We start from the raw sequence: 72,089 nt of genomic DNA on the forward strand, positions 1-72,089 counted from the left end.
TGTAACACGTGTACAAATGTGCTTCGCACAGGCACGAGCATAGTGCACCACACAGATCCAGTATTTGCCAAAGGTCGTCCTCATCTACCTCTTCTCTGTGGCATATAGACAATGTCTTCAGCTTACATATACAGCTAAGTGTATGCACACCTGAACATATACAAACGCACACAAGAGCATGCAATCACACAGCGAGAAAGGGAGTTTGAGAGAAAGAGGGAATAAGAAGCAAACCACACCGCTCGAGCTGATCGCGCTATTTCTCCACTCCTCGCGCGGACTGCACACAGCTCTTTAATTTCTTTGAACCTCCACTTTCGTTTAACGTCATACTTTCTGGCGTCCAAGTGGTAGAGGCCTTAATTCCGGCGAATCAGAGATCTTCTCAATCCCCCATCCTTTTCCCATCCATTCAAGAAGACCGGCTTCAAATTGGATTGTCGTGTTTATGTAGAATTACGAGAGAGCACGTTCGGCCAACATCGGCAAAGCTCGGAGAAAACATGGCGACCCGCTGTCAACGAGCGTTTTGTTACATCGTATCAGTCCGTCCATTCAATTGCGGAGCAAATATTTTCCTCTCTTCCCCTCGCTCAATCCTCGGTTCGACTGTCGGATGGGTAGTGTCGGGGATTAGTTTCAATATTACCCCTCTCAACTTTCACTTTTCCACCAAGGGAGAGTAAACTACCCGATGCCAAATCCGGCACGACACATCAGGGAGGTCGGAGGACTTGCTTGAAGGTGGTCTTCAGCGACCGAGCGCGTAAGGCCATGAAGATGTTTCAGCGCTTTGTGATCTGATCATTGCATCTGGTCTTGAACTAACTCCGCGTGCCTCATTCTTCAACGAAAGAAGCTATTAAATTATTGTATAGACTAGCGTGCTTGCCGTGCAGATGTGGTCTTGTTTGCGCTGACTTGCGCAATGCGAGTGTTTAGACGACCGTTTTTTAAGTTTTGGTAAGGTTGGGGGAGTCATTAAATGCCTGAGGCAGAAACAGCAACTAGGGCTATGCATCGGCAAAGAATAAAATAAACAGTGTGGTCAAACCGGGATCTGAACTCAGGACATCTGGTCCTCACTGTACTTGCGTTCAGACATCCACAGTCTTGCTAATGGGATTTATAAAAGTGTCGAAGTTTTGACAGCTCACCAGCACACTACGGGTGCATGCACGTGCGATCCTTTTCATGAGGACACATGGTCTCTGAGAGAACAGGCTACTTCATACTGCGTCATAGTTTATGCACGTGCATGCGCGCGCGAATGTGTGTGCGCGTGCAGGCGTGTGTTTTTAGCATGTTTGTTGGCTTTCGTTTTGACCCCTCTGAGCGTATCTTTTAAATTCTTCATCGATTTTATTTTATTTATTTATTTTATAAAAGAGTAAATTGCTTCAAACCAGACTTAACCGATTAAAATTTTTGTACATGACCATTTCATTTTAGCAATATTTTTATTTTGTTGGTTTTATTTACTGTTTTCTTTCAGAGAAGGGATTAAACAAGAATGTCAACAATACACAAGGAGAAAATCTAACAGAAGCTGGCCTGAGCTTTCTTCCGAACAATGCAAGCATTTTGTGTGCTTAATGGTTCATTTGTAGCTCACATGAAACTACAATAAACAGATCATACATTTCAAGTGTTCGTTACTGAACAAACTATTTTTTTTTTTTAAAGAAACCGTGTTCAACGACCGAGATCACAAAAATTCCCTGGTCCCATTCCTCAGCCTTATTTTAAGTGTTCAGCATGCAGTAATTAACCCAAAGGACCATTTTCAAGCAAACCAGCGTTTCGTTTGATTAATTTATCTTCAAAGGTTGTTGTACAGTTCAAACAGTTTGCTCTATGGCGGATGTTTGCTCTGTTGCCCACATCCAGGTTAAACAGATTTCGGCTGTGTGTCGCCAGTACAAGACGATCCTTTGAAATAAAACATTTCTGGCGTGCCTTGGACACATTTATTCTTTCAGAAGACCACAGATTATAGGTTAACGAACCTGGTGATTACATGATTTTTCAATTTTCAACCAAACTCCAATTTTGTTTTAGTTTCAGAGACCTTTGTCCTACCTCAAAGATTTTGAAAGCTGTTATAAGAATTTTCAAATGGTTAGACTTGTGATTCAAAAAAAAAAAAAAAATGATCGTGGTGGAAGTTGCTTAGTTCTAAACAGTCAATTATCGCATTTTAAATATCTCTTAAGCAAGTCGTGTTCCAACCGAACTGATCTTTGTCAGGCAATGAGATGAATGGGCGTGCGTACAAAAAATAATAATCTGACGAATTTATTATGTGATTTGTACCGAAGCAGGCGTTGTGCCTACCACATTTTTTTTCCAGGAGCCGAGCTTTTGCCGAGTAGTTATCCTGTGGTGGGTAATTGCAGGCCGAGTCAGAACTAATGCACGCAAACCACACACGACTCCCGCAGCCGCTTCCCTCTAACTTGTCAATTAAAGCACATTTCAAAAGCTTTAATGCGTTCTCTCAATACATTTTCTAAATTAGTATAATTTTCTGATTTCAGAAGAGAGGGCGCACTTTGAGGGAAAGCCTTCAAGCAGATCAAAATAAGAAAATATTTTCCTCGCAGGCTTTAATAAGAAAAGAAATACTCTCTTTTTCCCAGCACTTTTAGTTTGCTTCTAATATTATGGAGAGTAATGGTTTAAAATGATAGTGTTAGAGGTTCGTTGAATACCCGTCCCTAAAGGCAGTTCTTAACCGTGAAAATGTTTTCGAAAGTTTGATCAAGTTGGGCAAAGTTATGTGTGAAGGCCACCGGAAACTAATCGTTTGGGGGCAAACGTTTGGGGAATTGAAACTTTAGTCGAAATACTAAATTCAAACTTATTTGCCGGTATATTTTCCAATGAAACAGGACTTGGTGGCACCTAGGAAGTTTGTCACTTCGGCTCATGAAGGGTTAAAAACAGCATCCACAAGTTTGCAAGTTTCTCAGTCTCTCAGACTACATTGAGGAAAAATCCCAAAGAAACCAAAATTTATAGTTTGTTTCTCCGAGTGAGTGTGATTATTCCTGTTTACTTCGAGTGGACAAGAATTAACTTGGATGTACAAAATTCGCAGGCTGCCCACTCAGAAATTTATGCTGAATCGAGCTTTCTCTAATTGTCAGTCTAAATTTGGAACAAAGAAATTCTAGTCTCGGTCCTCGACACCACATGTACCTTCTATTTAATACCGAGTTTATCGCGGCCAACCCAGGCCATTGTGCCAGGCATGCTCGTGCAACACGCAGGAAATAGGGGTCAGCTGAAGAGGCCACGAGGGAAAAGGAAAGGCGAGGCAGTGGATAAATACAGACCATGTGACACTCCCGTCTTTCACGGTGTCCTCTGGCCTGCATCAAAAAGACGGTTTAGTGCTAATCTCGTTTAGGGACAATCAGCCAGAGGTGAGTCGGCTGAACTTAGACCCGTCTTCCTCTAGCAAGCACCATCTTACATTTTCAACTGGCGCAACAGCTACTGTTCATAAAGTTCCTTCGGCACGTGTGAAACAACTTCTGGTTTTTATTTTTCTTAAGACCAAAGCTCCTCCTTAGCCAAAGGTTGTGAATCACAATGAATATCTGCTACACCCGAGAACGTCCAAGCATTAAACAACAAAAAAATATTTTAAAACTCCATTGAGAAGTATTCTTTTCTTCGAGATGACACATAATTTAATACTGTCCAAATATTAATCGTTACAGATATAAAATTTATAATGAAGAACAATTGTGAAAATGCAGTGCACTTCCTTACACAAAAAAAAAAAAAAAATCAATGCAAATGATGCCTTATGCTACTTTAAAAAGAAAAGAACACTATGCTTGAATAAACTTTGATAATTTCACGGAACTTAATTAAGTGTGATGTTATTTTATAAACTCTTCTGTTTTGGAAATCACAAAACAACACATGGGATGTACCTTGTCTTTTGAATTCTTTGTTTTGAAGTTCATTACAACGATCCCCTAGTATAATGCCACCCGTTTCGGATTTATAACAGTTTGGTGTTGTCATGAAGGCTCACGGGTACTTCCTCCGTTGTGTCCTGTAGTAGTACACCTCCAACGGTGTGCAGTTACCGAGAGATTTAGCCTGATATTCCTGGAACAACAAAGGCAGATTTTTTTATATTTTTGGCTAGCGAATGTTCTTAATAGCGTAATTAGAACTGGAAAGCGAGCCCATCCTCTCCCAACGAAACTCTCGAGGGATCGCCACCAACACCCCCTGCTACGACCCAGGGGCACACAACCCACTCTGTCTAGGAAATGAGAGCCACTAACACAGGGGGTGGAGAAAGGGTGATAATCCTGTCGTTCTGCCCTACAAGCAGGCGACGCTGTCATCCAAGGCCCACGAAAATATTTGCGCAACTTATTTGCTGGGCCGCTGCCGCCTTTTTTTCCCAGGGATGACACCGGGGTGACAGTAAAACGAGCGGCGACTGCCGAAGAGTATCAGTGCCTTTGAAGCATTTTCCGCCGTTTTTGCAGGAAAATAAAAGAAAAACACGAGGGGAACACGAAGTCAACACACCAGCGCTAAGGAAAATTTTATTGTTTAGTCGGCAAAACGTCTCTTGGCTCTGTCCCTCTCTCAACTCTCTTCTTTGTCCGCTTATCTCTGTCTCTCCTTTTTATGTCTCCCACTCGCGCAATACTACCATATATATACAATGTCTTTAGACCAGATTCTTACTTACTGACGGATAGCTAAGTATGTATACTGTTTGACTGCTTTGTTTGCTTGTTGATAATTTTCTTCCCCTCTCTCTCTTTCTCTCTCATGCTTACTCACTTGTCTTCTCTTCCTTCTTTATTCCTTGCATGGTTGCTCTCAATCCAGTGTTCACGGTGTTGCAAAAGTGTCAAGTATCCATAGGGTTCCAATCCTTTCTTCGACCTGTCCATGATATTTTTTTCGGTTTAAGCCCTCTGATAATTTCCCCCTGTAATTGGATGCCATTCACAACCCACTTTTACCCAGGCATGCACGTTCCAGAAAAAAGGAGAAAAGAACCGCACAATAATCCCTCCTCCAAGTGGGGAGAGAAAAGGCAGTGTGCGCCACCCGTTTGTTCGATTGTGACGCTGGGTGCAGCATCTGTCAGATGAAGTCGAGAGCTCACAACCGGGTGCGGGGCCACCCGCATATCTCCGAGCCATCATATCGACAGCCTGTAAAAGCCGATGTAAATAGAGCTAGTTTTTTTTCTGCGGAAAAAAAGAGTCTGATAGAAAGATAACCTGAAATAGACATAGGTATACGACTCAAAATAACGATACTCTTAAATGAACATTGCCAGTATATGACAAAGCAGTCGACCACCCAAACTCCCCTTTTGTAGTTCGCATGTTCGTGTATATTCTTAATTGGCAACATGCACTTTGTTTTTATTGTTTTTCTATTAATGTTTGACAAGGTTCTTAAGCGAATTTATATTTAGTCATTTGCTTGGGGTGGTGGTGGTGTGTGTGGGGAATCAAATCACTGTGATTTGGAATATAGCATATCTTGGACTAAACATTAAAAAGAAAGTCGATGTCTTGAAAAGTGTTGCCGCTATTTTCCACTGTTCATACTTAAACAAACTGACAATTACTGACGATTTTTGCGAATTAGTTATTCGCAAAGGGCGTTCACAGAAGCGTTTGTGTATTAACACGCTTATCAGTCGAGCCTGGAATAACCAACCACAGATCCACATGAAACAAACTATTACTTTTGCAATTTTCACATTGTTCAAATTAAGTTGTTAGGTCATGTTAAGTCATTTAAATCATGCAATGTAAAAATTGTTGGAGCAAAGTGTCTGCTTGCTGAAAATAGCTGAGCAGACGACAAAATAAAGAGGGCGAATGAATAATAATAATCATAATCAAAAAAAAAAAAAAAGTGCACAGAGAGAGCGAGGGGAGATAAGTGAGACCAAAGGACTCAAGGCAAGGGTAATTACCCTCACTAATTCGTAAAACATTCCCTGCTGTCCCACAGAAGGCTTTGGTTTATGTATTAGCCTTGCAGCCGAGCGTCGCTTGGCGAATTAGCAGATTGGCCTCATCGTGTCGGTCCGTCACAACCGCACGCCCTTTCCTGACCAACATTTGCAGATGGTCGCGTGCTCCGAATCCAATTACTTAGCTTATTAGCCTCAATTGCAGCTTCACGAGAACCCAATGAATTTTTTCTCTTTCTCTCTCATATGCAATTAGCGTAAAGCTAGAAAATGGGGACTATTTTGAGGGCAAATATTTATTATGATCTCCTTCCCCAATCTTCTTTTTTATTTCTTTACATTTTTTTTTCTTTATTTCTTTATTCCTGTTCATTTTTTTTTTATTTCATCTTTCTTTCTTCATTCTTTTTTTCTGCCAGGTGTTTTAATGAAAGCTTTATTTTTCTGAGCTCGTCCTGCAAATGTCACATAGTGTAGATGACAATAAATAAAACGAAAGCCCACCGGTAATGCATACGGAAACTTTACATATTTGTAGACATCAAATGTAAGCCCATATCATAACCGTCATCATTACCATGTCTTATTCTAAATTTAGCTCTTATTTCTGTCATCTTCCAGTCTAAGCACCCAAAGATTTAGAGCTGCATTCCTTTTGAAAAATTCAGTCAAAGTGTCTAACGACTTTCTGTTACTTTATTGACTTGGTCTGTCGCTCGTGGGTCGTTAAAATCGTCCGAGAAATTCATGCTGCCTGCTTTTGTCATTCAAGAATTTTCCAGATAATATGTCATACAAACCTGCACATAGAGACGTTCAATCAGCCCATGTGCTTAGAAACAATAATTTTCTGCAAAAGATTTTCACCGCGTTAAAGGAGTTTTTTTTTTTTTTTCCTATTTAAAAAAATAATAACACAATCTTTTGCAGAAAATGCTTGTTTTTGAGCACATGTGGGGACTGAAGACTTCTGCTACCTAGGTACTAACACAGACCCGTCTCTTCATCAGCACTGTGGTCACTATTGAGGCTGATACTTTCTTCATTTCGCTCCGACATTTGCAAGACTGGGAACCATTTGTCAATGACTGCTCAGGCAGCAAACATCCTCGCTCTTCCTCTAATCGGAAGCTTTTTGACCCCCGAGGGTCTGGTGTTTGGGGGAGAAGAAGGAAGGATATTCAGCAATGATTCTGTTAGACTGTTGACAGGACGTGCCTTTCGACCGCCATGCTGGCTGCAGCCAGACTCGAGACGGTAGTGTTCGATATCAAGCGTGGCGCTTGTCCCTGCTATTCTTCTCTCTCTCTCCCTCCATCATCATATCTCTCTCTCTCTCTCTCACACACACACACACTCACCAGGGTCAGCCTTGCAAACAGGTGTCACATTCAAAGAGGTTCGTCGGAGCCGAGATTCCAATCCCCACCCCACAAAAAACCTTATCTCCTGTCATGGTGACAGGTGCTTATAGTCACTTCTTTACCAACCACCTTGATGCACATTTGTGTGCATGCTTGTATTTTGTTGGTTCAGAGAACAATCGTACAGTACTTCACAAATTTTCACGCGTCAACAACTTGTTTCTGGAAAAAAGTACACATTTGAACTCCACGGAATCTGAATGATGTTACAGAATAACAGACTACTTTGCTTGATACATTAGAAGGCAATACATTTACTCAACCGTTCCTAAAGTTGTAAACAAGACAATTTTGTGAGTTGCAGAATCTTCTTGTCATCTGACATTCACTACAGTAAACAAAAGATCAACAGTAAACTTCATTTGAATATACATAAATGGAGCATGTTTCAGTTTTTCAACCTGCTCTATTGAACATTCTGTGGTAAAAATCAAAAATATATTTTCTACCTTAGAATTTCGAATTCAAAATGTATTATAAAAACACATACTATGCCATATATTATCTTATGTGCAATCCTCAGAATTTCGTTCGTCAGTTCATTCATTTAAAATTGTTTTCCACTTGGACGACTGCAGTGTAAACTGAAGCCACGCAGACGACATTTGGAAGGGGAGAACACTTCGACAATGCTTTGTCAATTTCATTCTTTAAAATTAAAAAGAAAGGAAAAAAAAGTAGCTGATCGCTTTAATTGTTGTCAGAAAAGTAGAGATAATAAGATAAAAAAAAAATTTTAAATATATTTTAAGTGTCAGTAATCTTTTTTTTTTTTTTTTAGACAGAAGTTTTTGTCTTTATCAGCTATAGAAAAGATTGACACCAACAAAACAGAGTAGCAGTTCCTGAAAAGGAAAAGTTAATGCCATGACTGGAAGAAGACCACAGATATATGCACAGAGGTTCTTCGCAGAAATTCAGACTCATTGAAATGTGAACATCTGAGTAAGAACTAAAATCACATGTAGGGTTTCAAACCTGTGTCAAGCAAGCTAAAAAATATAATGTAACAATTCTGTAATCAAAGGTCAGTAGTTGACTAAATGAGGAAGTTAACACAATAATCATTTATTGTATTCATCGTTGTCGCTGTTTCTAGACGATTTGTGGATCAGACATTAAATTAGATGGCAACAAAAATGTTCGTAAGATGAAGCAAGACGGCCACACGGCAAAGCTTCGTGATCCAACGGGAGACAACCCTTTCAGCAAAACGGCTGCAGAGCGTGGTTGTATCCCTTAGGCTGTTATTGCAAAAATGCTGCGAGTCTGACAATTTTCTTATAATGATAGCAGGATGATTTTCTAACATTAAGTTGTTTGTTTTGTTTGTTTTTTGCTTTTGTCTTGGCTGCTTTATCACCTTGCACAGGCAGTTACGAAAACATTTCATATCCTTTTCTATTATCTATCTCTTGTTCACATGCTCGCTATTAACAGATCTTCCAGCCACGTTCATACTACATGAAAAACAACAACTAAAACAAGTGCAGTCTAAAGGCAGTTTAATATGTTCAATATAATATAGTCTTTATGTGGTAGTGCATAACAAATGAATACGAATCTTCCATACGAGTGACAGGTTGACAACCACTGAAATATTAATAGCTGGGAAAATCTAATCACATTATACACCGATTGTTACAGGGAAAAAAAAAATAGAAACAAACAATTTTATTCTTTAAGAAAGAGCCTTTTCGGTGGAATTTTAAGATTCGCACGAAAATTTCATGCAGTGACTAAATTTTTAACCTCGCTGAACATGATCAGTTCAAACATTAGAAACTAGATGAAACTTAAAGAAGCAAAAATATTAGAACCAAAAACAGAAACTCAGACAGCAACGTTGAGCGTAAACATTAGATCGTAGATGGAGCTTGTAGGATGTAAATATTAGAAGATATAAATGTTTGTAGACTAGAAATGTTACTTTATGTATAAAAACATGCAATGAAAAAAATTAAATTTTAATTAAAATTGAAGTAAAACTACGAGACAAACATACATATAGAAGGAACGTGTCATTAAATACTAAAAACAATAACATTGTGAGAATATCTGAAATCTTGTAAAAAGTATTCACGTAACCAAACAAGGGATATGGAATACCCACACCTGTCTGGCTACACTGGGAGACGTCCAACGTTTGGAAAGTGAAGCTTCTAGCTGAGGGCTTGGTACTGAGGTCATCAAAACACAGTATTGATAACAGCCAGCGTCGGCCTCTTGTTAATGGTGTTTTTCACAGATGAACTTCCCGTCTTCGTTGCAATAAAGTCGTTCAGGAGGTAGTTTAGGCTCCCAATATCTGATGGCAAAATTGTGTCGTATATAAGCATATGTCTATATATATATACACACACAGGTATACACCAATGCACAGATTGTTATCTGTATCTCTTGATGTCAACTTTTCCCTAAACAGCTGAATCTATACACATACACACACACACGCGCGCGTATTCACTGACCATCGTGTCATTCGTTGCCTGTTGAAAAGCTACCGTCTGTAACACCATAGAAGGCTTTGAGCTGCTGAATATCATTTTTATTTATATATTTATATACACGTACAATACTCTCCTGCCCACTTTACACCTACCATCAAACAATTTTGTCTGTGTTTGCATTGTTGGGTTGGTCACTGCCCCAGAATGGCTTCAGAAACTGTTTGTCTATTCTGGCACCATTGATCCAGTCAAAGTTGGCGCTGTCCCCATACCAGTCGCCAGAAATGTTGTTGATAGGGCGAGAAGCCCCAATGTGAAAATTTATGGCCTTCGGTCTGTTGAGAAAATGCCGAAATGAGTTCACAAGCATAAGGTGATAACGATAAAGTTACATTTGAAATTTACTAAACTGTAAACTGATTTTGTCAATATCAGAACATGTACTAGCAGGAGAATTAATTTTGCTTTGTTTTGTTCAGGTAAACGTTGTGATATGTCTGTAAGCAGAAGTAATAGGCACTTGTAATCATTGTACCCTCAGCACTTGCCTTATCATGTAACTAGCACTTGTTCTAATTTTTTCGTAATTAAGCACACTTTCCAAGTTATAATTACCCTTTTGAATTATAAAGTTCGTCATTTCTATTTTCAGATCAGAGTGTTTTAAACATTCATCAGCTGCAAGTATTGGAATGAAATAATGCAGGCAAACATTATGCTTACCACCTCTAAAACATGAATTTTACCAAAACAAAAACATTGAATTAATTGAGAGAAAAAATAAAATAAATACAGTCACAACGTAAGTTAAACATATCTATGACAGGAAACAGTTTTGCAGACGGCACTGAGATGAACAGTTACAAAGGAGATGTAGTCAAAGAATAACGGTGTGTGCAGAAAGTAAGCTATACATTTGAGTTTATCGAATCTAGAGAAATATTAAATTGGTATCTAGTTACTTCACCAAGTATTCTTTTCGTCTCACCAGGTGTTGTCCCAATGGTTTTAAGGAGGATGTTCATTTTAAGCGGGGTGTCGGGTACGACTAAGGTCAACCCTCGTCTCTGACATTCATCTCTGCTCTCAAGTCCAGTTTTTTGTGTCGTTGTCAACAACAAGAAAACAAAACTGGGCAGCTGGGGAAAGCACAAATCCAGCATCCACTGGACACCAGTCTACAATAAATAAATATGATGATCATCACAAAGTACTCTCAAAAACCCTTAGAAACAATTACATACATAGAGGACGCAGAAACAAAAACCACGGGCCAAATGTTGGTCACCTGAGTATAACAGGTTTTTTGTTTTTTTTTGTTTTTGTTCTGTTTTTGTTTGTTTGTTTGTTTTGTTTTGTTTTTTTTTTTTGTTTTTTTTGTTTGTTTTTTTTTTTTGGCAAAACATAAAGTGGGAATAATCTTTCAAAGTTTTCTTTCTGTTTCTATTGCTAGTTAGTGTGCTGAAGCAGAACGACGATTTTTAAATGTTATTGGCACTTGACGAGATAATTTTGCAGCCTACTAAATTATTTTTATTTTTATTTATTTTTTTTTTTTTAATGATAGGATAGTCTTTCCTGTATCACAGGACGGTTTCCTCACGTTGACGCGATATCACCGAATGGAGATCATGGTCTCACCTAAGTCTGCTTGCTAGGCACTTGACAATGAATTGCTTTAATGTGTTCTTGTTTTGTTTTTTTAAACTCTTGTTTATATCTTTCCGTCATGAGGAAGATGGTCAGGCAAAAATTGGGACCTCTCATCCAGATTAGAGGTGGCCAATCGCATTAACACACAAGACATTCGTTAGAAAGCATGTGGAACATTAGCAGACCATAAAACTTGTCTAATTTTTAAACTTTCGAAATACAGAATATGCATAATATGTACGCTTTAAGAAAGAAACCTAGTTTAAAATTTAAATGTACAAATAAAAATTAAATGATAAAATTAGAGACAAAATTATGGTTGGCTCTATGCAGGATACTAGAAAATAGCAAATATTATAAAAATGGATGACAGGTAACCACCGTCGTTCTCTGTCTCCCAAGGCACGAAACTTGTATCGGGTGGTGAGGATGAGAACTGGAGTAGCGTGCTTTTTCTCTCAAGCAGCTCACAATATCCCTCCGGGTAGGTTGTTACGAAGGCCGAACACCAGGCAACGATGCTGGACCTCTGAGCGCAAGAGATCAGCGTGAGGTGAGAGGTTACCGGACGGACGACTTGTCTCGTTCCTGTGATGATCTCATTTTCCCGTATGCGCACCCACCTGCTTGGCAGATCTGCACGAACGCTGCGAAAAACAAAATGAACAAACAACATGTTTTTTTTTTATTTTTAAGTGAAAGGTAAAATTAGTTCTGTAACCTTAAAGGTCGGAGGGGAGTGAGGGTGCTAGAATCCTTACTTGTTTCAGAGCTGGCTTTGAGTGAGGGCGGTGCCACATCTCTTCCAACCCTTATGAACTCAGATACCAACTCTACAACTGGGTCAGCTGGAAAAGTACACTGCGTGACACGGGTTTCGAACCTACAAGTGCACGCGCCTTTTGGTTTAGATGTCTTGGCTGTAACAAACTTTCCGCTCTTCCCCATCCAGTCACCCACTTCCTTCCCCTCAAAAAAATAATTTACAGCCGGTAGATCTTCCTACCCAATGCACATATATCAAAATGTTTATTATCAACTCTTACTTCACTGTAAGAAGTAATACAATTCGTGATCTTAAGTGTAGGTACAAAACTCAAATACTGCCTCGTGACATAGGCACTTACACGATAACAGCAGCGATGATAATGGGAGAACAGGCTTCATAGTCGCAGCAGCTTAGCCAGCATCCAAACCCGTGACTACTAAACTCTGCGATACATCATTCTGAATTTATAGCAAGCGATCATCTTGCTAGTCCAGCAGAGTCCAAACTTTTCCTTTTTTTAATTCCGCTAATGGGAGATTGAAAGTTTTCAAAATGTTTGTATCGATTCGACACAAGGACAAAGAATGTTTACCTCGACTTTTATCCACTTTAAAGGACTAATTTGGGTGAAAAATTTTTTGTGATGCTTAGGTAAACATCAGTGCAGGATACAATATTTCTGGGTATACCCTAAGTATTTTTCTCATCTTGATCGAATGCCCGTTTTTCGTTGTCGAGAGATAAAACATCACCACGCAGAGAAAAAGGTGGAGATCGCGACTTCACGATAGGACGATTTAACTCATGTTCTCAGCTCTTCCTCTGCCAACTTGAACATAAGCCTGACATCAGTTTTGTTGAGACCTTTATGTGTATAATGATGTTTGTAGACGTGTCTCTTCATAACGGAAGTGGGTTATTCACCCAAATTTGGGAAACTAGTAACTTGAACTGAGCTTTACTCATGTCTTTAAAAAAAGAATTAGCCCTACTAACTTTAAGTGCAGAAGAAAAACATTAGATGTTATAGTCTTGTTCTTTTGGCCTTCGGCTGCAACATATTGATTCTCTGTGTTAAATAATTGTCTAAAATATCACGGAGAGAATAATTAAGCTTACAGGCTTTCTTTAGTCATGTGCCATAAATGCTTATTTTCTGTTGATTTTCCGATGTCGACCAGGCCAAACAAATCAGGAACAAACTTCTACAAACAATCAGGTTGTCTCACTTTCAACGCAGTTTCCGTCAAGTCTTAAGCACCGTGTCTTCGCACAATCAACATTTCGGCTAGGATCACCATGTACCCTTGGAAATGGAATGGGTTCTATTGACAAGCTTTTTGATGGAACACAGTCAGAAAGGCTCTTCGAAAGTGTCCATTAGAAATTTGAACAGTTTCAATATTGAGGGAGAGTATAAGAGACAATGGTGACAGCAAGATTTGAACTCGTGATGTGGAATTCTCGTTCGGGAGAACAGTATTATTTTTTAATGAAACCAGTCCCCACCATTGAGGTGAATACATTAAGTACTTTATTTTCCTTTGCTTTCTGACTCTCTTGCTTCAGTTATGCTTCATAAATTACATGTTAAGAATACAAAAACAACAACAACAACAAACTACCTAGCAGCCCTGCTACCTCTGTAATCAATACACGTGGAAATGCGTCACTGTTCGGTGCTGTCGTGTGGCAATGTGTATCGGGTGGCTGCTGTACCCGCCCTGGCGCTAGCAAGCGGAACAGAAAACGTGCGAGCGGGTGGCAGCCAGAAGACATAGAGTGAAGCGTTCCCTCGCAAGAACCTGGCTGTGTATGTCTACAGTTTGTACCCTGTAGCCTCCACTGACAGCTTCTACCCTCAGTAGACAGTAGGTGTCCACCTGCAGTCTCATCCCTCAGCATGCCCTGCTGTGGTGACGGACACAAAGTACACGACGTCGATGAGAAACCTGACAGCAAGTATGGTAAGACTTCCATTGATTATGGCCGCTGTCTGTTGATGCGCAGGCGCGTACCCGTGTAACGTAAACACCTGATTCTTATCTATCAAACTAGTTTTATCTCCGGAATACCTTGTGTGCGCTGGATATTCTACTGTTAATATAACGATCACCATTCAATACATTTTTTTCACAGAAAAGTACAACGACCAAGTGACCTATTTACTTTGTTTATAGCTGTTGCTATGCAACGAGATAGGCTACTCCTTGTCGTGTCGTCTGCTGTGTACTGAGTAGCGACCCCTGTAGCCACAATCGTCTGCCGCAAAAAGAATGCTATCACAATACATGTAATCACTCAGCCTACAGGTACGAGACATACACTAGAAAATACGCGGGTTGCTGTCAAACGGTGGATATTACTGTACTTCTAGTAGACAACACTTTGTGGTTATTGTTTTGAATGATCTACTACAACCATTTATGACTGTGAACCGTCGACAGGTTGAGAAACGTGACACAGACGCCATGGTACAGATATAAAAAAAAAAAAAAACACAAGCAAGTTGTGTACAAAATACACCAAGCCTCGTAATTGAAATTTCTTATTTTTTCCTAAACTCTCAACATGTCTATCTATTTGTGTTTATGAGCTGTCGTGATATGAATTATCCCGAGAGGACACATCCGGGGTTCTATGTAGTCAGTTTCCTTGTACTAGCCGGTAGCGCCATTTTGTTCATGTTTAATAAATACTGTTTGATCAAACTACAGCAGTGTCTAGTATTGTAGGGACGCAGCACGATACATGTGCCATGCTGATCTGAATGACAAGGTGGTAAGATGGGCTCAGCAAAATTCTGTTACAGGGCTCGCACGGGGTCTCTGGCAGTTTTATAAGTGTAACTATTCATTTATCTATTTCAGGGACTCCTAGGCAGCACAACCCTCGGGAGAAGGTGCCTTGTAAAAGCAGGTTCGTTGTTTCAAGAGAATTAGAAGTTCTCGGTGCAATCTTTAATTCTGTGTAACACTTGAGATCATCTATTCACTTATCTAGTACAGTGATACCTCGGTTCTCGAACATAATTCGTTCCGGGAGGACGGTCGAGAACCAAATTGTTCGAGAACCGAAGCAATGAAACCCATAGGAAATAATGGAAACTGGATTAATTCGTTCCAAGCCCCAGAAAATGCCTATTTACTGGCCTAATTTGTATATATGTAGAAAAACATGAGTCTCAACAAGAAATAAGAAATAAAAGTGTATTTATTAAAACAAAAAAAAATTAAATGTACTGTACAGTACAGTAAATTGTGTTTCATTTACTGTACCTGTACCAAACTTTATGGCAGGAGGGAATGAATGTGGAGGGAGGAGGGAAGGGGGATGGTTATTGTTTTGAAGGGGAGTCCTCTTCAATAAAAACAGAGGGTAACTGCTCTTCGGGTGTTTCTGTTCTCTGTATCTTTTGCTGAGGAGAATCAGAATCTTGCTCTGCAGTTGCTTGTCTGATTTCTTTACGGAAGAATTTGTCAATTGTTTGCTGTTTTTTCTCCTTTGCAAAATTTTGCGGAAAGTGGACATAACATTGTCATTAAAAATGTTAACTGCTCTATTTGCTACCACTTTATCAGGGTGATGTTGTTCAACAAAATTTGCGATTTCTGCCCATTTTGCACACATTTCATGACTCTCTCTCTTTGCACTCACACTGATGACGCAAGCAAGGCGCGCTGGGCCGAATGAACGCCATTCGGCTCAACTCGGCTCATCTCGGACGTTCGGATGTTCGAGTTCCAAATATTTGTTCGAATTCCAAGACAAAATTTTCTCGAATTTCCTGGTCGAATACCGATTTGGTCGAAAGTCAAGGCGTTCGAGAACCGAGGTATCACTGTATTCCGTTTAAAGAAACTTTCGATTCCTTTCGATTATACTGAAGACTTGTCTCTGCGCTTCTCCATTACCACCTTGGAAGTTGGTTTTCATATTAAATCTTGGTTGCGTGTGTTGGGGGGCAGGGGTAATGTTTCTTATAACAATGAATAACTGCACTGGTTTATAAATACAGTGATACCTCGGTTCTCGAACGCCTTGACTTTCGACCAAATCGGTATTCGACCAGGAAATTCGAGAAAATTTTGTCTTGGAATCCGAACAAATATTTGGAACTCGAACATCCGAACGTCCGAGATGAGCCGAGTTGAGCCGAATGGCGTTCATTCGGTCCAGCGCGCATTGCTTGCGTCAGCAGTGTGAGTGCAGAGGAGAAAAAAAAAAACAGCAAACAATTGACAAATTCTTCCGTAAAGAAATCAGACAAGCAACTGCAGAGCAAGATTCTGATTCTCCTCAGCAAAAGATACAGAGAACAGAAACACCCGAAGAGCAGTTACCCTCTGTTTTTATTGAAGAGGACTCCCCTTCAAAACAATAACCATCCCTCTTCCCTCCTCCCTCCACATTCATTCCCTCCTGCCATAAAGTTTGGTACAGGTACAGTAAATGAAACACAATTTACTGTACTGTACTGTACAGTACATTTTATTTTTTTTTTGTTTTAATAAATACTCTTTTATTTCTTATTTCTTGTTGAGACTCATGTTTTTCTACATATTATATACAAATTAGGCCAGTAAATAAGCATTTTCTGGGGCTTGGAACGAATTAATACAGTTTCCATTATTTCCTATAGGTTTCATTGCTTCGGTTCTCGAACAATTTGGTTCTCGACCGTCCTCCCGGAACGAATTATGTTCGAGAACCGAGGTATCACTGTATTTTAATAATGAAATAAAGATTTAAACTTTAGAGCTGCTCTTATTTGTTGAATAGTAAAACCGGGTTGTGTTTATAAATAATAAATTCCTAAAGAGATGTAGCCAATTTTATCGACGGTACCAATGGTGTGTTTCATGAAGCCAGGGAAATGACAAGTAACAGAGTTAAAAGAAAAAATTCGTGTTCACAAACCGTCATCCGAGAATAGAAACAGTTCATGAATTATTTTACTACCCATAGCATTTCCTTATATGAGGACAAAAAACATAAAAATGAACTATACAAAATTGACATTTATTATTTATTTTCTTTTCACAGATCATGCACGGATATTCTCTGCTGCATTATCTTCGTAATTTTTGTCCTCGGCTTCGTCGTCTGCGCCATTATAGGTAATCCATTCCCGGAGGTTAGCGTGGGAACAGGGAAGGGGAGACAGGCGGACACACAAACAAACAATGAGACAGACATCAGGATTAGAGAATGTAACTAGAGGTGTGTGTGTGTGCGCGCATGCACATGTATTTGCATGTCTCTGTGAACATAGTGCGCGCCTCATGTGCGAGCGCAAGGAGAGGAATTTTCAGGTGTTTTTTGCTGGGGTTTTTGGGGGGTTTTTTTCCATTTAATTTCTTGGATGTACATAAAATAGTGCGTGTAGTGGCATCGTCGAGTGTGAACACGTTTGATTATTATTTAAGTAAGTGGCGGCGATTATCAAGATATATTCCTCGTGCAATGTCACTTGTGCTAATAAATAAATTCTTCTTAAAAATTTGCATGTACAAAGGGATGGGGAAGTTATATGGCAACGAGAACTCACATTAGGGTTAGAGGATGGCATGCATGCGCTCGCACACACAATTATTGCTTTGTTCTTTTTTGTGTCTTCAGGTTTCGCAAGAGGGAACCCCATTAAGCTGGTTTATCCGACAGATAGTTATGGCAATGTCTGTGGTGACGGCGCATACTCGTAAGTTTATTGTATAACGGAGAAAATATCAACAAATAAGTACGATTATTTCTCAAATTCTGTGGTGGGTGGAGGGTGTGTGTGTGCCTCTGTATGGCTTTTCGACGCTCCCGGCATTAATATAAAATGTTCCTGACTTCTTCACAGGACGAAGCCATACCTGTTCTACTTCGACATGCTGCAATGTGCCAAAATGGGTGTCTCCGTTGTTGTCAATGGCTGTCCAACCTCTCAGGTATATACAAATGCCATCCCGCCTCTGTCTCTCACGCCTTCCTCCACCCAACAAACACCCACACGGGGATTTTACCCCTTCTTTCATCTGATTATTGTTGTTGTTGTTGATGTTGTTTGTCATTTTTTCATATTTTAATTTTTTCTTTTATTCTTTCTTTTTTGTCACTCTCCAGTAGTGTAGAGCAGTTGTTTTTCCCTTTGTTTTGGTCAAGGTTGAGATGTAAAAAGGCATGATGCCTGTGTATATATACACATCATCTTTGTAAAGAATAGCTATTGTCTATTATTTTCTTTATTTTTTGTTTTTCTTTTTTATTTTTTTTATTTTTCCTTTGGTTTCTTTTTTATTCTTTATTTTATTACTTTTTTGTGGATTTTGTTCTGTTTTATTTATTCTGTCTTTTTTCTTTTTTTTAAAATTTGTTTCTCTTTCTTGTTTTTTTCCTTTTTTTCGTTTTCTTTCTTATTTGTCCTTCCTTTCTTTCTCCTTTCTGTAGTCCCTTTTCTTTATTTTTTCCTTTCTAAACTGCTTCCTGCTGCAACTTTCACATTCATTATCGCTAGCAACTTCTGTTTGTTCCTCTCAATTTGCTCCAACGTTCTACCTGCCAAGGTTCTCCGCTTCATAAATGACCTCCTGTGCTGTTATCAGGTGTGTGTCAGCACGTGTCCCACCAGGTACTGGTCATACGTGCAGACGATTGCTGTCGAAGCTGCTGGTGGTCTGTCGAAAACAGAACGAGAACTGTTCATCTGCAAATACAATGTCGACCCACAAGCAACGGTATAGACAGAATGCATAGTAGTTCCTTTTTAGCGTTAGCATCACATTCATATATATATATCATTATAAGTGTGTGTGAGAGAGACAGAGAGAGAAAAAGAGAGCATCTGTGTGTGACACAGAGAGAAAAAATGTTTGTGTGTGACAGAAAGAGAAAGTGTGTGTGTGATAGAAAAGAGAGTATATATAAAAAACATGTCTATTCACTTCAATAGCGATCCTACATATTTTCATTGCAAAAATTGTAAAACAAAATACAACTTTCATCATTTTGTTCGTTAATGACGGTGAACTTTTACAATTTTCTTCTACCATTTTCTACTAGATCAAGTTAATGACTCCACTTTTGCCATAATTCTATCAATAGGTGTGTCACTAGGTCAAATTAAACTTGTTTTCAATGAGTGATGTTGCAGCACTTTTTTCAGCTGTCTGTTAATACACTGATAGACAATGGAGACTGCGCTGCCTACTACGTCAAATCTACCCCGGGTGAGCACTCTGTTCCTCCATACCTTGATTACTGGTGGATGAAATTCTCTTTTTAATTATAGCTTTTACGCTACCCCCTAGTCACGCACCAATATGACCAGCTTCGGCAAAATGTCTAATAAATTAGTCATTTTGTTGAAGAATATTCAACAAAAATAATGGTGAACACAAATGTCTTTACACCTGGACTGATTAGAAACTGATACGAATTTCTTCGATTATACGTGTTAGTTGGTTGTTGATATGTATTAAGTTCAGTTAAATATGTTAAATAAAAAATCCTCGGCAGATGACTTAGAAGAGGTAAGCCAGTGTTCACACCTGCTCACACAGATTAGTGTTCACACATGAGATATCACCTTATGACCCTTTGGCTCTACAAGGCTCCGTTGTGATCTAGCCTTTTGTTGAAACAGTCATTAACCGCTGCATCCCTTCAGTCTTTACGGACTTCACAAACTGGGCAGTCGCCATGACATACGCAGACAACAACAGAACCTACAGCATCGAGAGCGACAACGGCGGCAACGTCACTGCTAGCGGTCTCAGTGATGCGTCATAGTGAGTGTAATAAGACGAACGTATACTTACCTTGCATATCCACGACGTATTACTTACACACACATATATACACACACAATGCTCGACAAGCCCCCGAAGATGACGATGCGGATGAAGAGATTTGTAGGTAAATCGAGTCGAAGAGACACAAATTCAGAAGAATGTCACTGAGAGAGTTATAAAGATGGCGGACCAAGACCATTGTTTTCGGCCAAAGAGAAAAACTCCTTTTTATACATGACGTCTTTTTCTGCTTCAAATGACGTGGAACAAAATGACGCACACAAGACGTCAGACACAAGACGTCATACAGAAACAATATGAGACCTAGTGCTTCTCCCTCATCTTCCTTGACATGACTTCCTTCACCTTTTATTTATTTATATTTTATTTTTACAAACAGGAATTATTAAACATTTGCTTACACGTGAATGTTCAATGCTACAGAGCGGAAACCTGCTCAGAATACTCTGGGGCAGTAAATGAGGTAACTTTGCATACATTGACAATATTATTTTTCTTGCATTAGGTCAATGAATTCTCTAACTTTGCAGTTACCTGGCGATGTTCTACAAGGTGAGAGAGTTTGTGGAGCTCGTGTACAAGGACGTGGTGGCATCGTGGTGGATGATACTGGTGTAAGCAGTTTTTGTTATATAGTACCTGTGTCTGTAATTTCACTGATTAGTGGGGTAGAGTGAGGGTGGGGAACGTCTGGCCCGCGAGAGCATTTGATTGGTCCGCCAAGGGGGTACTCGAAAAATCTGTCTAAAACCTTTTGTGGAAATTCTACTTTATATTCAGAAATAATATCATAAACTTTGATTGGCAAGCACCGACACAGAAGAAAAAACCCCACGGACGAGTACATAACGGGACAGAATATGCTTGACTGAGCGAAACTACTGCGATCGAGTGATGATGAGACGAGATGCGATGAGATCACGTGACATCCACACACACCTCACAACTTAATCATATCACAACACATTAGAACACAGCACAATATATCACAACACAAAACTTCTATCTCAGAGAGCGATTTGACCCACTATCACTCATCTCCCGGCACACCGTTGCTCGCATGCTCAGCTCGTGCACCTATTGTTGATAGAGGTTTTGGTGTGGCCCTCGTGCTGTGCTTGATCTGGATTGTGCTGATGAGATGGATTGCCGGCATCATGGTTTGGCTCACCATCGCCCTTCTGTTCGGTCTCATCATCTTCGGTGAGTGAGTCAAAACCTGTAAGCCGCTCGTGAGATGCGACATGACTGCACCCAGGTAAGGCTTTAAGAGTATCGCGGAGAGCGAGCAAGCTGTAGTACACCCAACATGAATGCAATATAAAGGTAAGCCTTCAAAAACAATGAACGAACGAACATACGGGACCCAATAAAAATTCGCCACAGTAATCCTTTAAAAACAGTGCAAAGAGCGAACATACAAAACCCAATATGAAGATTGTATGGCAAGCCTTTAAAAATCAGTAAATTAAAAAAAAAATTATTTATGCGCTCGGCCTATCTTCATTGACTGTACCAATCCCTGTGCTGATGATGTACCGTGTGTACCCATTTTACTAGGTACGTACTACTGCTACAACCAGTACTACACCCTGAAAAATGTGAACGCCACCACAGAGATCGGTGTTTCGCAAGCCTTTGCGACGAACTTCAACTACTACCTGTCTCTGAAGCAAACATGGCTAGCTTTCGGTGGGTTTTGGTTTATTGTTCTTACGCATTATTATATCTTATTTATCCTATTGTATCTTATTTAATAATCGTTCTCTTTCTTTTTTTTTTTTTTTGAGGTGGGGGGGGGGATTCGTTCTTGTTAGTTACTACCTACCTCGCAATTCATTATCACTGTGTGGTTTATAAACCCAAATATATAAGAGGACAGACACAAGAGAGAAATATATATACCTTAATACATAAGGTACAATTTAATACGTGTAGAATTATTTTTTTCGAAAAACATCCGCTGTTGTCTTACCTGTTAAACGTCTACATTACCGCAGGCTGTACCTTGGCAACGGTCTTGTTGATTCTCGTCTTGCTGTTTATCTTCCTTGTCGCCCGCATCTGTATCGCTGTCGAGCTCATCAAGGAGGCCAGCAGGTGAGAGATTGTAAATATAAGGAAATCAAGTGGGATGAATGTGGGGTGGGGTTGGTGGGTGTTGGATGGAAGGGAAATTTGTGTTTTAACCCCACCCGGCAGTTAATTTTATATATCTGCCATCCAGTCCACCCTGTGTTCCGCACGGAGATTCTATCGGAAAGTCACTTTTCTTCTCTTTGTCAAACATGTCACTGTAAAAACAAAACTTTGCACAAACCCTGAGTGCTGTTAACAAGGCTACAGACGTGTCTCAATCTCCTTCCCGTCTATAAATATCCATTAGAATATCAAATCAATATATTTAGTCATATTCCTAAACAATTATATGCTTGAAAGTATTCTGTTTGAATATCTTATCAGAATAATTATCTATTGTCCACTCTGTTGGTTTCAGACAACCAATTGAAGGTTACAAAATATAAAATGTGCTGTTTGTCACAGTTAACAGATTTTTCATTGTCATTTGTTATAACAAAATGCTCCCACTTACTCGACAGCAAATATTTTTAACTTCAAGAACATGGTTTACTGTTAAGAAAAACGTTATTTTTTGTGGCAGGGCTGTGGGCAACATGTTCTCCACTCTGTTTTGGCCAGTCATTCCATTCGTTTTGGAGCTAGGTATGGTAGGCCTTTGGGCCGTCAGTTCTGTGTATCCTTTGCCTGCCTTCGTGGCTGGAGACAGTCTCAAGTGTTCTCGTCATCCTGTCAACTAGAATATGTCGGTCTTTCGTTACAGACAGACCATTTCTCCTTCCTACCAAACTGCTTCTCATTCTAGAATAGCTGGACTGGTAAGGACAAAACAGCATTCATGACTGAAGCAGAACGGTACTGTGAATTTTCACACCCACAATCCACATACTGCTTTTCACACACACAATCCTCCCAACATGTTAGCAGACATCAAGAATAACGGGTACTTTTCTCGTGTTCCTAAAACCGTTTGTTTCTTCTTTTTTTTTTTTTTTTTTTTTTTTTTTTTTGTTGTTGTTGTTTTTTTTTTTTTTTTTTTTTTTTTTGTTTTTTGTTCTTTTGATTGTCGCTCTTAACAACGATCAGCTACGTCGCTTCCATGGGCCGCAGTGAGTACTACTCTAACGCCACCAATGTATCCACAGACGGTGTGAACTACTACCTCACCAGGATACCGTGTGACACCTCCGTAAGTAGCGACAAAGAACTTCACTTAATTGGCGAGGGCTTTCAGGATTGCAACGAACTAACGGGATGCAAAACTACTTTTATAATGATTAGTTAAAGCTTAGTGGAAGACGGTATCTACCCATCAGTTATGGGTTACATTTGTTCTCGAGATACACGCATATCATTGTCATAAATTTCAGACCGAACTGGGCCTATGGGGCAGTTTTTGTGTATGAAAAACATAGACATACGAGATCGTGATGACAGAGTACCACAAAAATCTTTAAAATGTTTGTAAACGGAGCTACTAGAGTCATGCAGGACCTAAGTTTGCGAACATTCAGGTAGTGTTTGAGAAAGACTCACAATGGCTGTACAGCATGCAATCCACTTTATAACAAGTTATAATCCACTCATTTACCCCTCTTCTGTTCCCTGATTTTTTTAACCCCATTCTTCCTCTTTCAGGACAAGACCACGGGATCACTGTGTGAATTTGTCAAGTACGGTGGAAATGAGTAAGACCTTCTTTTAATTCCTCTTTAAAAACAATGCCGCCATGTCCTGTCTGCCTTTGGCACATATCATCTAGCCACTTTTGTGCAGTTAAAACGAATCAGTAAACTTCTTTAAGTTTATCCTCATCTTACGGAATTGCACTTTTTGGTTTGGTAAGCTGTTAGAAACTCAGATGAGTAACCCCCCTCCTCCCAAGATTAATCTAAGTAAAAATAGTTTTCTACTTCATCTTTTAAACTTTTCTGCTTCATGTTGACGCAGTGTCTGCTGTTTCTCGCAGGTACATCATTCCAATGCTGATCTCATGCTCTTCATGCTTCTGTGGATCGTAAACTTCTTCATAGCAATAGGAGATATGACTCTTGCGGGTGCTTTTTCCTCCTATTACTGGGCCTGGAACAAGCCGGACGATGTCCCAGCCTTCCCTGTTACCGCCTCCCTCTACAGGAGTCTCAGGTCAGAGGTTGTATTGATATGTTCTTGTTCTTGTTCTTGTGCCTTTATGATTTTATGTATTAGCGAGGGGAGAAAATCTTAAGACATAACTTACACACGCAAAAATTACAAACAGTAGGGCAAAGGAAACTATGAACCCTCCCCCTGCCTAAAATGCTTTCTGAACACAAATATATTTTTTGGTTAAGCTCCAAGTAGAAAAACAGTTCGTTTTTCAATCGGGGTAGCTTCTGTGGATAATTTAAATATCTTTTGCATGCCGTGAATCCAAAGTCAGCATCATGCCTTGCTGTGCAGGTATCACATGGGTTCATTGGCGTTCGGATCCTTTATCATTGCCGTGGTGCAACTGGTGAGGATCATTCTGGAGTACATAGACTACAAGATGAAGGGCTCAAAGAATATAGTGGCCACGTTTTTCATGAAGTAAGCCCTCGACAGCATGACGAGGAATTACAGTAATCCTTTGAAGCTGTCTCTTCCTCGTTTATCTTGTCCTTTCTATCAGGTTTCCTTCTTCAGATTTTATTTATTGTCGATCTCCCCTCTCTCTTTCCTTACTCTTTCTGTCTATCAAACTTGGTCATTTGGGAGGGGAGACCGTGAACCAGAACGCTTTCATGCATATCCTTTTTATTTATGATTACTACTACTACTACTACAACAATAGTAATCGTCATTCATGATCTTGTCCTTTTACTCAGGTGCCTGAAGTGCTGCATGTATTGTCTAGAAAAGTTTCTGAAGTTCATCAACAAGAATGCCTATATCATGGTATGTAACAAATCAGCATTGACATAGCAACTGATACAAGAGTTATAGAATAATTATATCAGTTCTAATAGAAAGTAAACCTACTTAAAAAGATGACACAGACAAAGAAATATCACCGTTAAGTAAGATGATATTTCCCGCTGTCTGCAGATCGCAATGAGGGGACGGAACTTCTGCTTCTCTGCGAAAGACGCCTTCTGTCTGATCATGAGAAATGCTGTCAGGTAAGAGACTCACTCGGGAACATAAGCACAAACATACCAGTAAGTCTAAAGTAAACACAGATTACTGCAAGACTGGGCTAAAATTAGATTACCACAAGACCAGTGTAGCATGTTGATAGAAAAAAGTTCGTCGAGGGGATTTGAATAGATAGAAATTATAATCCATGAAATAAAGAACTATATTTTTTCCACTCAACTTATTGCTTGAACTAAAATAAAGTTCCTCTGTAAATTATCAGAATCAAGTAACAAACACAAAGTGGGCCGAATGAGCCAAAAATTCTTTACACCCACCTGAGAAAAACCCGACTTATTGATGAAGCAATACAATACAATCGTACAAATAAACCTATAAATTAAATTCATAAATCATGCAGTTATAAATTTGTTAGTAAATTGCCAGTGAATTGATGAAGTAGGTTAATCACATAAATGTTTATTTCCACAGGGTGATTGTTCTGGATAAAGTCACTGACTTTCTGCTCTTTGTGAACAAGCTTATTATTACGGGAGCAATATGTGAGTACTGAGTGAGTGAAGGAGAGTATGATAGTGGTTCTGGTTGTTGACACAATGGCAGCGATAAACTTCAGACAAGTCATTGTTAATGTTGCTTTGTGTAGTTGAGTATCATGGGAAAAACATCGAAGATTACTTACTGCTGCATATAGAATGCGTGCATACTGAATAATACATACAGCCCCTGTATGTATACAAAGATACATAAATACAATGCATATATATATACAATAAAAATACTATACAGAAATGCAATAAAAACATACATGTGCATGACGAAGACAACAAATTTATGTTTACACCATTAACCCAAATCCCTCACGTGCTGAACTCTGTTCCTCCAATATTTGCAAGCAAGATCGGGTGCACGGACCAATGCACGGACACGCGAACAAACAAACATGGGCTTACACGCAGAAAAGGGTTAGAGGAAGGGTGGAGAAGAGAAAGGAGTGCAATTATATGCGGTCTTTGACCAAACGATAATCACCTGTTGTTTTTTTTCTTTTTTTTTTTTTTTCATCATCGCAAGTCGTCGCCTCCTTCTTCTGGTTCAGAGGCAGCATACCCTGGTTCAGCAGTTACGTGAAGGTTCCAGAGCTGAACTATTACCTGACCCCAGTGATTGTAAGTGTAGCACGCCTGTGTGTGCGTGCGCGCGCGTGCCCTGGTGTGTGTGTGTGTATCTCACACGGGAGTTGGGAGAGAGAGAGTCGTGCGTGCTTGCATGCATACCTGCGCCACACTTTCTAACGATTTTTCTTTCATGAATTTTTCAGATGTTAACACTCGGGACGTACTTCATGGCCTGTCTCTTCTTCAGTGTCTACGCCATGGCTGTCGACACGCTCTTCCTTTGCTTCTGTATGTTATTGGCGCTGGTGTCAAAGAAGAATTGCATTTTTTTTTTTAGTAACAAAGTTTAAATTATACTCATCAAAAGCACCCTTTCCCGCATCTGCGACTTACAAAATAGTCATCGTAAAGATTTCTTGAACTATATATCATATTTAATCGCGGTATGTGTGTATTGGAGACACGGAGAAAAATACGAGTTGTGTTTTTTATTTTCCTGGTTCGCCAATCTTAGGATCAGGGAATAAATGAATGTGTGAAATACTTTTTTTAAGTTAAAATTTACATATATGCAACTACAGCTTTTTGTTGACAGTGGAAGACCTTGAGATGAATGATGGAAGTCCAGAAAAGCCGTACTATATGAGCAAAGGCCTGATGGTCATTCTGGGAAGAAGAACAGGAGTGTCAAGGACAGCAAGTGACGGTCTGGATTGTTGGGAAAAATAAACCAGACAATGCCGAGAAGGCACCGGACGATAATGAAAGCTAGGACGACACAAGAACAGTGAACACTTGGTAGCACAAAGGAACATAATTATGAGTCCCTGATAGGGATTTTTACCAAAAATGATGATGATGATGACGATGATGAAGAAGAAGATGAAGAGGAGAATATCAATGATGACAAATAAAATTTCTTTTCCTCCTCATTTTTCTTCCAATTCCATCAGAAATGAAGTTCAGAAAAAATTGACCCTTCGGAATGTGTAACTGATATTTAAGGGTCTCTTGGCTATCTCACAAAACTTCCCTCGTCTATCGCCTCTCCCGTCAATACGTGAGTTTTCACGCCTGTTTAACTCGCCCACACATGTGGTCTCAATTCGTTTTATTACTTAATTATGTTAAATAAGCTCATTAAATCGTGTCGTTCATGCGATTAAATTCGCAAATGATGTTTGGTGTACCACTATTGACAGACTAACACATTCATAATATATATATATACAACCTTAACTCGCTACCTCTATAATCCCACCTCTCGGCATACCTTTTGGCTGAACGGATTTTTCCTAAATTCCAACCTCCCCACTCCCATACCCCCCCCCCCACCCACACACACACACACATCTCTAAATTCCCCCAAATGTCTATTATACCCTCTTTACCTTCCATCTTCGGAAGAATTTTTAGTCCAGCGCAGAATTCTTTAGACCTGAATATTTATGCCCACATTGTAAAAATATGTCATACAAACAAGCAATTAACTTTACACTACCCCTGAAAGAGATCGCGAATTTACCTGCTACTATAATGTATTTTTTTCATAGAGGTGAATGTAAAGGGTTACTCATTACTAAAATTTCCGTCCTGAGCAGAGATGAAGGTTTGAAAGTTGTTTAACTCGTTTGTCTTCAGTTGCTCTTTTACGTTGACACTGCTGCAATGATGATACTGAAATAAACTGCACATTCTTGCCTTGAAATCTGTAAATACATTGTTGTGATATTAAAAAATATTTGTACGCTCTTTGCTTTTTAAATACTTGAGTTTTGTCCACTCTTTTATTTACTTTTATTATTTTTTTTTTCGGACCGAAGGATTTAGAGGTGTGTCTTGATGGGTGGGTGTTTACCCTGGGCCAGCAACAGTAAAGGCTATATATATATATCAAGACAAAGCAGCCAGCCCTGTAAACAGATTCCACATGTAGAAAAGAACAACGTGCTTGAGACGAGATCTGAACCTAGGGCTACCAATCCTGACTGCCACACTGTCCACACACACAAGGAGAATGTTGCTGAAGGAGAAAGGGAATCCGACAGCTCCTGCAGCCAACGAAACCAAGGGACGTCATTCACATCCGAGTGAGGCCACCATTAAACGTGCATGCGAGTTGTCTTTCCTTTTTGTTCTCTGCACATCACAACTAAAACGTTTGCCTCTTTTTTTACTCGCTTTTGCAAAAACCAGGTTATATCAGCGCATGCTGCATGCAAATAAATAATTTGTGAAAGATTAGGGTACGTATTTTCTTATTGCTGTCATCAGTTATCGTTGACGTCAACGAACGTGTTCCGCGAACATCGCACTTGCGTGCAGACAGCTTTGTCCCGCGGGTCTGTGCTCGCGGGCAGCTAGCGTTACTGAACGCGGGTCGATCTCACCGAGGAAACAGAATTTTTATCGATGATCAACGCGACTAAACTTCAAAGGTGTTCGTGAACCATTACCACCATATTTGCAACAAGCCGCCATGGGCAAGAAAAAAGATGAAGAAAATGTTGAAGAAATGGCACTTGAAACGCACGCGACAAAAAGCGAGTACGGTAAGTTATTACTGCTACCACTGTTTTGGAGGCATTTCCTTTTCGCAGTTGCAGGTTGGGTGATGGTTCTTCCTCCGATCTGGGTGTGTCGTCTGCCTTCTTGCCCCTGTTGTTATTTGCAGGTTGTGATTTTTCTATTAAATTTGCATGCTGCACTCATGACATTTAACATCGCTTTCACTTTGACAAAATTTGAGGCAAACATGCACTCGGTTTCCAACAGCCAAGAGGTCACGCAGTTCAGTTTGGCAGAGTTGGAATTGGACGCTTGATTCCAGCGAGACCACATTTTGAGGATATTGGTGCCTTATTATAAATGTTTAAGTTTTTCGCTGATCCAGAAGTTTAGGTTTGCCTTCAGTTTGTGTGATAATTGTCTTTTTTCCCCTTGTGATTGGACTCAGTAGTTATATATGTCAGAGTGTTGGAGGGGAACGGGAAGTGGGTTTTCAGATTAACGGTGGAGTCATGCACCAGCACACCCCAGTGATCAACAGTTTATGGCTCCGTTTGGTGGGAAGGAATGCATGACCTGTTTTAGTGACAGATGAGATGGATGTTACAAAACTGCACACATTCACAGTTCAATACACACTGCATACAGCACTGGAATGCAGAACGTTCAACCCTTTGAATCTTTACTTGACTACATGTTGAGTGTCATATAACCCTGTCAGTAAATTTAACACATTAAAAAGTAAAAGTCTTATTTTAAAGTTTGTTTGGAACTTGTTTTTGTTTGAAACTTATCCTTGCTGTTTATTGTCATGACAAGAAGCCGAAACAGAAGATGTGCATGTTAAATCAATGAGATCATACAAGCATATGCATCCTGATCCGAGATGGTCAAATCCTTCAACTTTCTTCGCTAATTTGTTATCATAGATAGGAAATGAATGAAATGACCAATTTTATCAATCCCAGTCGGCAATTGTAATTTGGAAAGTGCACACAAAAAAAAAAGGAAAGAAATAAGTGTTAAATACAAGACAAGGAAGTGGGGTATCATTGCCAAACAAAACAAACAAAATGCAATTCCTACGTCTAGAACCATTGTTGAGTCACACAATAGTCGCATTTTATCTATTGTTGAAAAGCTGGAATGCTCGGGATATAAACAATGTCAAGTGGATATTACTTTTCCATACAGGCATAGCATAATGTTTGCCTGAATTTAGCAAAACAAATTCAGTGCTATCTGGGTAATTTTTGGCATTGCCTAGGTAAATTGTCCAGCGAACAATTCCAGCTGTGAGTTTGTCAACTTTCAATCTGCCCCTTTTGAGTCAAGCTTATTAGTGCAGGATATCAGTGTAGTGAAATATTGAATCAATTGTATTCTTAACACCCCATCCCTAACTTGACAGATTGAAAGTTCATGTTTAGCAACAGTCCTACAATGGTTTAGAGTGAAGGGGGAGATCAAAATTGCTGTGGTGCCACCCATCATGCAGCTCTTTTGCTTACTCATTTCCCGTCCTTCTCTTGCTTGCTGGTCCCTCCTTTGCTTCTCTTCTCTCTCTGTTTTCAATACCATTTCAAATTACAATGTCACCCATTTTTGTTCTGAGAAGTAGAATGTTGCAGTTTGGTGTACAGTTGTTTTACCTATAACCACTGGAAACATATTAAAATCAAGAAAACAAACATGCTCCTGGGCAACAGACATGAGCCATAAGTGAAACAAAATTCCAGCCAGATGAATGGCATGGCTTTGCATAGGTTACAAATACTGACATACACACACACACAGCCCACTCTGCTTTATTTGTGTGGTGCTATGTGCAGTGACTTACTTTTTTCAAACATGCTTACATCTACTTTTCTGCTGCCTACATCCTTCCTTCTTTCTTACTTCTCTACTTCCTTAATTCTGCTTGAACTACTTTCCTACAGTCTCCAACCAGCCAGTGGATGAGTTCAATTGGCCAGTGATAATACATTTGATTGCCAAACATGTGAACTACCATCCCATAGTCTCATCTGTCCCTATGATTAATTGAAAGTCTTTCCTAGGAACAATGCACTTCATACATGAACATATGCACTTCTTTGTCAAATAGTACATACACGTACACACAGATGCTTCCATATTCCGTACATAACCTTTAAAACAAAATGACAAGTTATTCTATCATTCAGAACAGCCAGGATGTAGTTAAAGGCAACTAGCATAGTGGCTGTAAGGGCATTAAACTGGTTCACTATGATCAAAGGGAGTAACATGCAAGAGCCAGTCCCACCCTTCTTCTCTACCTTGACAAACAGGTACCTATAACTACCAAGCGTGCAGAACGAGTTTTCCAGTTATCAAGCTGTCAGCGAGCACTAATCCACAAACTTCCTGAGCACATTAACCACAATGCTACTTTTTTCTACTTGTTGAAAGAAATCATTTCCCATTCAAGATAAATTTTTTGTAGAATATAGAAATGTGTAATTTTTTTTCCTAAAACTACTACATATGAGTATTTTTTTTAAATTAAGTTTCATTTCCCAGTGTGCCCATTCACCTTAAAAGTGTTTTTTCTTGTCAGAAACTAGAGCAGACCATGACACGATAGAAGTTACGCAGTGCACCACATACACACACAGAGCGCCCTCAATGTTTACCAGGGCCATCTTAACATGTTGAGCTGCTGCAGAGGTGACTGAGGGCAGAAGACCACAACAACTCCTGGCTTTCCAGGAGAAACATTCCTTCTTCATGCTGTGGAGCAGTAATGGGCTATGCATACAGATCAACATCTACAGTCACGTGGCCTGTTTTGAATAAAACAATTTCTGATATTCATATCAAGCACATCAGAATTTTTTGTCAGCTTCCTTACCCAAGCTTTGATTAAACTGATTAGTTTTGTTTATAATTATGTGTTCTGCATTACAAAGGTTTATGTGCTTTATTTGAGTGGGGGGTTGGGGTGCATATGTATAAAATACAAGCTGACAAGTAAAAATAAACACACTTTTAAGGTGTATTTACAATATCACAAAAATTTCTTCTTTTTTTTTTTTTTTTTGTAAGATCTACTGATTTAAACAAACGTTACATTCGGTGATTTTTCTTGCATGTCGGAAATTACTATTGTCAATGGCAGTGACAATTATCAGCAGGTATGGTATTTTGCTGCACATGTATCTGGGAATCAGTATGCCACCATCACTCACCCCATTCACTACAGAGAATCTACAGTCGTGACATTTACACTGAAACCGAAGTCCTGTTAGCTGTGAAGTGTCAAGATGAAAAAAAGTCTGCACTTAACGTGCGTATATACATAATTAATGTTATGTCCACATCTCTGTCACGCGTGCGTATCTCGCTCTCCATCAGTTTGAACGCGCAGTGCATAACAAAGGAAGGAAAACTGTAAACATACTGACTTACACGACTTCAAGAAGTTCTTGTCACTGGGCCTTCATCCTGCATGATATAAACTTTACAAAACACCGAGCCGTGAAAGTTCAAACACGCATACACACACATTTACACGCGGACTAAAGATTTATCCTTTTAGTTTCGGATGCAGGCTGAAGATTGTGTGTGTATTGGGGGGACATCTGCCTGCGTGCGTGTCCCTGCTTACAAGACTCGAGGCACAGCAGTCGTCAACCGAGGGATTTGTCAACCCGAGGGCTTGGCATTGTTCCCACACCAGTCACTCAGCAGCCCTCAGCTACGCCACACGCATCCTTTCGACTATAATACGCTTATTTGTGTGTTGGCGGTCGGCGGCATTTGATAATAGCAGAAGATATATATTGTTTGGAAGTTTCTGAAAGGCCGATCTGTCCATCCTGAAATGTTGCCAGTGCGCTGTTAAAGTTGTCGACTTTGAGAACAATCTGTTGCTGACGTGTTGATATAAATAGTTGTGCCCTTTCCTTAGAGGATGCTACTCAACTTTGCACACGGATGCAGGGAAAAGCTCTGTTGTACTTGCAGGCACTGCACGGTGACACTATTCTGTTGATACTTCTTGTTCCTATTCACTCCCATTGGAGCACTGGACCGCACTGTTGATACTAGCCCAGCTGATTACCTCAAGCAGTTGTAGCTGTGGATTCATGATGCTCAAGTGACTATAGGCAAGGAGAAATATGGCAAAAGGAAAGAAAAACGACACAGGTACAATATTCTTTGCAAGATGTATGCGTTCAAAAACTATAGACTGATTAGGCCATATAACAGATTGGCTATCAGAAAACACAGTTCAACTACAGTGATGTGGTAAACGTTTGACTTCATTTTGGAATAGTTTTGTGATCCTAGTCTTGATTATGATCTTTAGATTGCATTTTATAACGAGAACCCCATGTGCACAAGAGATTTGTAAGGTTTCAATTTACACTTTTGTATCAGATTTATGTGTATCAGACAGGAAATAATGTTACCAAACATTTTTTGTTGTAAAAACTGTGTTTCTGGGCTGTATGCAAGGAAACATATAAATCTTGCATAACACCATAAGAAATTCCATGCACATATTAATGTCAGGAAAGCTTATGTGATGATTAATTGTTTTCATGAGACACGCCATGTTTTTATAAAGGACATTAATTTACATTCTGAGTAAAATGCTTTGTATTGTGCAGAGTGTCATCAGTCATGATCTCTATATTCTTTCTTCTTTCCATGCTGGTTTACGTTTCCTTTAGGCTTCAAGTTTTGTCATTGTTTTGATTATTTCTTTGCATTATTTAAAGGGTATTGAACACAGTTATTTCCTTGCATCCCCATTATTTTAACCATTGTTATAATCTGAAATAAATACTTTTTGTTAATAAAAGCAATATTTTATGTTGCAGGGTCACCAAAAGAACATGACCCCAGTTTTAAAGGTCCAGTGAGTGAAAGGTAAGTTTGAAACTGTTAAGTTGATGAAAATAATTTATTGATCTACAGAATTTTGTCTTATTTGTGTATGTGTTTCCTTATCAAATTTGTCACTGTTTGCTGCCACTTCTGTCAGAGATCATTTCATGAATGATTCAACATGTCTTGTTGTGATCTTTTATTTCTACCCCTTTGTCTAACATTTTTTTTTTCTCGATGTGTGGATGGGTGGGGAGTCTCCTATGCCTCTTTGAAATCTTGCATACATGCAGGCTCACACATCTTTATACTTCATAAAATTCTTTAGTAATGGTTTATTTACTGTTTTGTTAATCTACACATTTTTTTTATTGTAGATACGTATATTATTAACTTGAAATTGTGTCGAACTATACAGCAAATTTGATGGTATGGTGCCTGAGAAGGCCATGCTGCTTTACAATGAAGATCAGAAAATTCAGCAGAATGACAATCACAAATATCTTTTATCTTTAGCTTACAGCAAAGAACAACCCTAAATTAATGGTGGTCTTTGTTGAAGTTAGAAGAACACAGGGGTTCATAGAATGACAAACAAGTAAGAAGTCCTCCCTCATTCCATGTTGTATGCAGAATAATGACCAAAAAAACCAAAATGCAGTTGTGGGAGAATGTGATGAGATAAATGAACCGTATAATGACAGTCGGCAGCTGCATTAAAGCTGCTAAGCTAATGGAACTGCATCATATCAATTTCTTGTATCCTGCAACAGAAGTCAGTCCCATGTCATATTTTGGTGGGAGCACTCTTTATCCGGTTGTTATGGCAACATTTGATGTACTATTGCTGCTTGCAACCATTATGCAGTAAACATGATCGTTGTATCTCATAGTTACAGGTTAAGCGGAGACAACTGTATTTTTAATTTAATAGATGTGCTTCGTTTTACCCCTCACTTCCTTTTTCCTCTTTTATCTGGTGCATGGTTAAGAGCTTGCGACCAATACAATGAGGAACAAGTGCAATAGATTGAGATCTCATGTTGGAAATGCTATTCTTTCTTTACATATGACGACTGTTTACAACTTGGCTGTGGTGTAGCTTTAGTTCAGGCATAATGTAATAAAACATCCCTCCAATTTCTGTTTTCTCTTTCTCTCTCTCCCACCCCCATCCCCACCAGCAATTATTGTGTGTATCTACACATTGAAGCGAAATTGAGATATGTACAAATGCAATACAAAAAAGAGTGGAATTTAACGAGGGCAGTTTGACAGCACAGTATTGAAAGTAAAATTCATGAAGTATTCAGAGTTCAAGTTCCTCAATCACACAGCTTTCTAAATGGATATAAAGAAAGTTTTATGGGGTGAACTGTACAGCTAAAGAGAGCTTAACAGAATTTCTATAAATCTTCTTAATGCAAATTTGAACTTTGTGTGCATACACTCAGACGTGCATTTGCACAAGCAAGACGAAATTATAGTTGGACATTTGCCATTTTCTTTCTATCTTCGCCTGTTTGTAGAGATAAATTCATTTCTGTCTCTCACAGTGAGCTAAAACGTGCTTGTATATGCATGTGCATGTGTGCATATGCATTTTTTCTGCATTTGGAGGCAGAGATCAAAGAATGAAGAGCATTGGATATCTGTTAGAGAATAGCTATGCAAGCAATTTAGGGACCCAAGAGTACAAATCTCCCATTAGTTTTTAATGTTTGGTTTGCTCTGGCATGTTTTCTGCCATGAGAATGAGCATGACATAAGGTCTATATTTACAACAGATAAACAAATCTTCTCTACTAGAGTTACATGCACACAATACATGCTGCAGAAAAAGCAAAACAAGTCAAGTGCAGGGGGTGCAGCCACAGAAGACTGACAGCTTTAGTCCCACTGGCACCCCCTGCTGAGAGACCTACTTCAGGGCAGATATAATCATTCTTCCTCTTTCATTTTCCTCTTCACCTCCTCCCTCCTGCTCCACCTACCAGATATTCTATATGCCTCATATCTCTCTTCTCCTCATTATTTTGTGTGTGTGTTTGTATGTGGGAGTGTGTGTGTTTGTTCATGCATGCATGTACATGACAGAGAGAAAGAGGCTTTAAACTTGCCAAAGACTATAACAGCTAGTTTTATTTCCTTGAGCAAACAGGCATGACATGACAACATAGAAAGCAAGCAGCTGCAAACTTCCTGACATTTGCTGTAAGATAGTGAAGCATGTCACCAACAAATGATTGAAATCCGTAAAGCTCACAAATAAAAAAAATTTCATCAAAACAAAGTAAACATTTTTAAATGATCACTCCAGGAATACTAGATCTTCATTATTGTAAAGCTTTCTAGTTGTAAATGTTTATTGCTTTTTTCGCTGACTTATTCTTTTTCTTGGAGGGATAGAGGTCTAGTCAGTGATTTGATTGTAAACATTGATGTTTGAGAATAATTTATTACAGTAAAACAGTTTGCGAAATAAATAAATTAGCTCATTGTGTTTGATATGTATTCAGGATATTGTATATATTTTAAAATATTCATTCATCAAGTTGGAAGTGAGCAGTGAAGTGCCAAGAATAATGTGCAGACTGTATACTAATTGCAGTATGCCATCAAATTAGATGCACACAAGAGGCAGATGCAATTTAAATATGAGAATTTTTGTAAGAAATATACTTTGTCACAAAAAGAATAGGGACACACACACAGAGTAAGTATTCTGAATAGGTCAGATGTCATTGTATTGAGTGAATGCTTACAGAGGAAAAGCTCATTAAATCTTGCAGATCGAGTACAGGATAAAAAATTTAATAAAAAGAAAACACAATATTAAAAGCACATTTTAGTTTCATGCTAAGATGTTTACAGACTGTGAGCGTATGTAAATATTTCAGGTCCTGTACTGATGTTGTGTGCTGCATCCTCTTTATCCTCTGTATCCTTGGAGCTGCAGTATGCTCCATCATTGGTGAGTCAGCTTAGTGCTTGTCTCAGAGCCTTTGCATGTCACATTTACAAAGTGATTAATTAGAGACTCCATTTATGTGGTTAACAACATGCATTTATCCATTTTCCAGGCTATGCTCGTGGGGATCCAAATCGTCTTGTCTATGCTACAGACTCTGCCGGCAACTTCTGTGGACAGGGGAAATTTCAGTGAGTAGGTCCAGAACATGTGTTCTGATTACTTACTGGCTTTTGTCACTTGATTTTTGTGCGCATCAGTAAGAGATTTTAACAGCTCTGTTAGCTGAAGCTCATGCAAGAAAAGTGCAAAACAAAAAAAATTTGTTTTTTTACTTGATAAAAAGAACATTGATGTTTAGCAGTTTTTATGCAGTACTACAATAGGAATTATTTTTGTTGTGAATATAATGTTTTTGATCTTTTAAACAATTTAGAACTGGGATTTTTTATTTTTGTTTCGCTCTCACATACATGCATGCACAAATGATATGTAATTTGCTTTTTTTTCTAGGAACAAGAGCTTTTTGTTCTTCTTTGACTTGATACAGTGTGCAAAAATGGGCCCAGGAGTAGTTCTTGGATGCCCAACCCCTCAGGTAATCAGAATGAATGGGGAAAAGGTGCTGCGCTTGACTTTTTTTTTAAATGAATGTGTATGTGAGAGAGAGACCATGCAAGAATTTCCTGTTGTCTGTATGGCACAATTGTCAGTCAAACACCTTAATGAGGCTCAGATACATTTTCTGCATTCTCAGGTCTGTGTGTCAGAGTGTCCCCAAGAGAATTTTGTATATTTGGAGAGTGTTACCCTGGAAAGAGCAGGACAAAGACAGAAAGCAAGAGAAAAGCTCATCTGCAAATATGATGTTGATCCTCAAGTTTCCACCGTATGTAGTGTCATATTTTTTGCTTCATTTTTGTTTGGCTGTTATGACTGCTATATTTAAACTTCAGTCATGCATTGATAACAATGTTTAGGTCACTGACAGTTAATAACAGTGATCCCATAAGATTACAGTCGTGCGCCATGTAATGATATGCCTGACAGATTATATTTATCATATAGAATCTGTGATGTCCGCACAAGATAATGACATGAATGACAGATCACATACATATAGACTGTTAGTTGTTTGCACAATGATAAAATTACAAATCAGAATGTATCTCTGTCATTTAGTTTCGCATGATTGTATTTCAATAAATTGTTGCCACATTTGTTCATTTCAAAGCAATCACTTGATTGGATAATTTATGACTTATTCTAATTCACGTTTATCCTATTTCAACATTATTTCATTATTTCTGGTTTGCTAACTTTTAAGTCATTATGTCTGTAATATCATCCAGATCATTCTTTCGTTCTACAGGAGACTGTATTTGTCAAAATGACTTCAAGTATAGGTCTTTTGATTTGTTTTTAGGAGACCATTGAAGATCTTGTAAAGAAGGAAATGTGTGCAGCCTATTATGTGGCATCGAAATCTGGTATGGTTATGTTTTTTGTTGGTCGGGGGCGTATTTGCAATCCTTGCATAAAACAATCTTATTGTGAAATAGTTCATTTTCCCAGTGCACTTACAATGTTTACGATCCATTAAATGTGAACCCAATAAATTGCCACTTTTCTGTGTAGTATATGATAATAGTGAAGTATTGATATATAGTTGTTGGAAATTTCTAAATTATAAAAGCATTTTTACTGTAATTTTGTAAGGATTTGACTTAGCGTTTTTCATACTTTTTTATATATTTGTATATATTTTGTGGGCAGTGATCAACCGATGCATACCTGCTGTATTTAATAAGATACTTGACCTGAAAGAACAGTTGAAGACTGCTGATAACAACAGCATACAAACAGTGTTTGGGGAGACTGTCACAGGGACTAAGCTTGAAAATGGCACAATGTATGAAGAAATTATAGGGCTATCTCTAGTCAGTTCTCACACTTCTTTGTCACTTTTTTCCAAACTACTTGGTGTTAACCCTAATCATTACCCAGTCTCGAAAGATTACGTAAAATATGTTTCACCCAAAGTTATATTCAGGTTTAATGCTTTATCTGGGGTTAATTAGCTAAATGATGCTTGTGGTTAATGACTTTTAGGCAAAATTCTGAGCCTAATAATACTCTAGAGTTCATGCCTAGGATGTTAATATGCTATCTGTGTGTGAGTGTATTTATGTTCATGTGCATACATGGTGTACTGTTGTACGGATGGATGCAAGAATGATTACACCTCTGTCACATCTTTTTCTAGCCTTTCTTTCTTTAGCATTCCAGAGATTATGCCTGTACAACTTCGAATTTTCTATGATCATGAATTTTTCTGACCAAATCTATGGCTCGTTTCCTTTTCACAGATACCTGGCTCAGTTCTATAAGCTGAAAGGGTATGCTGAGCTTGTCTTTAAGGACCTTTGTGAATCCTGGCCTCACATCATTGTGTATGTACATGTCTTCATTCACTGTAATATTAAAATATTCAGATTGACATTCTCAACTAAATGTGATCAATTTAACTTGCTGCAACACCCTTGTAATACAGGTTTTCAAATTCAAGTTTTCCTGGTATAGATATTAAGAGAAGCATCTCTTGTGAAGATTTTTTTTTTGCTGTAATTTTAGGCCCAGGAATGGTATGTATTTATTAGTTCTTCGTGAAGTATTGCTTATTAATACAGACACATGCATAAATGCATTAAATTTCTTATTGTCATATACATCCAAACATTCACATCCTTGTTTAATCTACATCACCTTTAACATCTTAGACTTAAAGGGGTTGAAAGAAATGGATTTGTGTTTGATTCTTCATGAATGATAATGTTGCTGTTACAGAAGATAATGACTATCAAACTTTTATTTTTCTTTTGTCACAGGGGACTCGTAATTGCTACAGTTATCTCCTTCTTATGGATTGTATTACTGAGGTATTTTGTGGGAGTTATTGTGTGGCTGACTCTCATCCTGTTTGCTGGACTTTTTGCTTTTAGTAAGTCATGAATTTTTCTGTTCAGACAATGACTTTCAAACAGACATTGGTTGCTTCCTGTGCAGTGATATCTTGGCATGCTTAGTGCATAGAATGTTTAACATTTAACTTCTTCAGTTTATGAGACTTGTAAAACCCAGATCCCATGAAAATAGTTTAAGGTACTTCGTAATTGTCGAAGTCTTCTGCCAGGTTTGAATTTATAATTTACTTTATAAATGATGGAAAACAATGTTTTCTTTGGCTTTATGCCATAATGGTTTTGGAAAGGGTGTATAACTTGGTGGGTTGGGTATTTTTTAATTGCTTTTGTATTCTTAGAGGGTTTTGTGGGTCAGACTATCCTTTAGTTTTAGTTTAGTTTATTCCTTGCTACCCATAGCTCGTCAGACAAAAACATCAGAGTTTAAAAAATGATAATTTAATATTTGAAGTTAATAAATTAGATTATCTTCTATGTTTTCAGGTTCTTACTACAGCTATAGACGATATTATGACTTAAAAGGTAAAAATTTGACCAGTGAGTTTGGGCTTTCTCAGGCCTTTGTACTTAACTTTGAGCACTACCTGACCCTCAAGGAAACCTGGCTTGCATTCGGTAAGCTTCATCTGCTAAAATCTCAATTTATAGTTTTTATTGTTTTTGCAGAATATTATATAGGATTCTCCAATGTATATTATGTTGAAGCTTAGAATAAGCATAGATTTCAAGTTTGCAGATGGATGATTTTGGGGTTTTCTTGAAATGTTAATATAGGCAAAATTATTTCCTTTGGGTACATCATTGGCAGTTTCTGTTGTATAAAAATATAGCATCAGTGCAAACTTGCTGTTTTGGTATGTTGTCCAATCTTTCACTTGAAAAATTGTATATGGTGAGAATTGGGTCTGCAAAATACAAAAAGATGTGAGTTACACTAAATTATTTTCACAGACATGAAGGATGTTGTTATGTCCTTATGTTTTTAAAAATAAGAGGCATTCTCATTGCTGTTTGTTTCAGGATGTACTTCTGCCACACTTCTTGCCATCTTTCTTCTCATTGTCATCGTTCTTGCCAGACGAATTTGCATTGCTATTGAGCTCATCAAAGAGGGAAGCAGGTAATGTTTAAGCAGATTCCAGTCTGACTAGGATCAAACTTTTCATTTCTCCATGTCGCTGTGTTTCAGCTTTGTTGCAATTTTTCCACCATCAAGAATTTTATCCAACTCTTTGATGAAATGTTTTACAGGGAGGTCAAATCTTGATATAGGACATATTTAAATGGATAGTTTTGTGCACTATCAGTCTTTTGCTTTAAATGATTTGCACAATTATTCATGTATCATGTTGTTTGGTAAACAAGAAAATAGACTTGCAGGCTTGAATGATATCTTATTCAGGATTGAAATGTTAAGTGCATGTCAAATATGTTTTGGATGGGAATTTGTTTCAGGGCCATTAGTTCAATGATGATGGTTCTTGTCTGGCCATTTTTTCCTTTTCTGCTTCAATTGGGTGTGATGGCTTATTGGGTCACCAGTGCTATGTATCCTTTGTCACAATCGCCTTGTTCATCGGGATCATTTTTGCACAGAGAAAAATTGTTATAGTGTACTGTTGTTGTTTTTTGTTGTGGGGTAGTTTAAGGGGTGTGGGAGTAATTGTTAATGATAAAATTAACTTAATGCATTATAGTTAGTGGTTTTTTTACTCTCTCTGTATTTCTCATTCATTTTTTTTCAACTTGCTTTGGCTTCCTGCCATCTCGAACTGGTTTCTTCCTAATGTAATATCATGGTTCATAGGGGTCAGGAAAAACTTTTTAAATGATCAGTATATTTTGAAAAATGATTTCCATTTCCTGGAAAAGTCAGTATTTGAAGAAATTCGTTTAAAACCAGGGTAAGTCAAGGGAAAATATTTGCTGGATATCTTTTGAAATTTTTTTTTTTTTTTTTTGATTGAATGTTCTTGTTCATTTTTAAATTGACCCATGGTTGCAGAATAACTTCCCCTGCTGATTTCACGTGCCATTTGCACTGGCATCATCATCCTCTTACAATGTTGACAAAGCAGGCTTTCTTTAATAAATTTTGATTTCAAGAAGTGAAGAACAACAAAACCAAATATAAATGTAAACTTTGCAGCAATGAAGGGAAACTTTCAAATATGGGTATATATGCCATTGTACAGTGTCTCAGGTAGAACCAATGTCTCCTCATGGTCTGCACATGGGCTTAAGGTCACAGTTCATGGCCATTTTAAATGACTTGCTCTTCCTTCGATAGCACTGTGCATGTCTGTTTGTCCCGTAAAAAATAACTATTAACAAATTTACAGGTAGACAAAACAAAATAAAATGAAAAATAGAAGTGAGGAACAATCTAAATTAAAACAACACAAAAAAAGCAAAACACCTACAACGTGCTTTATTATGCATTGGTTGTGACAAATAAAACCACGAAAATATGTCTTCTAATCCATCGAGGCACTTTCAACGAAACCATGACAGTGTCTGTTAATCCATCAAGATACATGTTCTGTAGAAGACACACATTCATTAACGCCATAAGACCCAATGTCTGGCTATAGACAGACCATAAAGAGACATTGATTCTGCCTGAGACATTTGTTTTCGGTATACTGGGCCTTGTCATTTTGAAAGCAGCAGACATGAAAGACTCCTGCTAGAAGAATCATCGACGACAACCACTATAACTAGCTTTTTTAGATACGGCTATTTTCTTTGATAATCCATAGTGATGTTAAGAATTGCACTTGAATATTTTTGTATTTTTGGACAAAAGAAGTATGCATGGATGGCTCTTAAAAGTTCTGAAATATGCTTGTGGTATCAGTGTGTGAGTTGGATGAATGAAGTTTATCCTGGAAAAAGGCAGGATTAGTTTGCCTTTTTCAGTATTTTATTTTTGTCCTTGCTGTACAGACCATGTCTAATTTATCAATTTTTTTCTTTTTTTGGTTGAATCTCTTACAGCTAAATTGTTTGATATATCACTAGCACTAGTATTAAGGGTCAGATATAAGTATGTGGGTTACCTCATCTTGAAACCTGTCCTTGACTGAAATAGATACATAGGATCAATGGGTCAAAAAGAATACTACAAGGGGAATTACTCGTGAGTAAGATTTTGGTTTATCATCAGTAGAAAATGAAGATTGTTCAGTTTTAGGAACAATACTAATTGAAAATACACACTAAAGTTCTTTAATATTTTAAATGATTGATAAGTATGTATCATATATCAATTTCTTTATAACTTTGGCTTTATCTTTAATAATTCATACATGATTTTAACAGAAGCTTAATATATACTTTGTATCAATTGAAAATAAAGCTTCTTCATTGCAGCAATATTAAAGACGTGATTAACAGCAAAATGTTGATGCTCTCCTGAACCGAATCCCATGCAATCCTGTAAGTGGTTTTTTATTTTATTTTATGGTATTCCTGAGTCAGAATGTGCATCCAAGGTGACCTTGTTCACCAGCACCAGATGATCTTTATTGCAGCCAGTGGTTGCTACAGCTTCCAAGCTGGCAGTTACCAGAAGCATCTTTAAACATTTGTAGCCTCTTGCTGTCAAGGTCTTGAAGCTCTCAAGCACTGTGCATCTCAAAGCATCATTTGTTTACTCCTCTCCCGTCACCGACTTTTTCTTATCCTAGGTAACATTACCACTAATTTCTTATTTAAGTCTACTGTACTATATAGACTATCCAGATATTTGAAATTCTTTAATGGTTTTGTTTTTGCTTTCACAGAATGATTCCACACTTGGAGACTTTTGTGAGTTTGTCAAGTATGGAGGAACACAGTAAGCGTTTTTTATCACCCTAAACTTTGCTGCAGACGATGGTTTTGAGAGTGGGATGTGCATGTATGCATCACTGCACCGTTTGCTATTCTCACTCTCTGTTTTGAAGGTGATTTTACAGTGGGGTTAGGGGTAGCGGAGTTGTAGAAATAGTCTGTGTGTGAGGGTGAGCAGGTATGCATCAGCTGCAGAGAGTTTGCTGTTCTCAGAGAGGACTTAACAAATGTTTCAGGATTCTTGGTTTTCTGGTGGTGTCCGATGTGTCTCTAGACTAGTTTATTTCTAACATCTGTAAAACTGTATATTTTACAATACACAGTATTAGCCCAATCCATTTGTATCTTTCGCACATTCTCATCTGTGCCTTTGTTTTGTCATGATTTGATTACTTTAATTTTTTTTCTGTCCTCTTTATCATCTCAACAATTTCCAAACTACTCCATTGGCTTTCCGGTGGCACATAAGTTAGCTCCTGATCCAATACAGTGAAGGGTTGGTTGTCATGGGTTCAGCTCTTGTCTTGGGCATGCTGTTCTGAAAGATGAAATATCCAGAAATATTTAGGTCACAAATTTTGCTGGATATTGCTTCATATCATTTGTAGCTTTCACTCCCTCCCCCCACCTTTATTGTACAATTTCTACTATTTATATTGTTCGTGAACTTGATTAGCATGCACAGAATGAACTGTTGCATTCAAAATCCGAATAAATTGTATGTGGGGAATAAGATAACAGTTAAGTGCCTTAGAATGACATGACAGTTGAATAATGAAGACATTGTGGTACGTTGCAGGTACACAATCCCAATGCAGCTGTATATGCTGTTTATGTTCTTCTGGCTCATGAACTTTGTCGTGGCCTTTGGTCAGATGACACTGGCTGGGGCTTTTGCTACTTTCTACTGGTCACGAAAAGAAATGCCACCCCACCCACTTTTGTCTTCCTTTTGCAGGTGTCTGAGGTATGACTAAGGGCATATGCACCATGTATTGATGTCAATAATTTTCATAAGCAAGGACTTCTGTATTCATTGTTTATACCATATACAGTGCCCAGGTTCTTGATTCTATTTTACCACTGTGGATAAACGTGCATAAATGATAAAAACAGCTCTAAATGATGTAAAGACACACAATTACGTTTTCATACATACCTCATGTGCAGTGCATATCAGTTCATGTCGATGCATGGTCTGGTTCTTTTTCAAGCATAGTGTTAGCAAAACAAACAAAAAAAAAGCCTGATGGTTGAAAAATTGATTTTGTGATATTCATCCAGATCTTTTTATGCATGCTTTATTGATGTTTTTTTAATTTCCTCAGATACCACCTCGGGTCGCTGGCTTTTGGCTCACTGATCATTGCCTCGATTCAGCTGATTCGTTCTATTCTAGAGTACATGGACAGAAAACTGAAGAGCTCTGAGAACAGTGTTGCCAAATTTATTCTGAAGTAAGTCAGAGAACTTTTTTTTCTCACATTATAATAATCTGTCTTGTGCCTTTCTAAATCAGAGTAGTTTCATGTTGTTTTTGCTGTCTGGTTTTTTTTTTTGGGGTTTTTTTTTTTTTTGTTGGGGTTGGGGGTTAATTTTAAAAACTTTCACAACTCAAGGTGTGCTTATCAGATTAGCCCTCTTTATGTACTGTACTTGTAATGGGAAATTAATATTTATTAAATCTTGGACTATGAAAAATGTTGACATTTTGCCAAACAAACAACTTGATTACTCTTTTTTACACCAGAAGACACGTGTTCTTTTTGCTATTGTTGATATTTATATCTATGTGCATGCATGCAAGAAGAAATATAAGAAAGTAGATTTTTCTCACAAAATATATATTATTATATATAATATTTATTGTATATTATTTTTTATAAAGCACATAGAACCTTGGGATGGTGCATTAAATAAATGCTATCATTATTATTAACCAGATATATGTACATACTGTTTGGTTCTAATAGTAAAGGCTTTGCAGGGAAGGCAACAATTATAAAACATTTTTGACATCTGTTTCCATTTAAAAGTAAAGCTGGGGAGACCAGCCTGAAATGATAATGAATAATGAGTGGGTAATTCATCTGTTTTATACTTTTAAATAACGATGTCTTGATAGTGAGCTTTACCATAATTTTTATCTTACTGGAGTTATGCATGCCTGGATGTGGTTGTATATGCCATTCACACATCTTCTCTGTGTATGAAAATATGTATGGGTTTGGTTTTTTTTTCAGATGCTTGAAGTGCTGCTTTTGGTGTCTCGAAAAAATACTCAAGTTTATCAACAAGAATGCATATATCATGGTAAATAATTTTACACTAAACTTTACACAATGACAATTAGATGACTTGACATCCTGATGGCAACCCATGTATACATGTTTATGGATAATAGATACATTCTGGTATAAATAATTCTTTTATATTTAGTAAGCTTTTTTGTTGTCTAAAAAAATCTTAAATCTTAAGATTGACTAGTTCAGCACACTGATTATAAACAAAGATACTTTTTTGCTAATCAAACTAGCAGATGATGGGTATTTACTGTGATGGAGGAATTCTTGTAGCATGTTGAAACATCAAGACCAGCATTTTTCAGTCATGCATGGTATGAATGGTAAGTTTACTCGCATGCAGGTAGTACTGTGCAAGTCAGCTTCCACAGAATGTTGCTACTTAGATACTTTCACAAGATCAGAGATTCACAGTAACTTTATAATGTCTTTTTGCAGATTGCCATTTATGGTCGCAGCTTTTGTACAGCCACAAAAGATGCATTTATGCTGATCATGCGGAATGTTTTGAGGTGAGTTACAGTATAAAATATTGTGTCCTACTAAAAGATTTAAAAATGGGCAGTGTCCTTACAGCTTGTTATAATAAGGCTCAAACTAATTTAATAACATTGCACTTTACAAAATTACTAACATTGAAATACAGATTAAAAAAATATAAACATAAAACTTATCAACAGTTAATTATACAGAGACATAGCAACTGAAATACAAGGTAGCAAAAGAGAAAGCTTCACTCAAGCATGGCACAGCAACACTATATCAATAGGATAACAAGATGGGCAGTTGTGGTCAGGCAGAGTCAACAGCTGTGTGTTAAACTATTTGAAAGACATGAAATTAGCAGACAGAGTAATTATAGAATGCACAACTCAAAACACCCAATTCAAGTTTTAATGCATGTCCAAGCAGTGATAAAAACATGGAGATATATGGTTGTCCATGTCTGTCAAAATGACCAACTCAGAACCAATACTTTAAATGGTAAAGTGCTCTGTTAGAATATTCTTAGATTGAAGTTTTTTTATATGTTAAGACATTTTTCTCCAAGGCACTGCAATATTTTGTTCATTGGATATAAGTGAGATAAATCATGTAAGAACATTCTTCTTGTGCACAAATTATTCTTTAAATGTATGTATGTTTTTAATAATTTATTGATTGAAGTAAAATTGCACCATCTTTTTAGAACAGGTAGATCCAGAAGTCTGGCATCAAAACTGAATATAAAAACCCAGTCAACAAAAAGAACTCAGTAAAACAAGATGGTTGTTCTCAGATTGGAATAAGAGCTGTGAATTGTGTTGCTGTCGCTGTGCTTATGTTTATGCTTCACACATAGACCGAGCACATACATCTTCTCCACAAGAAAATTTGTCAATGTATAGTATACTATATATTAACATAATAAAGTTGTCTAGTAGATACAAGTTTATGATCATTATGGTTTCTTATTGTTTTATGCTTTCAGAACATATGTGCTGGATAAAGTGTCTGATTTCATCATGTTTATCAGCAAGTTGATGGTTACTGGTGGAGTAGGTAAGCCTTAAACTTTTCTGTGGCAGGGGAGCGAAAGCAGAACTATTCTTGTTGGTTTTCAGTTGTTCTGCATAATCTGTTTGTTTTCTTTCATGTGCCTTTGGATCTCTCATGTATTTTGATATGATTGTTAGAGGTAAATAACTCTATGTTCTTTATTTCCACAACATAAACTTTTTTTAAACCTTAAGCCACATTTAGTTTTTTTTTATTTTTAATTTTGTAAAATTTACTTTAAACAACTGGGACAGTACAGATTTTAATGATTTTGGTTTTCTGAACAGCCATAGGAGCATACTACTGGTTTGAAAACCGTATTCCATTCCTGGAGAACTTTATACCAGACCTGCATTTTCGGCTTCTGCCTGTCATTGTGAGTTGTTAAGTGTTTCCTTTGTTTGGATTATTACCCAGTGTCTTAGGCAGTGAGACCTCCAACCTACATGATTAGACCTCCGACACCGTATCATAACATTTTCATTGAATTGTCTTTGCATCATTTAGAGCTGTTTTTATCATTTGTGCACATTTATCCATAGTGGTAAACTATGGTTGCCATTTGTCCATTTGTCACTTGAAATCAGAAACCTCAGATAGAATAGTTTAACTGAATGTTCGTTTTATATGCAAATCTTCATGAACACACATGTATACGTACAGGTGGACAATACAGATCATTGTACTTGTTCATAACTAATCATTGAGTAAACTGAGTAATTTTTGTTTCATGTTTGCAGATTCTGGTCCTAGGCACATATCTGGTGACAAGTTGTTTTTTCAATGTCTATGACATGGCAGTTGATACACTCTTTCTTTGTTTCTGTAAGTATTATGATTGGTTATTAACCTTAATTGCTTATTTTGTGAATTAAGAAATTGGAAGAGAAAAAAAGTAAAATTAAGATTGGCTTCAGTTTCTATCTGTCGCTGCTGATATGTGTCTTTCGCCTTACTGTCATATGGGAAGTTGTTAATTTTGTTTATTTCAAGCTGTTTGATTTTGAAATGTGATTTTTATTTCAAAGTGAAAACTCATATGAGGAGTTTTTATAATTGAAACTTTTTAACTGCTGCAGTGGAAGATCTGGAGCGCAATGATGGTTCACCTGAGAAGCCATATCAGATGAGCTCTGGTCTGAAGACCATTTTGCGGAAAGGTAACGTCGAATCCTGAAGTCTACATGTCGTCACATGCACAGTGGGACCACCAACCTCTTCTTTCCCTGCTGCTTTTTTATTATTATTAATGCACATTGTTGTTTCTTCTGTAGTCTGGCCATGCATGATGCTATTTAGTTGTAGTTTATTACTTAGAACTGTGTATAGAAATAACATCAAGAATCCCTTTCAACTCATATTTTTTTGTAACAAATAAAGCAAGTGCTTCCAGGATCAGACTTCGTTGTTGCGAGGAGAAAAAAACTGTTAAAGATATGTTGGTAATGGACGTTTAAGTGACACTGTGTTGAAGGTTGCTTTCTGACCTGCACTAGTCTGACACTGTCTTGTGCCTGTGTGGATCTATGAATACTGATCGCATCATCGTGTTGAGCAGCTATTTTTTGATGAGGCTATTTAAGTAGCTTGATACTTTATGAAACATGATTTTGGAAGTTACAGTTCAGTGTTCAAAATAAGTCTTTCAAGAGTGTATTGGTTTCCACAATGAGAGTATATTTCCTATGTATTCCCTTTAAGTATTAAAACGTGGAAAATTTTGCAACTTGTTAACAATTTAAATTTGAATATATTTGTAGATACCATATAGCACTCCTATATTTCAGTGTTGACAGAAGAGATTTTTCTCTCAGTTGTCCTATCTTTAAGAGTTTAGTTTGAAATGTTAAAAACCTGTTGGCTGAATGCTGGCATTCAGTTACATATAATGACACCTGTTAAAACATATGTCTTCCATTTCTCCATATCTTGTATGCAATGCTGTTTTAGGTGCTAGTTTTAGATGGGTAAATTTTAAATAGAAATAAACCAAATACTCCTTTAAACCTCACTGACATCATTGAAAAAAATCGAATTATTTGGAAGTATATCTTCTTTTAAATACTGATCCATACAACCTCTTTAACAATAATTTTGTAGATCATCCAGCCTAGTCTCTCAAGGCAAGGTATGCTTGTTACATTTGACAGATATTTTTTAAGTATGAAAATATTTTGTTATGTAACTCAAATGATTAATCCTCATAAATTTTCCACGAATTCAACATCTTTGAAATTACTGGAAATTCTGCTTATATTTATTCTCTTTTTCTTCTTATCATCAATGTTTTTTGCTTTTAGGTGTTTGATATGAATACTTAAAATAATAAAATACAGTTTTCACAGTTACTTTTAATTTTGACTTGTACAAGGAAACAAAAGTAAGAACAAAAATTTTCCTTTGAAAAATTAGTAGTAGTAACTAATACTTTAGTATAAAACAAAAAACATTTGTTGTAGATTTCTGCATGGCAGTTTTTTTACATCAGGATTTTCTCCTATGTGCCATGAGACTTCATACTAAGATTTGGATTAACACCTTCACATCACTTCTGCTTTGCTTTTAAATGTTTGATGGGAGGGAGGGAGGGATTGGGGGCGTGTGTGTGTATGTGTGCATGCAACTTTGCCTAAGTGTTAACATGCATGAGATACGTAGTTTTAAAATGTCACAAAAATTACACTTTGCGCTTATAACTCTTCTGTTTGCAATAATTCTGACGAATACAAGATCTGTTTTCAAGCATTTTAAAAACATGTCTTGATTAAAAAAAAATACATGCAGTTTTCTTTTTCGACAGGTGAATTTAATTTTCCATATTTCTTTATGTACATGCCTACATTTTTTTGTTTTTTATTATTTTTTTAAAATTTTTGAATAGAAATATTTCATTTTTTGTTTGAAATTAAAGTGACTTGTGAAGATGCTAGTTTTATTGAATATGTAGCTTAGATATTTTTTAATCTACTTGTGTCTGTACTTTTTTCAGTTTTGCTTAGACAACAGTCTTTGCTGGTAAAGTTAACACTGAAATCAGTTTTTGTTATGGTGATGGCTTGTATTTCTGTTTCATTTGACATTGTTTGAAATGATGCCTTTTAATTTTTTTTTTAGTATGGATGTTTGTTTTTGTTTTGTTTTTGCTAGATCACAAATTTTAGCTGTTTTTATTTTGTTCTGTATTTTTGTTTTTGTTTTTCAACTTGGAGATGCATTTGGTTTTTGTGAGCTTTTCAGAATCTTTTTTTATTAATTATTTGGCAAAATAGATATATATAACCTTTAACCCCTTCTGTACTACAATTTCATCCTCTCTAGATGTGGACGAGGTAGACAATGTGCACGTGGAGGGTGCTTCCAACATACCTGCAGAAAATGCAGGGGAAGGTAGGTTAAGAGCTGGTAGCCAGGTGGAGGGCGGAACAGAAACACTCCTCCCTGCTGAACAAGAAGCTGATGCCGAGTTAAAAGCCGCTGAAGATCAGGATGCTACAGATCAGTAGACAAAGTCAAGACCTCAAGATTGCCCAGACTCCAGAAGGCCAGGTGCTGTGCACAAAAGAGCAAAAAGGAGAGGAATGATAAGATGAGTTTAAGTTCAAAGGACACAAAGGTCAAATTGAGTGATGTACAGCATTAAAACATCCAACTATAAATGTAATTTTCAGCTGGAAGTAAAATATTCTTGCTTTCAAGTCTTTGTAGGAAAGAGTATTTCACTAATTTTTTTTTTGGAGGGGGGGGTTGGTTCAGTGTGTAAATTGTATTTATTTTTTAGGTGGGCATTTTTACAGAGATAAGCAGCATTCATGGACAAGCTATAGAAGAAGAATCATGTTATTCTGTTACATTGTATCTTTTGTGATTTATTTATTTCACTAGACCCATGGAATATTGGATGTTTTACTTCAAGGGAATGAGACCTGCAAAGGAAATGCAATTACATTGTTAGGCTGTATATGATTTGCCAAAAGGTAATTAAATGCAGCTGGTTCGATCATGTCATCTGGTATAATATCTTGCTGAAGACGGCCCTCCAAGGGTACATTGAAGGCTACTGACACCGTGGCGAACAAAAGAAAAGCTGGGTGAAGGAGTGGACCGGCTGTCCACTGGGGGACCATATTATATGGGCTCAAGACTGGCCCTGCTGGCAGTTCACCCAAGCTGTATGACTGGTATAACTGCTACCATTTAAAAGATGAGAAGAAGAATTAAATGCAGCATTGTGAAATACAGAATTGGGAAACATTTCCTGTCTGCCATTCCTGTATTAGATTTTCAAAGGAGGACAGAGTAGTCTAAATAGAAAATGTACTTTGCCCATTTACATTTAAAATTGACTGGTTTTCCCATTTTATTCTAACAGGTTTTATTGTGGCACAGGGAAATTGTTATAATCTGATTGTGTGAGCAGTGCATATTCTTGATTGAAATAGATAATTCGATGGAATACAAATTTTCATTTCATTTTTCACAGAATTTTTCCCCGTTCTTATAATTTGCTTCAGAATATCATGCTGTAAATTAAAAATCCAATGATGTTCAAAGTCTGGTGTAACAAAGCATATGGGAAATAACTTTGACTCTAAGGTAGCAAGCAGTTTCTTCCCTTGCAATGGTTTCCAGGTATATTTATTGTTTCAAAGTCGACTTTGTTTTGTGGTTTGCTTTGTTTTTTGTGGAGGAGAAGGTGAATTCTTTTGTTTCATATGAACCTCAAGCAAGTGTCTTAACTGTTATGCTTCTGGGCACCCCTTGTGGTCACTCAAAGCAAACTGCAAATCATCAGCAAACAGGGCATTGCATCTATTTTTAATGTATATTTTTTATAATATGTTCTGTAAAAAGTTTGTCTTAATCATTATGCCAATCATTTAGTCTTATGATGGGTAGCATCTTAAAATCATGTGCAACACCTGTTGCAAGCGTTTTAACCACTACACTACCAGGCGCCCGAAAATCACCTCAAGATGGAAGCACTTTCTAATAAAGCCCCACCCAGGAATTGTTGTATTGCTCATTCATTCTACTTTTATCACCAAGTCATCTTTCCTAATCTCTGTAATCTCTTACACGTGAAACCAATGGGGGCAATTAATAGTTACATCTGTGGAGTCACTTCTTCTCTAAAGGTGTATCAACCCTTTGAATCTTTTATGTCAATATTATAAAGTTCAGTATATTCATCTTAATTGATGTTCAACTTTTCAATGTTGTGCTTTTTCTAGTTTATAAAATGTATATTAATGCTCTTATTTTTGCATTATGGATAAAGCATTGTGTACATTCGTGCAAACGTATATGTGAGTGAAAGAGACGTAAACATGCATGCGTAGAAGATATTTTCTTACTTTCATATACATGTACTTGTATTTTGAATAACATTTAAAGTTTGACTATTTTTTTTTAAATTTTGGTCACTTGAAGAAGGAAAGGCACTTGCTAACTCCACTTATACACAGAACTAAAAGAACTTCCTAGGAAGAACACAACTGAAGGGTGTGGTTACATTGCATTTTTACTTTTTTTTTATGTAGCAAAAATCTTACTGATGGTGTATTTTATATTGTTACTTCTTTTTCTCCAGTGAAGTTTATCCATGTACATCTTTTTTTATTTTTCACGTTTTTACTGTGAAATATTTTTGCGTATCATATAAGCATCCTATTATTTCTTGTTATCTTTTTACATTAAAGTTAACATTGGTGTGAGAGAGACTAATTGTTTTTCACATTGACATGATATTGTGTGCGTGTGTGTTCGCGTGATTTACTAAAGCATATGAAGAAAAAAAATAGTGCCACTGATGAGTGCTTATAGGTAAAAAGCTACCCACAAAATCTCAAAAATTTCTTCTCTTTCTCCTGGCTCTCTAGCTGTTGTTAGAAGCTCACCATATGTGTATGCACGTGACCAGCATGCATTCGGAAAACAAATATTTATTTTTCGTCTTCAGTGAAGCTTGTGTGCGTCCGTTTCGGTAGGTAATGTTTTATTAGAAAAATTTAGTGTAGCACCTGTGCTTGTGTTCGTATAGTGTGAGCTAACCAAGACCAGCAAGTGTACTGTAGACGCCATCTTGGTAGTTGTGACCAAATTAAAAATGTTACCGCTTGGTCTCATGAATCATGATAATTCTTACGTGTAGTTTTTAGAGGGACTTTTGGCATGTGTAAAAGAGCCAAGCATAAACATTTGATTGGCATGTTCATCGCATATTTTTAACACCTCGTCTACCAAATTTAACTGTTTCATTATAAACTAAAGTGTCTGTTGTAAATGAGACCTACACCATACCTCCGTGTGAAAGCTGCGCGATGAGAATTTAAAAATATTTGATCAGAACATGCAGAGTGAGGAGGAGAGAGAAAATGAGATGAGGAAACATTATTATCAGCATAAAAGTCGAGGAAAAAAGATAAAGTGGGAACGATCGTCAGCAAACAGCCTACAGCGACCTTTCTCGTCGATCGGGCTAGTCACGTGGTGCTGCAAACTCGCCAGTCCCAGTGCTTCCATGGCAACACAAGGTCTGTATATACATCACAGACGTTGCGGAACACGCACGTGACCTGCTTTAGCCTTACATCACGGACGGATATTAATTCGTGCTTATGTTGTAATCTGAGGCGCATGTTGCACGCGCACCCACGCAAGGAAACAACACACGTGCACGATGACTATTCCAACCATCCCATATTACACCTGTGTTATATATATATACACACACGTGTGTGTGTGCATGTAAGCAAATGTTGACTCACGATCGAAGAGGATCGAGGAGGGATATCGTTGGTCAACGTCGACGTCGGTACCCTAGTAGCATTTGGAGGAGAGGCCATATAGGACCCATGTGTGTCCCATATAGGACCCATATGAGCTATCTTATGACCATATGGGAAGCCTATATCGGCCCAACCGCCGAAAGCGCAAACAGGTCCGACCGTGGGCTGAGATGGGCTTCCTATATGGGAAGCCCATGTGAACCTAGATACCTAGATTTCCAGCTATTATTGGTAATTTTAGGTATTTTGGCATATTCTGATTTACGTTGTTTTTTAAATCAGGATATGCCAAAATTCCTAGAAAAACCAATAATATCAAATGCATCAAAATACCCTATAAATGCCAAACAAAATGTTACAAAAAACAAACATGATTTGTCGTTTTCTGATGTTTATTGAAATTGTTAATTAAAAAACTAATTTTAAATATGCAAAAATTGTACAGCTTTACTTGTCCTCCAATTCGTTCCCCACCCCAGAACTATTTACTGACTTTAACAGTCTGTGCTCAGGTGCCCTTTCCCTTCTGCCATTCTCTCAATCCCTAGCACCAGCTAACCAGCTAGAGATCTGCGTCTGCAGTTCTGCTTCAGTAGCTTGAGGGCAAGTTTTTCGTGCAGCATCTAAAAATAAAACAAATATAAGAATATGAACTCTGCGTAAAAATAATCACTTAATTGTAGGTCACTGACCCTAATATCCAGAACATAAGGTGAAATAAAGAAAGGTACAAGCAAATTATATAGATATGTAAAGTGGCACAAAAATTTTAAGTGCTATAAACAGAAAGGAACTACAAGTGGAACTGCATTTGAATTTCAGGTAGAATTTCTATAGGCAGGAGAACTCTGGAAATACTGATTTCAAAAACAATCCCAGTACATGGGAACTGTAAAGATGTCTATCAACTGTCATCTTAATTCATTTCTACACAAAAATTAACCAGCTGATTAAAGGACTAGACATTGCATAAACATATTGACTTTTACAGACAAATGAAATATTTTTCTCAATGACTCATGAAAACACAGAGTCAAATATTTAAATCCTTACCCTGAACTGTTTGTAAAAGAAAGGGTGGTTCGTGAGTCCCTTCTTTCCCTTCAGACCATGGAAGTTGTAAGACCTGGCTAATTTATTTGAAAATAGCAGAGACCGTTTGTCCCTGACGATATGCTTTAAAGTGAATCCCCCAGCATCGCCAAATGGCATTCCTGGAAACAGACAATAATAAACATACATCATTTTTTAAAATAAAACTTTCTGTGGGCAGTATCATGATACGTGTTATGAGAACTAGTATTATAAGACCAAAATATGGATGAAAACCATTAAGGAAGTTTCATATTTATCTTTGTAACCAAGCTAAAGTGCTTACAGAAAATTTATTATCAGCTGTAATTCATGCCAGCATAACTATGCCTTTGTTACTTTTTAGTACTGCAGACATGTCATTTGTTCTATACAATAAAATGCTATGAAAACATTTAAAGGGAATAGCAAAAATACACTTGACTCCTCCTTCTAACAAATCAGAAGGTTCCCAGTCACTTAATCCCCAGACACTTAATCCCTGACGCTTCATCCTTAAAATGAAATTTTAACTATAAAAATTATGAAGCCGGCAAAAAAATTTAATTGAAATTCAAATAATTATCTTCATATAAACATCACAATAAGTTTTACAATTAAAATAAATATTGAAATACATTAATAATATTCAAATTATACTATTAACTTCAACATCATTTGAACATCTACAACATTAGTTAAACTATTTTAAATGTAAAAGCGTCGGGGATTAAATGTCTGGGATTAAGTGACTGGACACCAATCAGAATAAGCAAATTATAAAGATATGTAAAGTGGCATAAAAATTTTAAAGCGTTATAAACAGAACAAGTGGAGCTGCATTTGAATTTCAGTTAGAATTTCTATAGGCAGGAGAACTCTATCCATAAACTGGCATCATAATCCTTTCTACACAGTATTAACCAGCTGATTAAAAGGACCAGACATTGCATAAACATGTGTACATATTTTAAAATTTGCAATGTAATTCAACCACACTGAAATATTTTTTCTCAATGACTCATGAAAACACAAAGTCAAATATTTAAATCCTTACCCTGAACTGTTCTTAAAATAAAGGGGTGGTTCTTCAGTCCCTTCTTTCCCTTCAGGCCATTATAGTTGTAACACCGGGCTAATTCTGTTGAAAATAGCACAGACAGTATACCCCTGACTACGAGCTTTAAGCTAAAGCCTCCCTCATCGCCAAATAGCATTCCTGGAAACAGACAAAAATAAACAAACATCCTTTTTTATAATAAAACTTGCTGTGGTCAGTATCATGATACATGTTATGAGAACTAGTATTATAAGACCAAAATATGGATGAAAACCATTAAGGAAGTTTCATATTTTTCTTCGTATTCTAAGACCAAAATATGGATGAAAACCATTAAGGAAGTTTCATATTTTTCTTCGTAACCAAGCTAAAGTGGTTACAGAAAATTTATTATCAGCTGTAATTCATGCCACCATAACAATGCTTTTGTTACTTTTTAGTACTGCAGACATTATACAATATAATGCTATGAAAACCTTTAAAGGGAATAGCACACAGACACTTGACTCCTAACAAATCAGAATAGAGTACATACCAAGCGTGCACGTTTTCCTGGATCTGTCTTTAAATCCAACTTGAGACATTCTACACCTCTGAAGATTTTAAGGGAAACTGTAACCCTTGTGTCAGATGTCAGCTCCTTTTCTTGGGTTTGGCACTCCATCTGCGCAAGCCTATTTTTCACGTCTTTCACGTCAGTTTTCATCTCTTCCAGAAGAGACAGTATATGCTGTACAGCTTTCTGTAGTTTATCTTGTTTACCTGGAACCAACAAATGCAATAGCAGAAAACATGTAAAATAGTGATCCTTATTTATTTCAATTTTTTTCACTATGGCAAAAGAAGCCTGGGATTTTGCACTTCTAGTTATATTTCACAAAAACACTGTTCAAAAGTCTTGGCCGAGGGTAAGAACAAACAAAATGTTAAAATGATTATGAACAAAATGACTTCAAATTACCTTCCAAGGGGTTGGGGTCCCTGTGCTGGCAGGATGAACACCAGACAAGGGGCGCTGGAGGCGTGAAGGCAAAGGTGCTAATTAGATGTCACAAATCAAGACCAAAAGCACAGCATAAATTTCCCTTTAATATAATCACGTACTTTAGTCCCTTTCACTCTTATAGGGCAAAATCACAACCAAAGTTACACTGTTTGTGCGTAATGACATGTTATAGTGTTCAAACAGTTCATAATTTTCTTCTGCACAAGAATTAATTATGAATATTAGGAATCAAAAAATAAATTGCACTTACTTAATGACTTGTGCAGGAGAACTGGAAGCATAGAACATGAGGAATCTGGCTTTATAGCTCTAATTAATGAAGCTTGCATCTGGTTCAACAGATTGTGATGGCCAGTTGCACATCCTGTGACCACTTTCATCTTTAAATGCCAGCAGCCAGCTATCTAGAATAACAGTAAAATAAATTATTGACCATCATACAGTCATTACCATTTGTTGTAGAGAAAATGTCATTAAAGTTAATTTGTCCGAATCGATACTTTTAACGCTACTATACCAGTAAACAGAAGGAACTGTCGAAATTCTGTTGCTTTCGAATGGTAAAGTTCGTGACCTACACTTTCGTAATCGCAATTATTTGAGGAAATTCTGACAGCTCCGAATTCTCTGCATCGCTAACGGCTAAAGAATTATCAAATTGCAAGCTTTCAGAACTGTTGGGCCTGATTTCTACTTCTCTCTGGAAAACTTGTGCATTTATTGCGTAAATGTGTACTCTAATCTTTCGTCTCTTAGCGTAATATTCTGCACTGAACTTGGAACTAAAATCTCAATAACTATGCTAATTTAGAGTATATAAATTATACATACTGTTATTGAAGACTCCAACACATGTATCAGTATTGGAATTGACGGCGGAAGAAGCTTAATTATAATTCCTGTTGCGAAAAGTGTAGAACAAACTTTGCAAATGGCGCGCAGTTCCGATCACCTAGTACACCATTGGCTAAAAGTCACGTGCCATTATTAGGGTTATGGCCCTTGGTTGGTAAGAGTACTCTCGCCCGTCAATATAGGTAACCTATATCGGGCCGATATAAGCCGAGATTTCGATGCGCATAGGGTAGGAACAGGGTGTGGTCAAAAGTCAACAGGAAAAAGGGAAACCTTTGGCAATTGTTCTGCAGACCCGCTCTCTATATATATCTGGATGTTGTAAACCTGCGGCACAAAAGCTCTTGCTGTCGAAAACCATGTGACACACCCTGCATTGTCCCCCCGCCAGATGTTCGTGATAATCGTTGGGTTCTAAATCCAGCGTCACACGGTGCGAATGTAACTGAAGTTGCATTAAACAGGCGATAAATAAAGTACACAAGTCTACCGACTGTTCGCAGGCAAAGTTGGATTTTTTGCCATTAAACTGTTACAGACAAAAATTATCACAAAAACTTCTCACCGTAAGTAATTAAGGAGTGTTTCCGACAACTCGTTCAAATGAAAGTCATACAATGTAAACCTGGCTTTATGGGCCGGATGCTCTCTCAGCCAGGCTTAAAGTGATTATGTTTTGTTAACTCCATGCCAGAAACAGGATAGAACTCGGAACAGATTAGTTCTAAAGCGACATAGCTTCGACGGTTTGCTTTTGCACATGGCAGCAACCTTAATGTGACCTGCAGACGATTCAGTAATATATTCTTTTTTTTCAGTCACATTTTATCCGTCAAACGAGTTCACAAGAGATGACAGAAAGCGATTTGTTCAGAAGCTGGTTGGATTTCCCGATGCCTTTGTGCCGGGCTGACATCTGTGACATCCTCTGAAGTATATCCTCGCCACGGTCGGGTGAGGTGTGTAAGAGAGACACACACATTTGTTTTTACGACACCACAATTAATATTGTGTGGTTTGTGTATGAGAGAGAGAGAAAAAAAGAAAGAAGGAGAGAGAGATTTACTGCTTCATTTTCAAGAAAGTCTTGCTGACCGCAAAACGAAGGCTGCAGTGTCGTCAATCACCGTCCTTGCTGGGGCACCTGCACTGTTTGGCCACAGGCATCAATCAGCATGCTGGTATTGTCACGACTGTTTAACGAGGATCTAGAGATTCGAAAACGCCACTGTCGTGCGCGCGCGTGATCGAGAGACCTGCATTCGGTCTTGTGTCAAGTGTGACAGCAGACGACCGCGATAACAGCCATGGCTGCACATTCCATGTAGAACAGCGAATTATTCCACGGGTGAGCTATCCTTCCATATTTTATTCTTTTTATGTTCTTTTTTATTTATTTATTTTGTTTGTTTGTTTTTGTTTTATTTTTTGTTTTTTTGTGTTGTTGTTTTTTTTTTTGGTCTTTCTGTTGTTGTTGTCTTTTTTTTTTTTTTTTTGTTTAATTGTTCCTTCCATCATTTTTTTCATTTTTCTTTCTCTATTTCTTTACTCTTGTCTTGTTTTCTTTTCCCCTTTCTCATAAATTGGCCACTTTCTTCTTTGGAGTCATTTTCTCTGCTTATAATTTAAAAAAAGAAACTTACCTGTCGTGAAGCGTTCGTCTGCTCTTATTTAGAATCCAAGTAAATCCAGTAAATTTATGGCATTTCCAGGAACGCGCCACAGAGCCACATTAGTTCTCCCGATAATAAATAAGTTGCTTACTGCATCCTACATTAATTGTAGGTGAGTACGCGGACATTTTGTGCCAGGTGCATGCTAACATTTTCTGCTTGTTCATTGTGTGTGTGAGAGAGATAGAGAGAGAAGACCAGCTGTTACTTCTCGACGATTCGTTAGTAACACTACAATTACTCAACAGCTTGTCTGTATGAGATTACTTATGACGTGCGATTTAGCATGTATATATATACATTGCGTATATTCAATTTGCTAATTACTTGAAAAGTTTTACGTGTCTTCCCCACCCACTACAGATATGCAAATATAATCAAGGTGACTTCTTGTCTGCTTGAGAAGCGCTCAGCAATAAATATTGGAATGGCGGCAAGACCAATATAAACAATTGTGCAAAGAAACTCATTTCCTGTACCTAGGTGTGCCTTTGCGACTTATTGTTACCTCGCGTCATCAAGGTGGGCGCCACCGGTTACCTGCTGCGAGATGTCGAGCCAAGTGGCGGATGTCGAGGGCTCATCGAGGGAACTGACGGACGTCAATGAAGGACGAGGTAGACTACTTTTGTAGCAGACTTGGGACAGTTTTAATTGAGTTTGGGTACAGTGCAGATGTGGACGGTGGTTGCCGATGTTACAGTTGTCGTCTGTTGACCTTTAGGTAGAAAATCCTTGTGCCCAGTTCTGAAAATTTTCTTCTTTTTTCTCATCTCATTTCACCCCATCCCCCATCCTCTATGTATTCTGACTGTGCCGTTTTTCATTTTTTTCTGTTAAAAAATATATTTATTCTACTCCTTCCTTTCTACACACTTTTCACTATTTATTTATTTATTTATTTATTTATTTATTTATTTATTTTTATATTTATATTTATTTCACTGCGATTAACAAACGTCTGTGTCTGTATATTTTTGTTGCAGAGAAGAGCTCTGGACCCAGTCCTGAAACAGAGTCAGGAAAAGGTACTGGTAAGACGAACACAAGCAACACCACTTGTGGCAAATACTTCAAGCAAACACTGATCTCGCACAGATAAACTCAAAGAAATATTATTTTATAGAGGATTTAGATGATATTTTGCTCTGTGTGAATAAGTAGGATTTCACGAAGCTAGGGATTGTGAAATGACGACTTTTCAACACAAATCTTCAGATCATGAAATGCGATCAAAATCATATAGATGACAATAGTTATTCGAGCCATCTTTTTTTCACAGATGCCACACATTCAAAAGAGAAGAAAAACACAACTGTACGTGCTCATAATTAGAAATAACGACAATTTTAAACGATATAAGCTATTACAATTATTTCATTGGTTCTACCCGCCGCTATCCCCTACCCGACCCACCACCACCAACAACAACAACAACAACAACATCGCCACCACTCCAAGCTCACAATCTGTACTTTATAACTCTTGACATATCTGAGAAACTATCACAAGTTGATATTGTGCATGTGTGAATAGTAATAATGTCCGGTTCGGTTTATCCCGGGCCTGGTTCACTGAGCTCATTACGTCAGCTCTGACTACCTACGTGATTCAGCGTCTTTATTGTAACAGCTTTCCTACTGTCTACCTTGTGTGTAACTTGTGATACATTGCACCATGTTAACATTTGATGCCGAGTAAAAATGCGAACTTTTTTTCATAGTACATATACATCCATATTCACATCGAGATGGAAGCAAAGTCCACCCGGCATATTAATCACAAAATACGGGTTGTTATGTAGAATGGATTCTAGCATTTAGATGGATGAACATCTGGACGAGTTCTAGCTCTCGGTTGTCATTTTTTTTAGTTGAGTTTAGAACTTGCAAGCGTCACACACACACAAACTCGCTCTCTCACCAAACGCCCACTCACTAGTTCACACTTTTGTTTATTGTTTATTCATACACCCACTCACTCAAGCACACGCTCGCTTCTTGCAAAAAAATTGTCAAGGATTTCCGTTTGGCATGAATTGGTCACCGACTCTGACCGGCGTTAACTCTGCCGGTGAACAGTTTTTCGAGAAAATTTGTGTAGCCATGAAACTCACTGTCGTCGCATTTCGATGTGTGTCAGAGGGCAAAAGTCAACCTCACGATAATTTCCTTCCTCTGTTGATGACCGAGGCATTTTGTTTACGACCGGCGCGAACCCAGACATTCTGTTTTTGCAGAGTTCATGCAAAGGGTTCATGCAATAGCAGTGTATCACAATTTTGTTTTCTTTTAACTGTATTGTGCGTGACTTCATGTGGAAAGCGCGGAGTTTATAGAGATGACAGCATGCATAAAATATCTGGGTTTATTGGAGACTGCACTCAAAACAAGGTCAAGAAAAATTGCGACATGATTGTCCTCCAAAGAAGCCAGAAATAACCAGGCAATTAAATCTGAAATGTCCATGTAATAAACGATGTATAGTCAGTCTAGAAGACCTCTGGCCCTACCAATGACGAATCCAAGACACATCTTGAGAATGAAAAAGTGGGCAACTGCATGGACCAGTTGTGACTCGACAGCTTTCGTCTCCCAAGAAAGGTTCTAGCCGAGGCGCCATTTGATGATGTTGTGTAGGATTCTGGTCCCTCGTTTCAAACCGACGCCACCCGTAAACTTTGCCAATTAGGTTGGCGAGCTTGGTGTTTATTTGTTATATATATGTTCAGATGGTAGCCACAAGATTTCTAACTTGTGTCGTCTGAACAACAGGTCTTAGATGTAGGCTCTGCCGTGTTTTTTTTAAAATTATTATTATTATTATTCCTCAGGGCCTGAAAAATATTTATATGGCTATATTATTTTAAATAATAATAAAATTGACATGTATACTCATGTATTCAACAAGACGTGTCCATAAAAGACCTTTCATCGAAGTGTAGCAGGGTTCACATAGCTTGCACTTGTTTATAAGGCGTCTGGTTTCACAGCCTAGGTCAAGGAGTTTTATTCGTGCGTCTGTGTGTGTATATATATTTATTTGCACTCTTGCACTTATCATTCGCCAAGCTGACGACAGTTGATCATAGAGTGCAAGCCACGCAGTTAATTCAGGTTAACATTAGTTGTGCGCAGCCAGGCGTCGGAAAAAACCTGTGTACATGATGTACCCTCGTCTGCTCTCGGGGTTTATTTATCCTGAGGTTTTGCGTTTATGTGAGAGGATGGCCACCTACAAACCGCAAAGGTAGTGTGTGTTGAGGTGGGGATGGGAGACTGTCGGCAGAGTGTTCGTGGGTGAAAGGTCAGATTACAACCACCAATCATGTTCTAACTTGTTGGGTATAATAAGAAATACTGCAAGCGCTCGCGCGTACAGACATCTGCATATTGCGTTTAATACATTCTGATACGCATCAATAAGCATAAGTTTATGGGATGTCCGCCGGCAACACGTGTATGACTGCGTAAATGATGGGTCTGCCAGGCCTGACTGGTCTGATTGCTCATCTGTTTCCTAATTACTCTGTCCATCTTCTTGGATTTTGCCCTGTGTGCAAAATTTAGGTAGTTTTCCCGAACTGATGCGAAAACAAAGTGGACAGCACATTGCTCCTCCGTCAAAACTCTCTTCTCTCCCCTTCCCTCAGTTTTTCTTCCAACACCGCAGATTTTCTCCCCTTCTTCCCACCCACCCGTCCTCTAGCCCAGTGACAACCAGGTGCAAAACTATTTATTTAATTATATTTTTTTAACCCGCCATCATAATCAAGGAAAGGCTTGTACCTGTCGGTCTCCAGTGGTGTCAAGTGGTAGGCTATAAATTGTACAGGTGTGATGAGGTTAAGGTGACCAGACGTTTCGGGGGCGAAAGCGGGACACGTGCCGATGATGGTGTCTTCACCGTCAAAGAACGCCGAAAAAAGTGATTTTTAAAGACAACCGGGACATTTGATGGACTTGCCAGAAAGCCAGAAAGCGGGACATTGGGCGTCCCGCCCGATATTCAGGCGGGACACGAGGTCAAAAGCGGGACTGTCCCGCCAAATGCGGGACGTCTGGTCACCTTAGATGAGGTCCTCACCTGACATGTTACGTAACATTATCTCTCACTGTACAGGCATCGCAGGTACTGACTTGGGGGTAGCTGCTGCTTCTCTAACCACTCAAGTATTTTTATTGTACTTCTCGTATTATTATAGTTAGCATTGTTAGGTTATATCTCACCTTCAGTACTGTCAGATTCGATGGTAAACAACCATAAAAAGATATTAGTCTCCTGTATAGATGAGCGGTGCGTGGAGAAGCCCGCAGTTTGTGGAACCAGACCAACCAGACTTTCTCCAGGTAAACATTACAGGTGAGGTCGACAGACGTGTTCACTGAGGCTGACCCTGACCCTGACCCTGGGTTCAGTGACTTACTGTATACATTCGCTGGCGGGAAAGTAACAGCTGTTGACAAACTTTCATCGATCTCACACGTGGTGTTCTTGTCTGTAACACTGATCCCGCCTAATTATACATCACAATACTGATGCATACTTGAGATGATGTTGATCTCGTTTGTCTGTTTACTAGTTCGTTTGTTGGTTCGTTCCTTAGTTCGTTGGATCGTTCGTTAGTTTTTATTTATATAAAAGCTTTTTTAATTTGTTTAGTTCGTTTGGTTGCTCGTTAGGTTTGTTCATTACTAAGTTCGTTTGTTCGTCCATTAGCTTAATTGTTTATACATTGTTTATTCGTTCATTTGTTTGTTCTTTCGTTGATATGTTTTTGTAATACAGTCTATCACTAGCTCGTAGATTTTTCATACATCCTTTCGTTTTCTTGTTCGTACATTTGCTTCTGTGTGTGTGGGGTTTTTGTTGTTGTTGTTGTTGTTTTGTATTTTTGTTTTTTGTTTTTTGTTTGTTTGTTTGTTTGTTTTTGGGGGGCTTATATGCATACCTGTGTGTGTCTGCTTAGATGGACAAAGCGTATCATTTGAGGAACATATGAACATATAACTTCGATTAAAGATACTTGATATACCTTACACCTTAAATAGGTAAGTAGCGTCGATTTCATTGCCTCTAATGTCGAAGACAGATGTTTTAATGAGAAAAAGAGATGTTTATCTTGAGGAATCAACCTAACAGATACAGGGTTGTGGATAATGGACAGGCAGGCAGGCAGACACACGGACGCACAGACATAAAAATGCATGACATGAAACGAGTGTCAGACTTTTCGACTGACTGGCGGTAGTTACGCCCCATGCACATGAAAAGACTTGCGTTTAAAAATCCTTCAACTGTCGAACATAATCGACTTTCTGTGCATGGCTGTATGCAGCTGGTCGCCCTGCTTTCAAAATTTAAACTTGAGCTGCAGCGAGCCTCGATCGTTGCTGAAAGTGCGCCGAGTGGGTGTCTCCCAGCCAGGAGGTAGACCCTCGCCATCGACAGGCTGCACGCGCAGGTGTAGAAATACATCTACGTGGCATAGTCGCTCACTCAGATGACGGTGGACGTGTTCTCGCCCATTTGGCATCCAAAAAGCTCTGATCCGAGACACTAGCAGGTCTCAGGGCAGGACCGTCACCATCTGCAGGACCACGTCTTCCCGTAGGAGCGCACTCTAACTCTCACTTCCACACAAATCCGTTTTGACGGTTAGCAGTGCGAGGCACGGGGGTGACAACTGAGGATGGTGATGATTTTTCGATGATGTGAAGCTTTCAAAGCTGTGTGAAGGACGTGATTCTGTTTGATAATAGCCAGACGAACTCGGAGTCTGTATCAAGTGTTCGGTTGTCGATGTAAAATTAAACAGTCCAATATCGAGAAAAAAGCGTGGGAAAATCTGGAAAAAAATCAGAAATTTTGTCCAACTCAAGGAAGAATATTGAAGAACAAAGTCATCATTTTGAAAATGATAAAACAGGAAATGTAGGCGTGTTCACTGGTGGATCTGAGAGAAAGTGCCTGGTCAAGATAAAAACTGCTGGTCAAACAACCTGTTGAGAATGGTGAAGAAAAGCGAATCTGTAGCATCAGGAGATGATGAAAGTGAGTATGCGTTTTTTCTCCTGTCTTTTGACATGTCTGTTCCCGTGAATTCACTGCGGTCTACTTGTGTCCCTCCATCCTTGTCATCTGTTTGTCCCCTGATGTTATAATGGTATTTGTTTTGGTAACTTTGGTGTGATCTCTTTGCATTCCCTTATGTCAATGGTCTCTGTGTTTGTCCCGTGTCCCTCGTCACTGATGGTTTTGTCTGTCTTTCTCTTCGACCCACTTATATGTTTGTTCCTCTTCCCCCAGGATCTGCTCGTCAGTTCTACTGGTGTAGGTAGCCTAAAGGTCATGTTTGTCAATCCTTCATTTGTGCATCCAAACCGTTCATCTCGGCCATCTCCTAGTACATCAAGGCAATGTGCAACAACCTCTCCATCCAGTCTTTTTATCCATTCATAGTTTTTTTCGCGTTTTTTTTTTCAACCAATCATCCGTGCTCCGCTCCTTCTCTCCTTGCCCCCACCCGCTACCTCACATTATGTTTTTAACATGCACGAAACTAGTAATGAGTTTGCACGAACATTAATTAATAAGGCAATAAACGCGCTGGCGATAAAATCATTTGATCCTTAAAACAATCTGCTGTTGATATTAAAAACAGGTCACGTGAGCACAGACTATAGAACAGACTGCTAACAGTTACAATGATAAAGCACGCGTTGTAGGAAGGCAGTCATCGTTTTCATGATAGACTGCGAATATATTAGCGGGTCGAAACCTTTACTATGTGCGCCTTAAAGTACACTTTGCGAGAAAAGATTGTTCAAACACAGGTGTACACACATACAAACCCACAACAGTGGGAGGCCCAGATAAGCATACACACAATATCATGACATCACAATAATTTCATGCCCTTTACATCCCAGACCTATATTTACATACCTCTATCACCACTCACCTGCATCTACCTACCTATACACTTCTGAAGTGTGTCTATTCTTCGAGGTCACCAACAGTTCTATAGAAAGGATGGGGCGTTTGATCTTTTTAGGTTTATTTCCATCATTTGCTGACCATTCACGTGTACACACCTCTAAAATGTTCATCTCTTGTAGTTATAAATCCTAGTTGTGTTCACTTTTCCTAAATTTCTTGTCTACATGAAGTTACTAAACGAAATGTAGATGTTGCCATTCGCATTATAACTTGTAAGTATATTCTGGAAAAATAATAAACGATTACAATTAATGATTAAAGCAAAGGGCCCGGAAAGATGCTCTGCCCCGGGGCCCGTGCGTGCTTTCGGGTACATGGGTGAGTGAAGGTCGGTGGTCATGGGTCGGTGTTTAATTACCTAATTTGCCTTCCTTATTATAGGGAGAAGGCCGGTGGTTCCTTGCTCGTCTTGGACGATGCTGTGCATGCTCGGTGTAGGACAGCTGGTGCCAAGGCTCTGTAAACGTATTTGCTGCAAAATACTCGTTTGCTTTGCATGAATATTCCTATAATGAAAGCAGGGACTGACTTTGAATAAAACAATCAGGCAGGCAGTTCGCACAGGCCCATAATGCAGAGACTTGCTGATAGATTATTAAAAAAAAAAAAACAGTGCGAACACACGTCTCGTGATTACAAGAAGGACGCATGAAGTAATCATCTGCTCGCGGCTTTATCTGCTGACAGCGCGCGTCAAATTTTTCATCTCACAACACGTGTGCAGTCTCAGTCTACCTGTACAGGTGTGCTGCGGCCTGTCTCGGCGACACAAGAAATATCTTGTGACTGTAAAGTACCTCAAGGAGTACGACCCTTCTGACGTCATCCTGACCTGGCCGGTCGGTCAGCTGTAACAATGAAGGAAGAAGGTAAGGAGAGGCGCTGGACCGTTCAACGGTTTTAGACAGGGAAGAGAAATGGCCGTTGTGTTTAAATTAGAAGAGAAACGGTTCATATCAGTGAAGGATGTCAAACTATAGCTGGTTGTGAACTGTTTTCAGAAATGCAGTTCCCTGTGTCAGTCTTACTCGTCTCAAGATAACAGCGATTGCGACGGTTTAGGTAGAAAGATATATAGACAAAGGAGTAGGGTTTGACCATTAGACTATAACTAGGCCGTGGGATAGGAGGACACAGTCGCGGAATGGTGGTGGGATAGGTCACAAGAAGGGCCTGTTTGTTTGTTTGTTTGTTGTTGTTTTTGTTTTGGTTGTTGTTGTTGTTTTTGTGTTTTTTTCAAAGCGATGACTAAATACAATTTACTTTGTCAAAAGAAAGTTGTCAAATGACATTTGCAGGACACGTAAGTTGACTTCACCACTCGAGTTTCTCAGTACATGTATTATACAGCCATTATCTGAGGGCTGAAGGCGTGTTAATGCCGCCTTTGAAGTGATCAGTTAACCAACGAGGAAGTGGAGGGCGGGGAGAAGAGCGGGGGGTGAGTGGGGTTGGTGGATGGGGAAGAGGCTGGTCAGGGAGGACCCTTAGGATGGCTGAGACCACATGCCGGCCTCAACTTTCTCTCTTCTTTCTCAGAATTTAATTCCGCACTTACAAAATGAAAAACTTATAGTTCAGGCACAACAACAAGACTTAATTTTTTACAATTACTGACTTTGAATCCGAGGGAACTTAATTATAGCTAATGTCACGATAGCATTCTCGGTTAATAAGAGTATTAGAAACTTTTATACCAATTAAATATCAAGGTAGATTCAGTTAAATTTAAATAATATATTTATTCTTGTCAAATTTCAGCTCAATTTATTTAATTCACTGTCACCAACACGTCCTCTCGTTAGGGTTGTGTACGGCGGTGACACTACTGTGGATGGAGATTTGACGACCTATACATTTGTACTTACTGTTGTCACTATATATGTATCATGGTCGTGATATTGAACTTTCTTATTTAATTATTAAATTAGTTATTATTCTCGGTTTAATGGGTGTATTCCGTTTATTCTAGCTGTCAGTTTGAAATGCTTATTTATTTTGATTTGTTTTTATTATCTAAGCCGGCATCTATTTATATACAGTTTGAACGGATAGCTTAATTGTTGTTAGATTCTATTCAGAGAATATTTGATAATGGCTACTATAGGGCGCATGAGTATTAAGTCTAATATACTTCTTTAGTTTTCAATGGATTCTTATCTCGTGCGCATGAGAGAGGGCACCCCGGGTCGCTGTCTACTGGACACCGGTGATTTACATCTTTACAACACTTCGTGTCGTTAGCGTCTTGACTCCCCACTGTACCCCACGCCCCCCTGTAAGATGTAAGAAAGAACTGTCGGGATGGAAAATGTGGGTGGAGAGAGGGTAGAAAGTTCGCCGCCACGATTAGGGTGGAGTATTCTTGTTATTATTCACCCCCAGTGGAACATAGGGCCGTAACCACACCCTGGGTGGACTATAGATGTGATAGGTGGAGAGCAAAACAAGACCAGAGAAAGGGCACCCGGTAGTGTAGGGAGAAGCTCAGGGTTCAGATCTCGTGTCGGGACAATGTATGTGACACCTGTCCGCAAGGGCTGGGCGTCTGGGTTTTTCTCCCAGTACTCCTGTTTCCTCCCCCTTACCTCTCCCCCTTACAGTGCGAAATCACCTCAAGGTGGGAGGACTTTCCTTCTAAATAAAATCCACCCAACCAACAAACCACCAGTGGAAGGTGCTGCATATTTCTTGTTTGCTTCGATGTGCGGTCGACGTGTCACCACTCCACAAAGCCTTTGAGGCGAGTGCTTGACATTTCCCCTATTCAGAAGTCTAGGTCAGATTGGGTAGGTGTGCAAATATCCATGTGTACATGATGCACACCTGCAATTCACAAACAGGTGTACTCTTTCTCGGCAGAAAGTAATTTTTATTATTAATTAAAGTATTATTATTATTAACACTTCTGGTCGTTCTGTCCTTGTAGAGAACCGCTCGTCTGCTACAGAAAAAGTTGTCACAGGATGTGACGACTTTATGGTATCTGACGTCACACGAATTGGTCTTGTCGAATTTCGTATTCTATTTCGTTGACGTGACGTCAAATTCAATTTTATTGAAAGTTCAAAGTTCAAACCCCTCCCTTCTGTAGGGAAAGTCCAGTGGAGAAATGTGGAGCGACTAAAGTGTTTTAGTGTTTAATTAATTTCCTAAAAATAAGTAATAGGCAATCAAATGATTTGTTGGGGCAAGTCAGAACGAGAGAATGAAGAATAACGTGCTGTAAGAAACATGCTGATAGTTAATAATAATAATAATAATAATAATAATAATAATAATAATAATAATAATAATAATAATAATACAACAACCAGACATATATAACAGCTGTTTTGCCTGGACTATGTCCATACGCGTATTTTTGTTGGGGGAAGGGTTTGTGGGTGCAGGCCTGACGAGAGGGGGGGACAGGGGGGTCTGGTGTACCCGGGCCCGCGGCTGTCAAGGGGGTCCGGCCTTGGTCAGTGGATTTTTTTTTTCTTCTTCTCCTTTTCTTTTTCTTTTAAAGAAAGGTCTAAGGACAGAACACCCAAGCATTACACATGCATAAGTTGAGTTTGAGTGTAGATATTGAGATTCGAATTGTAAACATACATTATATACTGGGAAAATAATTTACGATTACAAGTACAAGGGGCCCGGGACAGACCTCTCCGGGCCCGGGCTGGCTCTCGGCGGCCCTGTGTGGGTGACTACATGCGTGCGTTCGTCAGTAAGTAATGAAATGGTGCATGAGTACGACGCAGGTATCATAAAAAGTAACATTACCCTCGTCAGTCAGAAGTTTTATTTGAACATGTGATCTGCACTGGGGGGTGGGGATGTCCGTTTTGTCCACAGACACGCTACGCCTAATTAACCTCATGGTCCCAGCTCTCCCATTGTGTGAAGACTTGGCAATGTAAACATGCTCGTGTACAATCCTGATGTTTGTGTTATTGATCTCTTTCTCAACATGTTGATGTGTGTAGACATGTTGTATCCAGACTTTGGAAAATTATATCGTACACATGTTTATTACAATTAAAGTCTCTCGTAGTACAAATCCTGCTTTGTTTATGGATGTGATACGTGGATCCTGACCGCCAAAGACTGGACTGGTCGTCCTGCACAGCAGTGGTTCTCAAAGTGAGGGCTGCAAGCATGTCAGGTGGTCAGCAGCTGACAGTCATCATATGTCAGCAAAGGGATGTTTATCACCTAAATATCTCATCAAAAACAATTACACTCATCGCATTAACATATTAATTAATAACTTTGAGAAGCATGTAATTTTATGTAAGCTTATTTCAATATTACTGTCACAAAAGTACATCCAGTTTTGAATTGTAATGAAACAAATGCGGCAGTTTTAATTTGAAATTAATGCTACAGATCGAGTGATATTAGGCCTTCTTGGTCCTCCGGATTTTTTTATTTTAGTAAAGTGGTCCGCGGTGCGAAATACTTTGAGAACCACTGATGAACAGGACCTTTCACTGTCGTCCACTATCGTCAAGAGTGACTGAGCTCCCCACCAACGGCAGGTGGTGATCTGATCTGACTGATCTGACATGAGTAACAGTAACACCCATAGAATAATTAGGGGGAAAAATGAACCCTGCTAGACCTTTAAAGACACACATTTCACTAAAGACCACCCTAAACAATAAAGTCACTGATATGCACGAAGTTGCTGGGCGACCAAAACTATCTTTGTCGTTCTTCGTCGTCTGTTCTTCCCGCTATTAACTTCGTCAACCTTCTATACTGAGCCAACATCTGACGGCGAATTTTCACAGGTTTTACCTTTGACCAAGGAAAGCGCCCTGTGGTACATTAATTGTTCTTCCATGGCGCAATCTCGCAACGCAGAGTCCGTTTGTGGTTGTTATTGTTGTTGTTGTGTTTTATTTTGCTTTTGCCCTCATGACTACAGACCGAACGCTGCACTGCGCGTGGTCGAACCATTCAACAGGCAATGTATTAGCTTTTCTTTGTTCCGGTTTTTGTGTAATTTCAACAGTGACTTTCTACTTTAATTCTTCCTGCTATTGGCGTCTCCTCTCATGCGTCAGGGCGTCTATGAATAGAAGGATATCCGCACGACCTGAGCTCATCCGTGAGGTTGGTTATATAGAGAATATGAGTCATCGTTACATACACTCCACCATGCGTGACCAGCAAAATCACTCATACAGTCATCCATATGTTGCAATGCTTACTGCCCAATATATATATATGTGTGTCTG

General features: G+C 38.4%; 2 protein-coding genes and 1 long non-coding RNA gene across 3 annotated transcripts; all 3 read left to right on the plus strand.

The window, feature by feature from the left end:
* The first annotated feature begins 13,933 nt into the window (after nt 1-13,933).
* On the plus strand, nt 13,934-28,162 carry LOC112574645 (choline transporter-like protein 2). Its single transcript, XM_025255834.1, is given in 21 exon segments — nt 13,934-14,249; nt 15,153-15,201; nt 17,329-17,402; nt 17,905-17,983; nt 18,131-18,218; nt 18,873-19,004; nt 19,433-19,496; nt 19,913-20,057; nt 20,612-20,695; nt 21,172-21,284; nt 21,642-21,773; nt 22,082-22,181; nt 24,130-24,149; nt 24,152-24,305; nt 24,603-24,731; nt 25,010-25,079; nt 25,230-25,303; nt 25,752-25,822; nt 26,355-26,449; nt 26,602-26,686; nt 26,994-28,162. Coding segments are annotated over 21 exon segments (1,956 nt in total). The 5' UTR covers nt 13,934-14,185; the 3' UTR covers nt 27,128-28,162.
* Nucleotides 28,163-28,523: 361 nt separating this feature from the next.
* On the plus strand, nt 28,524-53,114 carry LOC112574646 (choline transporter-like protein 5-B). The gene is made up of 21 exons (XM_025255835.1): nt 28,524-28,950; nt 33,760-33,808; nt 36,667-36,740; nt 36,850-36,928; nt 37,251-37,335; nt 37,495-37,626; nt 38,164-38,227; nt 38,514-38,649; nt 39,107-39,190; nt 39,626-39,738; nt 40,205-40,336; nt 40,742-40,841; nt 44,358-44,525; nt 44,887-45,015; nt 45,802-45,871; nt 46,300-46,373; nt 47,333-47,403; nt 47,688-47,776; nt 48,141-48,225; nt 48,480-48,560; nt 50,719-53,114. The coding sequence occupies exons 1-21, from the start codon at nt 28,878-28,880 to the stop codon at nt 50,901-50,903; spliced, it is 2,073 nt and encodes a 690-aa protein (XP_025111620.1). The 5' UTR covers nt 28,524-28,877; the 3' UTR covers nt 50,904-53,114.
* Nucleotides 53,115-58,438: 5,324 nt separating this feature from the next.
* Nucleotides 58,439-62,562, plus strand: LOC112574647. The gene is made up of 3 exons (XR_003101471.1): nt 58,439-59,528; nt 60,337-60,470; nt 60,840-62,562. It is a non-coding gene; the product is annotated as an uncharacterized LOC112574647 (long non-coding RNA).
* Nucleotides 62,563-72,089: the final 9,527 nt, after the last annotated feature.

This window comes from Pomacea canaliculata, linkage group LG11, assembly GCF_003073045.1.
Source record: "Pomacea canaliculata isolate SZHN2017 linkage group LG11, ASM307304v1, whole genome shotgun sequence".
NCBI lineage: Eukaryota > Metazoa > Mollusca > Gastropoda > Architaenioglossa > Ampullariidae > Pomacea > Pomacea canaliculata.

Bases quoted from the DNA above. Each gene is read 5' to 3' on its own strand.
- LOC112574646 (XM_025255835.1), top strand. From the start codon at position 28,878: ATGGGCAAGAAAAAAGATGAAGAAAATGTTGAAGAAATGGCACTTGAA. The intron at 36,741-36,849 runs GTGAGTCAGCTT...TCCATTTTCCAG, and splicing joins TGCAGTATGCTCCATCATTG to GCTATGCTCGTGGGGATCCA. The intron at 47,777-48,140 runs GTGAGTTGTTAA...TCATGTTTGCAG, and splicing joins TTCGGCTTCTGCCTGTCATT to ATTCTGGTCCTAGGCACATA.